This window comes from Dama dama, chromosome 21 (genome assembly GCF_033118175.1).
Source record: "Dama dama isolate Ldn47 chromosome 21, ASM3311817v1, whole genome shotgun sequence".
Lineage (NCBI taxonomy): Eukaryota > Metazoa > Chordata > Mammalia > Artiodactyla > Cervidae > Dama > Dama dama.
In genome coordinates this window covers 22,156,361-22,217,308 of record NC_083701.1, presented here as the reverse complement: position 1 = coordinate 22,217,308, position 60,948 = coordinate 22,156,361, and the positions used below count along the sequence as shown (strand labels likewise).

Below are 60,948 nucleotides of genomic sequence, written 5' to 3'. Positions count from 1 at the left end.
CGACTTCAAAGCTCTAAATTAACCTTTTCGGAATGACGGTTACGATAAGTGATCAAGGAGCTTTGGCCCCGTTCTCCGCCTCTGGCGCTCCCCGGTCCGATCCAGAGAAGCGCCGGGTGTCGGGGTGGGGAGAGTCCCTGCATGCCTGACCCTCAGAGAAACCCTCGTAGGCGAAGGGCGCTCCGTGAGCCGTTTTGGGCTCTCCCGGCTTCCGCCTTCCGGGCGGTCACGTGCTCCGGTTCACGTGACCCGCGCTGCTGTCATTCCGCCGCGGCCGCTCCGGCTTCTTCCAGCTTGTGCAGCCCTCAACGTCTCCACCGTGCGGGATCGCCCCCGCCGCCGCCACCGCCCAGGCCTCCGGACCGGGAGGGCCCCCGACTCACCTGTGACTCGCGCCCGGACCGCCGCGTCCTCCCGCCTCCTTTGGGTGCGTCGGGGGGTCCCGTGGTTCGCGGGGTGAGGCTGCTCTCGGGTCGTTCCGGCTGCGGCCCCGGACCGGCGAGCCTGCGGTTTCCCCGCGTCCCTGGCGTGCTGGCTCTCTCCTCCGCCCAGGCGCCCCTGGGCCCTTCTCCGGCCCCGGGTTCCCAGGTGTCTTTCCTTCCAGGCCTCAGCGGCGTTTGGGGAACCGCAGAGCCTCCCCCTCAGGGAAGGGCAAGGGAGAGCGTGGACCCGGGGAACCGCAGAGCCTCCCCCGCAGGGAAGGGCAAGGGAGAGCGTGGACCGGCGAGAGGTGCTTTTCCCGGGTCGGGGCCGGGGCCGGGGCCGCGGCCGCGGCCGTGGCCGGCGCGGGGTTCGGGTTGTCCAGGGCCTAGGTGACTGCCCGCCCGCAAGCACCGTCGGCCGCCGCGGGAGGGCTCGCCAAGGCTGGGCCTGCTGGATTCCGCGATCCCAGCTTGGCCCGGGCGGAGCCTGTTTGTACTTGGGCCCGGCCGGTCCGCAGTGCCTCTGTTTGTTTAGACAGCAAATCCTCAGATGTAGAGATTCTTTCCAGATTGACTTAAGGTCATTGGGACCCTGGAGAAGAATTTGGGTTGTGGTTTTAGCTTGTTTTTGGTCATAACTAACTGTGAGCTTTTATTTTGTAAACTGAATCTTATATTTTGTATCGTGATACAATCAGGCTTAATGTTTTATCTTTGAATTTAGGAGTGAGAATTACTTAAAAGCTCATTATTGTGCGTTCATATCATCTGATCAGTCTCCCATTGTTGACTGAGCCTAAAATGTAATCTCTGTTTCAAAAAACTCTCTCAATATTGATTTTGAAACTATTAATTTTGATTGAAAAAAGAAAGCTCTGCCTTCTAAGATCTTACAGTCCCACTTTGAATGTTTTAATTTGAATAACGTTATAAAAAGACATGTAGGTTTTTCATATGTCACTTTAAAAATTGTGCTTAGTAAATGTGAAGAAAATAGTTGGTTCTGTCTATGTTATGCAAGTTTTTATTTTTAAGTTGATCTCAAGCGTATATATTTAAAATCCTTTTTATCTTGTATGCCTGTTCTAGTAAGTATGATTTCTGAATTCAGTATCTTATGAAAGTGAAAGTCACTCAGTCCTATCCAACTCTTTGTGACCCCATGGACAGACCCCGTGGACTGTATAGGCTAGAATACTGGAGTGGGTAGCCTTTCCCTTCTCCAGGGCATCTTCCCAACCCAGGGATCAAACCCAGGTCTTGCGCATTGCAGGCAGATTCTTTACTATCTGAGCCACAAGGGAAGCCCAATATCTTATGATTACTTTTAAAATCTTACTGCGATATTAGTGCCAACAATTGGAAAACATTTCCTGAAAAAGTGAAAACCTATAGAGGACACTTTTATGGAGTAGTGCATAACTGGACAAGATTTGAAATATAATGATGTTAATGTTTAGGCTTTTTAATGTTTGAGATGAATGCTCCTAGAGATTATGACGATAATGATGCTATTGATGATAATAGTAGCAGTTGTTAAAAAACAATCACACCTTGTATTCTGGTTTTGCCTTGCATGCAAATTGAAGATCGGTAGAAGAACATTCAAGATCATAAGTTTAGATGACCAAGATGGATATCCGGGGCGCTGTGGATGCTGCTGTTCCCACCAACATCATTGCCGCCAAGGCTGCGGAAGTCCGTGCGAACAAAGTGAACTGGCAGTCCTACCTGCAGTAAGTGCTGGTGTGCTGTGAATCAGGGCTGTCATGTGCTCCGGCCTTCTTCATGGTCATGCTTTCTGTGAGAGGAACACTGGAAAAAGCCTAACAAATGTGGAAGAAAACACTTCCTCCTTAGAACTGTTAGCTGTCACCTGCTTAGTGTGATGGAAACAGCTTGGGGCTCCAGTGGGCAGGCTGTGCTGCTCACAGAACTTAAAAAATTAAAATATATATATATATATATATATATATATTTGGCTGTGCTGGGTCTTCATCACTTTGCCTGGGCTTTGTCCTGTTGCAGCAAGCAGGGACTGCTCTCTGGTTGCAGCACACAGGCTTCTCATTGCAGTGGCTTCTCTTGTTACGGAACATGGGCTGTAGAGTGTGAGGGCTCAGTAGTTGTGGTGCACGGATTTAGCAGCCTCGAGTCACGTGGGATCTTCCTGGACCAGGGATCGAACTGGTGTCTCCTGCATTGGCAGGTGGATTCTTTACCACTGGATCACCAGGGAAGCCCCTCATAAAGGTTTTAATTTGTCAACTGACTCGAAAAGGACTTTTGTTGAAAGCCTTTGCCTAGGTGCTAGGTAGAACTGCCTTTTAGATTCATAGTCTGATCAGGTGAAAGGAGTAAAGCAGTCAGATGTGTGCTTGACAGGACTGCAGGGTCAGGGGGTCTTGGAGAGGGGTGGAATTGGAAGTAGGAAGCCCATTGGGCTGTGGCCATGGGGCTGAGCCACCCCGGAGGGGCATGGAGGAGGGTGGGATTGGAAGCCAGAAGCCTGTTGGGCCTTGGCCTTGGGACTGAGCCGCCGGAGAGGCAGGGAAGGGGGGAGCAGAGTGAGATCAGGGGGAAGAATTGTCAGGATGGCCCAGCTGGGCTGACTATCATGGAAGGGGCTGGAGCCACCGACCTGTTGGGTTGGCTTGGGTGGGGACAGGCAGAGACCTGGCTAGTGCCCAGAGGTGGTATTTTATCGAGTTTCGGTGGACCAGGCCTGTGCTGACCACCTCATGAAAGTAAATTGTTTCATCTTCAGTCCAGTCCCTTGAAGACAATGTGGTTCTTGTTCCCATTTTGCCGGTCAGTGAGCTCAAGTCCTAGGAGGCCCGTGAGCAGGAGGTGGTACAGCTGAGCTCTGAAGACAGGTCTGTGGGTGCCAGGTGTGGGGTCAGCGCTCGAAGAGAGAGGAGAGAGGCAGGCATTCTGTATCACTAGCTCATAGGGAGCCTTCAGCCCTTAATGAACAGAAACCTCATTCTCTCTTTCTAGGGGGCAGATGATTTCTTCTGAAGACTGTGAGTTCATCCAAAGATTTGAGATGAAAAGAAGTCCTGAGGAGAAGCAGGAGATGCTTCAGACTGAAGGCAGTCAGGTGATCGGTACAGATAGAAGACCATGAGCCTTGCCCTGGGTTGTTAGACATTCTAGAGATTTTCTCAGTGATTCTTTGACATTCCTCTTAAGCAGGTGTCATAGTTTTACTAAAAATTCTCTTTTATTGGAAGACATTTGAGTGATTTCTAGTTTTCTTTGTTAATGTTGGAAAAAATGTCATACTGAGTTTGTAGATGTTCCTCCATCCTTTTCTGCATTTTCTGAAACACTTTTTTTTCGAAGTAGAGTAGATTCCTGGCATGAAAATTACTGTTTCAAAGTATACAGTATTTTCAAAGTTGCTTAACTTTTTTTTTTTTAAAGAAAATTCTTTGTCTACTTTGTATTTTCACTAGAACAACATCTAACTCTGCCACCCATGAGATTTTCTGATATGGGGTCCTGATGGGCTGAAGGAGCTGGTACAGGCTAACCTGAATGTACAATCCTGGGAAGTGTGGGAGGAGGCATGTTGTGGGTGCCAGTCTTGTTGAATTCTAGAGCGATCATGACTCAGTTATTAAATTGTAGGATGGAGCTTTTCTATTGCAGCGCCTGAACTGAATTCCTGTACTTTTGCTGCCCTGGTATTCTGCTTCCTTATAAATTCAAAAGCCCTCGCAAAAGACCAAAGAAACCCAAACACCAAAACAAAAATTTAATATTAGATTGTCCATGTAACTTCTTTATGGTATCAAGAGTTGATGATGGCTAGGTCTATCTATTTTAAAATAGTAAACATTTTGATGTGACTAGAAATTATAAAAAATCTGATGTGAGTATGGCCCTCCTGTACTTCATCACATATATGTGAAAGGATGCATCTTCTATAATTGCATCCTCATTTAGGCAAGAGAATAATATCTTACTGAAATTCCATTAGAGCATTGTGTTTGCAGTTGAAAAAAGTAATTAATGTTCATTTCCTTTTTTTTTTTTAGTGTGCTAAGACATTTATAAATCTGATGACTCATATTTCCAAAGAGCAGACAGTTCAGTACATACTCACCCTGGTGGATGATACGCTGCAGGTGGGTGTCTTCCTCAGCAGACATGTTCACTCCTCACCTTATTGTATTCTCCCGGGAGCAGTATTTCTGAAAGGTTTCACTTAAGCACTTGTTCACTTTCAGGGTGTGATGGTGTATTTTTCTTCACCGTGGGAGTTGTCATTTGCTGATCGTGGTGAAGACGGGGCTGTCCCCACACTGGCTGTTGTTGTGGTTTTCAGGATGTTGGGGGACTGGTGTGTCTTTTTTCCATGTGTCCTCTGAGTTCTGTGCTGAATACAGCAGTGCTCAGTGCACCCCCACAGGCTTTCTGGATGCTCTGCATACTCACAGATGACATAGCTCCCTCTCCTTCAGTCTTTCAACAGATTTCAGCATCCCCGTGTCCTGGGCCAGGGCCGAGTATTGGGAGCTCAGTACTGACTGTAGGCAAGGTGTTCGTCCTCAGAAGCACGGTGTGTTTGGAGAACATTTTGCTCATCATTTGGGACCTTTCCAGTGGCTTACAGTTTCTATTTAGTGCTCTGTTGTCCCTCAACACAGAGACTCCCTTATTCACAGTTTTGTATTTTTACACCTGAGTATAATCTTGGTTTAGGTTGTTGGAATCCAGAGTAGTCCTTTATGAAACAGGCCAACTGGCAGCAAAATCCACAGCCTATTGAAGTTAATGATGAACTACTTGAAATTAGAGTTCTTTGATGAAGTCATTACCATGACTATTTCAGTTATTACTCTAGACTCTGATAATGTGTTATTGAAGGAGATAGTTTTCTACTCTTCAAATACGTAACTGCTAGTACAAACCAAAATGAAAATCCTTGGGGACTTCCCTGGTGTCCAATGTCTCCCAATGCAGGGGGCATGGATTCCATCCCTTGTCAGGGAACTAAGATCCCAAATGCTGCAACTAAGACCTGGTGTGGCCAAGTGAATACATATTAAAAAACACATTGTATATGTTTATTTTGGCCCCCTCTTAAAGCAAGCATGTGGGTTCCTAGTTCCCCAAAGGGGATTCTGACCTGAGTCCCCTGCATTGGCAGCACAGAATCTTAACTACTGAACCGCCAGGGAAGTCTCAAAACCATTGTATTTAAAAAGATTTATATATTGATCTGAGAATGAAAATGACTGTTTATGTGGTTTTTTGTGTCATTGGCAAATACTGCTACTTAACCACTGTATTCACTTAGTGAATCAGATAGTGGATTTCAGCCATCGACACACAGAGAACATTTCAGTGAGAGGTAGAGCTTGTATTGTTTGAACTAAGAAACTAAGAATTAATTGTTGCTCAGATCTGTCTGCTGGTATATGCTGGTTTTTGCCATCTTCATCTGTCCTGATTTTTCTATCACAACGTGCTAGGAGTAACCATGAACATTCGAGATTTCTTGTTTCCCCTGCCTGCCTGGAAGTAGCTTGAGGTGCTTTCTGCGAATCCTTCCATCTAGAGCTAAATTGGCATCTTTCTGCCTCCTCCCAACTTTGTTTTCGTGGATGGAGGGTGGAGGTGTCCAGACAGCACTGGGAGGGGCGGGGCAGGTCAGGAGGGGGACAGACTGAGAAGAAGTGGAGCTAGGGGTGCTCCACCTGCAGGCATCTGTTAGCATGGCTCACCAGATTTAAATTAATCATAATACATTGGAGGTGATTTTTATTTAAAGACATCTACCCCTGCCCCCATCACCACCCTCTGCTCCACTGTAATAATAATGGGGGGACAGATCTCATACAGACTGGAAAAAAACACACTGATTGAGGGGATGGAGAATGAAAGGCTGAGAAGGCAGTGCATAATCGTCAGGTTCTTTAACAAGATGCATTCTGATCAGTGATTATTCTTTGTTTCTAAGGAAAATCACCAGCGTGTTAGCATTTTCTTTGACTATGCTAAACGTAGCAAGAACACTGCCTGGTCCTACTTCCTGCCAATGCTGAATCGCCAGGATCTCTTTACTGTTCATATGGTGAGTTTTGAATTGATCATGTTTCTGATTTCGGGAAGAACATCAGTTATGACTAGGTGACCTCCCACTTGCCAGGAGGAGTAGCTGCTCTGATGCTGAGCAGAGCTCCGTTTCCTTATTGGTGGTTAGTGACAGGGGTGTTGGGGGCGGGGGTGGGGGGGGTGGGAATAGGGCTGGGAGCTCAGAGGAGGTGGGGTTGCCCTGATACAGTTCAGATGCAGAGTATTCCATGAATTCATTGACATAAAAGCCTAGAATTTTGAAACAGTGACTTGCTTATAAAAAGTACTGAAAGAATATTTACTAAATTAGGTTTGTGTGAAGTAGTATTTTATACTGCCTTTCCCCCCTGTCTATATCTGTCAATTTCCAAGTTTATTAATGTGTAACTGGCAAAACTGTAAGATACTTGAAGTATACAACATGATGATTTGATAAACATATACTGCTTATTTAATAAAAAAATTCTTGATTCATTTTATAGTTTGAAGAAAATTGAGAAATTTTTCAATGAGGAGAAAAGAATATTTGTTTCTATTGCAAGAAATGACTATTTCATACCCAGGATATATTTTGTATCAAGATATAGATATTTAAGTGTGAGACTCGCAGGGGCTTGAATGAGTGAGGTGGTGCTGGCAATGTGTTGTGGAGATGGCTCAGGACTCTGGCAAGTGGTTTGGTGAGAGTCTCTAAGGACTTTTGTGTTCTTTTGATCTTTGCTGGTCTTGTCATGAACCCCTGTCTTACTTTTGAAACTCAGAATAATGTAGGGAATGTCGTGAAATTCTTAACATACTATTGATTTTGGTTCACTTTGATGGAAATATTTAAAACTACATTTGACCGTCTTAAAATATTTTTAAAAATGAAATACAATCTGTTATCTTGGGACAAGTTGAGTGCTAGAAGAAGTCATGCTGCAAAATGGTTACAAGTCCTGATTTTTAGGGTTGATGTTGTGATTTTTAGAATCAGAATAATGGTCAAATGCTTTTCTTGTTTTTCAGGCAGCAAGAATTATTGCCAAGTTAGCAGCTTGGGGAAAAGAACTGATGGAAGGCAGCGACTTGAATTACTATTTCAACTGGATAAAGACTCAACTGAGTTCACAGGTAAGAGACACTCCTCTTAGTATTCTTAAAAGAATATAACGTCTGGTTCTCTAAAGCTGCTTAAGATATTTATGTGAAGTTGCAGAAATTCTGTGTTAAACTAGAGCCATCCTGAACTCTCTGACTCAGCCATGCTGCTCACAGGTCTTATAGGGGCTTCACCTTTTCTATCTTTGACTGGCTTCCACGCAGACCTTCCTGTCTCTTCTGCACTCGGGATTTTCCCATCATGCATTTCTGCGAGTGGGGAGGATTGTCCTTCCCAGAAGATGGCTGCCGAGGTCACGTGGGTTGGAGGATTGGGAGGACTCACACAGCTTCAAAAGACACACTCTGGGTGGCCTGGGCTGCTGGGTCTAGCTGGAGATGCTGTCTCCCACAGCAGCTGCCTCTGGATCCTCCCGCGTCCTCCTGGGATTGAGTTTACAGCCACAGGGAAACAGGAGGCCTGCTTGCAGGTTGTCTCGCTGCGGTCAGGCCTCTTGAACCTCGCTGCCCCGTGGGGGAAGACAGCTCGCGGGTGTGACAGCTGGCAGATGACAAGTTGTCCCTTTTGTCTTCGTGGTTCCCTGGAGCAGGACAGGTGACCGGACACTTCCAGTGGCTGAGCTGAGGGTTTCTTTCCTTCTGGGGGTCCAGTGAGCAAGTGTGAGGTGGTAAGGGGGCATGGAGGGAGTAGCCTCAAGGGAGGAGTGAGCCGAATTGGGTGGGGAGGAGATCTGTGGAAGGACAGGTAGGAGAGGGGGTGGTGTGTGTGGTGGGGTGGGTGACAGCGAGGGTGAGACCAGGAGAAGCATTGCTGGTAGGTGTGGTGGTGACAGTGTTAGATCACAAATAAAGGTCTACCTGAAATAAAGGTTTGGAAAGGTGTCATTTAGACTTTAGGTGGCTTTATGATCTTAATAGATTTTAATTTGAAGCATAAGAGAGACACCATGACATTTTGCTTGGATTTATTTTTTGTCTTATCCTCCCTTGCCTTCGTTTGGGTGGGGGGTGGTGGAGCCTCATAGTCTTTTCTGTTTGGACAGGGAGATTCTGAAGTGTCTTGAACAAAATCAGTTATTTTCTCTCAACAGCATACATTTTAACAGGTTTTGGGCTTAATTTTTAAAAGTATCTTTACATGAGCCACGAGTTTGCAGATTTTATAGAATTGGTGAGGGATTTCAAAAAGAAAATATTTAGAAAGTGAAAAATAGCTATGTGAAGACAAGGTTTAAAATTCTTGAGTGTGTACCATTTGGGATCAGAATGTTTAATTACGTAGTTAATCTCCCATCCCCATTTCCCCCCTCTTATTTTGAGGTTAGTTCTCCCTTTGAGCAGACATCATCTTGCTTTGGGGTCAGCTGTGAGGCTCTTTGGTAGCTGGACTCCTAAAACCAGAGTGGATAGCAGAGACTGCATGCTGCTGTGTGCCTTCAGCACGCTGGGTCGTTTCAGCTTAGACTTCTCCTTATGGGAGTAACGGTTGTGTTGTGCCTCACAGACGGTCTGTCCCTGTTAGCACCATTAGCTGCAGTTGTAACCATGGCCAGCGGTTGGGGGATATTCTTCCAGTCCCTAGTAGAAGCAGGTGTTTCAGTGTTTGGAACAATTTTCATCAGACCCGAGCTTCTTGGTGTGAGGTGAATGCTCTTAGAGACCTTTCTGTGTCTTTCCAGCGTGCTGGCTCTCTTTTTTTTAAATCACTGAGTCTCTGGCCTTGTTCAGGTCTGGCTTCTCTGCTTTGCACATCGTGCTCCAGGGAGAGTCTTCAGCCCGTCTGCTCTGAGTCTCGTCACTACTTCCGCGGGGCCTGGCTGTTGTGGGCAGACACTCCTCCCCAGCCTCTGGTCAGGAGTCAATTATAGGCCTCTTGTCTGAGGAATGAGGTGTTGGCTTTTTGGGGATTTTTTTTCTTCTTTGCTTAAAGGCCATGTGATAACATTGTCTCTGCAAGGTCTCTTTCTCTCTGTCATAAGCATTTTTTCTCTCATAAAAAAGGACCACACACTTTCATGATTCTAATAAAAATAAACTTTCAAAAGTCTGAATTAGGTGCAAATTTGAATATTTTGTTTTTCAACTTCACAGTGACATTTAGGAGCCTTTTTTCTGATTGAGTGCTATACTTGTGTTATAGGGGCTCATGCCTGGCGCTTAGTCAATAATAGTTGTTGAATAAAAAAACAAAAGAAGAATTTTCTTGAAGAAATTCATTATCAGTTTACTCTTGCATACCCAGTTTCTGACTTTCTACTTTAAATTTCCTTTGCCCATTACTGTATAACATGTGAGGTTCTGATTGTCATTATAGTGTGTTAGCCTTGCTGTCAATAGTCTCATCTTTGAGTCCCATATAGTATCTTTCCATCATCAGACACCCGTTTTGAAAGCTTTGACGCAGAACACAGTGTAGATAGTTGCGCTTAAGACATTGTCTTATTGGAAAAACAATTCAGGCAGTAAATCCTGAGACTTGGAAATTTTGTACCAGCTTCACTTAAACAATTTAGCTGGAACTTAGTATTCAGTTTATTATTTTAAGATAATTTAAGATAACTTACTGATTAAGGTATTGTCTGGAAGAATGTAATGATGTTTAGAATATTTCATGTCATCCCCATGCTTTTTATTTGTTGATGATACTCCATTAAATAGGGCTAGAAAAATAATGATAAAACTAGGAAGCTAATAAAGTAGGATAAGATTAAAAACAAAACTAAGTAATGAGTTATTTATTTCATAATAGAAACTGCGTGGTAGCAGTGTCGCTGCTGAAACAGGAACAGTCTCTTCAAGCGATGTAAGTACCTCCCTCTTTGTTCGTTGGCCTCCTCCCGCCCCAAGCATAAGTTACTTTGAGTTGTAGACAGTTAGCATCCCCTGGATGTAAATCCACGGATTTGGTGCAACTCCATTTGGGTTAGTGGCGTCCTGAACACTGTGCGTGAGGCTTCCTAGGCTGTGGGGTCACTTTCTGCTCTCGCTGGACGTGGGATGCCCTCTTCCTGTTGTGTTCCTCTTCAGGCGGCTGTATCTCAGGCCTAAGAGTCAGAGTGACTCGAGTGAGTTCACCAGAGCTGCTGTCTTGCTTCACCATCAGCCCTGATGTCTGACAGATCCATGAGCCCTCTGCCAGGCAGCTGGAAACAGTTCAGTTCCCTACTGGCCCGAAGACCCACTACTTGACCTTGTTGCTCAGAGTTTTCTGGAGGCCTGTGGCGGGGGCAGATCCCCCCTTTTCAGGCCAGACATGCCCCACACTTCTGTAGAGCCCAAAGGTTAAATGTTAAAACGAATCATATCTCACCAAATTCCTTTCCTGGTTAGAGTAATCTCCTCTGGTTGGGAATGGTTTGATTTGACTGTATTCAGAAGAGTTCAATAATTGGCAATAAATGTGGACAAGTAGGAGCTGGCATGATTAGTACCAGTTGAGAGAGAGGTGGGAAAAGAGTTAAAAATATAGAAGAGTTGTGTCTACATTCCCACCTGCCTGTGATAGACCTCAGCCAAGTTCAGGGGGAGCCACGTGGGATCCGTGTTCATAACCTGCAGCAAACACCCCATGTGTGTGCTCGCAAACTAGGGAGGGCAACAATCCATTTCAGAGCCAAGAGGGGTGCTTCTCTTGGGGCGTGGATGGGGGGACTTGACCTCTTGACCCTAGCACACTTGGGTGTGTTAGGCCAGAAATTGGCACGAGCCTTCTGAGGTGGAATCAGAACAAGGTGTAGAACCAGGTGAGCAGTTTGGGGGTGGGGTAGGGAAGGTAGAGGTAGGCTCCAAGTCTAGATGCTCAACCACAAGCAGATGTTTAAGTTGGGAATCTTTGTCTTATATGATTTGAGTTTTTTCCTATCAGTTTGAAATTTTGAAAAATTGTTTGAAAAATTATCTGGTTAGGTTTATTTGTCAAATTTTTAAAAGGTGTTTTGACTCACACGTATCTATAAACTGAAGTGGTTGTTAAAGGGTCTGGAGGTTATTTAGGCTTCCACAGTGAGTGAGCTCTGGTCACGTGACATCCCTTTCTTGCTCTCTTCTGTCCGTCATGTGGAACACATGATCCTGATGACCTGGGTGGTCAGTCAAAGTGGGTTGTCTGGTGGACTTGACACATACGTCCCAGCAGAGTTTGTAGCATCGAGGGTGATTCTGGGTGGAGAGAAGATGGCCTTTGATGTCCAGTCTCTTCCCTTTAGTGCCTTGCGCACCTGAACACACTCCTTGTCTCCTCCTGAAGGGTCCTACTTCTTCAGAAGGCTCTCCACCTGTAAAGCAGATGAGAGAGGGGTGTTAGCACTTCCTTTGACGGTTTCATTTTAGTAGGGGGATCGGAATTGGTAACTGGTATTTATGGAGCTCCTACTATATGCCTGGCACTGTTTCAGTCACCTGGCATTTACATCTCCTTGAGTATTCACAGCTCGTCTTTGACGTGGGTCTTACCATAAGCCTCATTTCAGGGATGAGCAGTGAGGCCGCTGAAAAGGCACACGGGCTCGCCTAAGGTCATCTGCTTGCCCACGGTCATCTGGTCATGGTTGCAAAACCGCCAGGGAGATAGAGTCCTTCCCAAGAGGGGTTGTAAGACCTGTGGAATGAACCTGGAGCTTTAGACATTCTCCAAGTTGCCTCGCCTACTCAGACTTTTAAAAATAGCCATGTTGCATCTTAAAATCCGTTTAGGGTTTCAGGCAGTGTACAAATGGGGTTTGGTAAACTGCATTCCCTACTGCTGCCACTTGATGGCAGTATAAGACAAACGGCTCAGCTCCACTGCAGTGTGAGAAGCGTGATGCCACAGTCCCGGCTTCTAAAATGGCGCAGAAGTGACATCCTAAGTTATGAGTGGACCCGTGTAGACATTGTTATTTAAATGATGTTCCATAGATGAACTTTTCTTAAAATGCGTTGTGTTGTTTTTACCTCAATGTGAAGATCATGAATGACTTCAGATTTCTCGTACTCAGGCTGACTGATCTTCTACTGTTGTTCAGCTCTTTGCTGACTCCTGAATGTGGATTATTAGTTTTCGATTTTTTCGAGGAAGTCATATAGCCTTGGCATTGATTGCTGTGTTGATGCCCTGACAGAAAGAGGAACCCTGTGATATCTCCCAGCCTTTGGAGGAGTTAGAAGAGTCTGGGCATCCTTTTCCCTTTGTCCAGCTTCTTCCATACCTCTGTGCAGGGGAGCAAGGGGACTGCCTGCTCCCATGTCTGGCCATGTCCTTTTCTCTGGCCGTCTCTGCTGTAGACCCAGCTCAGCCCTGGTTATTGCTGGGTGGATGTAGTTTCATCGGCAATAAGTAACACAGTCAAGTTGCCAGGTTCTCTTGTCACTTATTCTGTCTTGCTATTTAATATTCTGGAGCAGGTCTGTCCAGTGGAACTTGCCATGATGATGGAAGTGTTGTTCTTCATGTTCTCATTGTCTACTCTGGGAGCCCCTCGCACACAGGGCTCTTGAGCCCAGAAATGTGGCAAGTGTGAGTGAGCAGATCAGCTTTCCATTTTATGCAGGCTTTTTGGTTGCTTTGGTTTGCAACTTTTATCAAAGTATGTTTCTCATACTATACAGTCCTTCGACTTGCAATTCAACAGATTTTCATATATTTACAGGGTTGTACAACCATTGCCACAGTCTAGTTTTGTAGCATTTTCAACACCCCAGGAAGAAACCGTGTTCTTATCAACAGTTGCCCCCATCCTCACCCCCTGCCTGCCTCTGGCAAGCACTCACCTGCTTTCTGTCTCTGGGCTTGCCCTTGCAGCCACTTCATGTGAATGAGTCATGTGATGCATGGTTATCTGTGACAGGCTTCTCTCACCTAAAAGTGTAATGTTTTCAGTAACAGCATTTTAGAATGGAAGGAGAAAAAAAACCTTAGCATTTTTGACTTTTGGCCAAATTCCTTAAACTGTATTCTCTGGCAGTTCCGATATCCTTGTTAACATGAAGTTAGTTTTACAGCTTTGATTCTATTTTAAATTTAAGGCTGTGTTTTTTCTTTTTTATGAATTTATTTATTTCATTTTTGGCTGTGCTGGGGCTTCGTTGCTCTCTTGTTGTGTGTGCAGACTTCTCATTGTGGTGCCTCTTGTTGCAGAGCACGGGCTTTAGGGTACAGGCTTCAGTAGTTGGTGCTGTACAGGTTTAGTTGCTCCACAGGTTGTGGGATCTTCCCAGACCAGGGATTGAACCCGGGTCCCCTGCATTGGCAGGCGGATTCCTAACCGTTGGGCCACCAAGGAAGCCCAGCTGTGTTTTTTTTTAAGACTTTTCAGTCTTTCAGAGGAGGTGGAGAACTTTCAGGATTTGCTTCTTTACTGTCTGTTGATGAGTTTATCAGAAGTGCTGCCCAGTAGCAGATGTGAGTGAGCTGCGTCAAACACCTGGATAGGGCAGGCTTGTTATTAACTCCAGTCCCCTCTCGCTGGTGGCTTGTCAAGTCTGCGAGGACCTCAAGAAGTTCATGACCAATTATATGTCTTTGTGCAGGTTTCCAGAGCATTGCTATTTACCAAAAGCACTTCCTGGATCATGTTCATTGTTCAATTGCCTTTTATTTTCTTGTCATAAAATTAGTATGTTTTAAACATTGAGGATCATTAAAGTATATGCAAAGAATGAATGTTACAAAAAGGAGAACAGATAAGAAGCTATCAGTTTTGCTTTTCTGATCACATGTTTGGAAGGACTGTGTATATTCTAGCAATGCAAAGGAAAATTAAATGGTAAACTATTTCAGTACCAGACTTTCCTTTACATAACATTTGTTACCATGGCTATATATTATCATAATAAGGTAACCTAATATTGTGCTTCAAATATGTTCTTGGAATTGCATACAAAGCAATCATTTATAAAGTAAATCATATTTTCTGAAGTCCACAATAATTTTTCCCTACAATAGAGGATCCCTGTAGTCATGTAATTAAATTACATGACTAAGCAAATTATATTGAAAGCAGTACTTGAAGGAGATTTATAAATTTGGAAATTAATAGTGAAATTACTTTTTTGGTAAGACTGAAATCTAAGATGAAATTATTTTAATTTAGATATTAATATAGGTGTTTTATGAACTTGACTGGAGAGTCTGTTTTAATAAGCCAACATCAAGAGAATTCTTGCACTGTGTGTGTTTTAGTTCCTGAATATGAGGTAATAATGATGATGATGTACATTATGGTTTTTTTTTTTTCAATTATTTTTATTAGTTGGAGGCTAATTACTTCGCAACATTGCAGTGGGTTTTGTCATACATTGACATGAATCAGCCATGGAGTTACATGTATTCCCCATCCCGATCCCCCCTCCCAGTACATTATGTTTTGTGTTTAATGGAAACTGATGTCAGTTCAGATTTGAGTAGCAGAGCTTTGTTGTTTTTTAATTTGGTGGGCTGGTATTGCTTTCTTGTGTTGATGAGGCAAAAATTTTGAAGAGTTTCAGTGATATGCCAGAGACAATTTAGGAAAACTTCTGATTGCTAAAACCTGTCTCCCTCTTTGCCTCCTTTCCTTTCTTTGGTCACTTTTTTTTTCATGTCATAACTTTTTGGGGAGGAAAAAATTACCCTGTCCTCTTTCTGGGTTCTTCTGGCTGGTCAAAGAATTAAATTGACGTGAGACAGAGGAACAGGAGAAAGTCAAATGTAATTACACATATACAGGGTTACGTCATTTTACGTAGCTTCCGGTAGATGTAACCACCCATTCCTGGAGCACTTGATTTCTGGAATGGAGTTGCCAGGGCACAGGGCACACGTGAATTTAGATCTAGCAGTCCAGTCACTTTTCTAAACCCATTTGCACATCCGTCAGCAAAGGGAGACAGTTCCCGTTTGCTCCTGACACTGACATTGTCCTGCATTATTCTCTAAAGTGGGTGTCATGATAGAAGCAAAAACTACACGTGCACACTTGTGTGTGTGTGAGGTGTGCACACTGACTTTCTAGCTCTATGAGAAAAGATTTGTTTCATAGTCATGAAACATTGAGTGCATTGGGGTGGGTTAATCCCCAGTCCTGGAGGATTTCACTTACAGCTGGCTTCTGGGCTTTGTTTTGGTTGGTTGTGTGCGTGATGGGTTCAGCTCTGTGCTTCACTGACACCCCCAGACACATGTGTGTTTCCAATATCTCTAGACAGCTGTTCTTCTCTGCACTGCAGTCTTTTTCTTTTTTTTTTAAGTGCCCATGATTGCAAAATTTAGAGGAATATTATCTTTACACTTTCTCTTTTAGTTTGTACTTGAATCCCTGCGTTATGGAGATGGGTGTTGAAAAGTGGTCTATAAACACTGTTGCAGCTCTAGTGTAACTTTGGCATAATGTCTCTGCAGTTCCTATGTGTATCTTTTGTTGCCTTCCTGCTTTATCATTTATCGCTGCTTGAATTATTTTTAATTCTCCAGAATATGGATCTGGGGGCCCCTCTTGAATTCTGCCAGTTGCTGTTTTCCTTAGGTGCCTAATCTACCATAATGTAGGAGAATTCCCATTGTCAGCCATATTGGAGAGTGTATTTGATGATCTTCTCTTAAATGTGTTGAGAAGTCAAGTTACTTTTTCTCTACCAGGGAGGCTTGTGCACATTGTAGCTAGATCTCCACCTAGCCTGTCACGTGTTAGCTAAATCCCACACCCCGCGGGATGTGCTGTCTTATTCCCCCACTTTATTGGCGGGAAGCTCACTCAGGGACCCGAGGCTTGGAGGTGGCCGAGTATGGCAGGCTGGTCCCAGGGCCTTTGTTCTTAATTGTGATACTCTGTTACTGCCTTTCTTTCCTGGTGGAGGAGTCGATGTTTGAGCCTGTGGGTCAGTTCATCTGGAGAGAGGAGGGGCCGGAGTTCTGGGAGGTAACTGGAGGTGGAGGTCTGGTCCTCAGCGGGGAAAGTAACTGTTGGACCTGGCACTGGAAGGTCACTGCTGACCCTAGCATTGCCGTGTTAGTGGGGTGGTAAGATGGAAGAGAGGTAAGAACCTGGATGAATCTTTACAGAAACCTTCACGTATTAGGAGGAAGAGAGATGCAGAGGTTGGTACCACATTTAGGGATAACATGAAGATGAGAAAGATAAGAGTATGTTTAGGTGGTGAATAGAGGAAACCAACAGACCCTGGAGCTACAGATTGCGCTGTGAGGGAGGAGTGGGCTGCAGGCCGTGTGGGGCTGGGGGCCTGGACAGGAAGCACGGCCCACCTCTGCTGGAGGAGAGCGAGGTGGAAATGGCTGTAGGTTTAGTTCCATGTGGGGGTGTGATGTTGGCAGCTGAGCGGCTCTCTGGCTGATGGTCTCTTTCTTCTCTGGCTGCTGAAACGAGGGAGGAAAGCAGGGCGGGAGGGTAGAGGTGATGGTAGTGGTGACAGCATGGGTGTGGCTCCGAGAGGGCAGAGAGAACGGGCAGAGCTGCCTGAGCGCCGCATGGTGGTGCACCGTCTCCAGCAGGGCCTGGATTGTGTCTGTGTGGGAGCAGAGGCGGTGACTCACTGGATTGATAGAAGGCTGATTACTCTCTTTAAAAATAAATCATTGAATAATTTTATACATGAGACTAATAGGATGATGTGAGAGAAAGCTAAGGAAGTGATATAGTTTCCTTTGTTCAATTGAAGGCAGTCATTCAGTTGTCTGTCAGCATTGCCTTCACTGAAAATAATTTCTGTGCTGGTGTTGGACTGCCTGGCGGTGCATCACAGGACAGAGTGTGGTTTTACAAGCAACATCTTTTATCTGCTTGTTTATATGTGAATGCTGAAGCTGTAACTAGCAACAAAGAAGCCATTTTTAAAAGGTGTCATGTATTGCAATATAGAATGGCAAATGGACTCGGAAAAAGACAGCGAACCAAGAAATTTTTGTGTTGAGATTGTTGATAAGTGGAAGAGAAGAGTGTGCCCTAGGCTGCTTTTTTGTTCATTATTGGAGAAAGCCTGCCCAGACTCTGTCTCTAAACAAGAAAGAGGGAATTCTCCTTTCACAAAGTCCTACTTACCTGCTGACCTAATTGGAAAAATACATATATATTTTCTCCCATTATGGAAGATTGTTTTAGAACTGAAAATTCACCTTTTTTTTGGGTCATTAGTTTTTGCTAACATTTTTAAGTTTTTAGGCAAATTATGTTAGTACTACTGGATATATTGTGCTTTCGGTAACTGTGTTCACTACTTTCTAGGTAAAACCTAAGATAACCTTTCCATGATGACTTTTGATTATTCTACCAAATACAGTTATATCATTGTGTTTCTGTGTTTGAGTGTCTGGAATTTCTTTAAAGTGTTAGTTTTTAACAAGCTTAGTTTAAATTGAAACATCGAGCTTCAGTAGCATCATGTATGTTAGGTTTTGAGTATTTATGTGACGTCCACTGTCCTTCCTTTTTTCTTTTTGTCAGCATGCTCTTTGAGGCCAGAGTCTGAAATTTCCCCTTGTTCCTTCATTTCTTACAGATGTAAGCCTCATGGTAGTATTTAGGGAGAAGCCCAGGCCAGATGTCACCACCAGCTTTTCTAATATGGAGATTCCTGCAACTTCTTGGGGATTATTTACTCATATTTATTTCAAGCTTCAGATTTAACCTCAGTTTCTCTAAGAAAGTGCCGCTGAACTGATAGTTTTAAAAACTCATACTCTTTTTCACGTGTTTAATTAGGTTTGTATATGCTGTATAGTTTTTTTTTTAAGTTCTTTTTTATTGAGTTTCTATGAAATGTTTTAACTCTGTGCTGTATGAACTACTTTACTTAATCCTAAGAGTACTCTTTCAGAGTACTTAGCGGTATCATCCTTACTAAGGATGGAGAAATTGAGCATTAAAAAGGTTCAGAAGCCAGCTTCATATCATTCAGATATGGGCCCATCTCAGAGAATACACTTCTGTCTTTTTCATTCTATTGTTGATTTTGATATTTATATAATTATGAAGAGCAGTATTGTCTGTATTGTGCCTCTCTTCAGGGGTAAGTGAAACACTGCAGGATAATAAGCCGTTTATCAAACCATATCAAAGACATAATTACTGTGTTCCTTGATTTCCCTGACTGGATGTAGGCTTGAACCATGTAGGCTTAATTTCACAGAAGTCAGCTTCATTTCTGAGAGTCAGAGAGGAAAGTGAAAAGGAGAACTGACTTTTGAGAAAATAATAGAGACCTCTGGGCATTATGATATTACCATCAGAAACCCTAGCAAACAAACTCCAGACTCCGGCATCTTTGCAACCTGGTGACCTGAGGTGCTTTCTCCCATGCAGAGTTCCCAGTATGTGCAGTGTGTGGCGGGGTGTCTGCAGCTGATGCTCCGAGTCAATGAGTACCGCTTCGCCTGGGTGGAGGCAGATGGGGTGAACTGGTGAGCCCTCACTTGTCATGTGGGATAACATTTAAGAGCATCTCTCCTTGACATTGTCAAAGAAATTAATATGTTTAATCACTGAAATGAAGGTGTTTTTTTAAAAGGATTTTTTTTCAAATGTCTTGTGTGATGTTTTTCCCCAGGAAACATGCTGGAGACTCAGGGCCCCCAGTTTTCATGTTAGTATTTATGTATGTCAGGATGGTACTCTCCACCTTGCACGAAGCAATATTCCAGACTCCAGAGGGAAAGCAGGCCTTCAGCATAGACATAGCATCTTGTTTGTGTACACAGTTTAGTCCTGGTGGCTCAGCGGTAAATAGTTCTCCTGCCAATCCAGGAGATACAGGTTCGATCCCTGGGTTGGGAAGATCCCCTGGAGGAGGAAATGGCAACCCACTTCAGTATTCTTGCCTGGAAAGTCCCACAGACAGAGGAGCCTAGTGAACTACAGTCCATGGGGTCATAAAAGACACACAACTTAGCAACTAAACAACAACATCTTCTAGGCAAAGTTCTATTTCTGTGTAGGGGGCTGATCGCCAGTCATGTTCCCAGAGGCCAGCCAGGAGCCTGCTGTGCCGGCAACCTGCTTCTTAGGACAGCTGTCTTATGTGTTAGCTCTCCTCCGCACAGAAACCTGAAGGTGACTACATAGACGGTGTTTCTGGTCTATTTATCTTTTTATAAGTGATGTGATGTTTTGGGCAATGCATTAAGAAAAGATAGTTATTCATTTTACTATTATATCATCTTCTAGGTGATTCCATCGTCCAATTTTTTATAACTTTAGTCTTTACTGTTTTTTTTTTATCATACTTGAGAATAATGAGTGAATAATGACGAAATAAGATCTAGGATGGTGAAATAATGTGATTCTTCAAATTATAGTTAACAAACTCACAGTATACCTTAGGGTTTTAAATGGGTCCAGTAGACCTGTATTGTGATTGTAAAATACATTGAATTTTATCCTATTAAACGAAAAGTGAATTTTCTTTTTGTTCTTTGAAAGACCTGTAAGAATAAAAGTCATGAAACAGCTGTTTCTAAAAATAGTTATAATTGCTCAAAAGATAAGCTCAAACACCTAAAGTTTGGTCTGGTGGACCCTAACGGCATACAGAGAGGCTAACCAGATGCTGCTCTTCTAGTTTTTGCCACTCGTGTTTAGGAGGACGGTAACATCAAAACCTTTGACTGTGTAGGTCACAACAAACTGTGGAAAATTCTTCAAGAGCGGGGAATACCAGACCACTTTACCTGCTTCCTGAGAAATCTGTTTGTAGGTCAGGGAGCAACAGTTAGAACTGGACATGGAACAACAGACTGGCCCCAAATTGGGAAAGGTATACATCAAGGCTGTATATTGTCACCCTGCTTATTTAACTTATATGCAGAGTACATCATGAGAAACACTGGGCTGGATGAAGCACAAGCTGGAATCAAGATTGCCAGGAGAAATATCAATAACCTCAGATATGCAGATGACACCACCCTTATGGCAGAAAATGAAGAAGAACTAAAGAGCCTCTTGATGAAAGTGAAAGAGGAGAGTGAAAAAGTTGGCTTAAAGCTCAGCATTCAGAAAACTAAGATTATGGCATTTGGTCCCATCACTTCATGGCAAATTGATGGGGAAATAGTGGAAACAGTGACAGACATAATTTTGGGGGGCTCCAGAATCACTGCAGATGGTGACTGCAGCCACGAAATTAAAAGATGCTTGCTCCTTGGAAGAAAAACTATGACCAACCTAGACAGCATATTAAAAAGCAAAGATATTACTTTGCCAACAAAGGTCTGTCTAGTCAAAGCTATGGTTTTGCCAGTAGTCATGTATGGATGTGAGAGTTGAACTATAAAGAAAGTTGAGCGCCGAAAAATTGATGCTTTTGAACTGTGGTGTTAGAGAAGATTCTTGAGAGGCCCTTGGACTGCAGGGAGATCTAGCCAGTCTATCCTAAAGGAAATCAGTTCTGGGTGTTCATTGGAAGGACTGATGTTGAAGCTGAAACTCCAGTACTTTGGCCTCCTGATGCGAAGAACTGCCTCATTTGAAAAGACCCTGATGCTGGAAAGGATTGAAGGCTGGAAGAGAATGGGATGACAGAAGATGAGATGGTTGGATGGCATCACTGACTCAATGGGCATGAGTTTGAGTAATCTCTGGGAGTTGGTGATGGACAGGGAAGCCTGGCATGCTGCAGTCCTTGGGGTCTCAAAGAGTCGAACAGAACTGTGCAACTGAACTGAACTGAACTAGTATTAACTATTCAGTTTAGCAACAATAAAGGGCATGAATACAATCTAGAATATGTCATGTCCAACCTACACTCTGATATGGTAATACCCACCAACAAGGTTGAAAATGAAAGTGAAGTCACTCAGTCATGTCCGACTGTTTGCGACCCCATGGATTGTAGCCTACCAGGCTCCATGGGATTCTCCAGGCAAGAATACTGGAGTGGGTTGCCATTTCCTTCTCCACGGGATCTTCCCGACCCAAGGATCGAACCCAGGTCTCCCGCATTGCAGGCAGACGCTTTAACCTCTGAGCTACCAGGGAAGCCCACAGTTGTAATCAAATTAATACAGAGACTTTTAAGTTGAGAACAGGTATTACTAAAGGTAGTATATATTAACTTGCGAGATTGGGACAGTTTAGAAAAGTCATTGAATTTTTCATTTTTTAAAGAAAGAAAACATGTAATTTCTACTCTGCCATTTCTTTTGTTAGGATTGAAGGTTTTCTTTTTTTCCTTTTTGGTGCTCCTCAAATCACAAGCAGGGATCCTGGGAGGAGAAAAAATTGTGAGCATAGCCTGTTTGAGGAGAGTGGAAGGGGACTGTGGTTTAAGACCCAGGACCTGTTTTCTCTGTGTAGTTTCCTTTTCGGTTACATGACTGGCACACACTGTTCTGGAAGTTTATGTGCCTGGATAAGACCAAGATACACTCTTACATTACTGGAAAGTCTGGAGGTCAGCGCTGACGTTTTAACTGCTGGAGCTAAGGCAGGTGGGCTTCCACTGAAGTAATTGCTCCCCCCTGCCCCATTCACCTGCCCTTTGTGAACATTTGTACTCTGACATTTGAAGTATTTTTAAAGTATATAGTAATATAAAGTAGCATATAAGTGAAAGGTAAGATTCAGAAGGAAATTGTGTGCTGAGTTGCAAGGGTCATGTCCTGAATGCCAGTCAAGCCCTCCTGCTGTTCGCTGTGTGACTGCGTGCCCTGCAGCAAGCAGGCAGCGTCCTGAGACTCCCTCTGTGGACTGGCCCTCTGAGAGCAGGGGTCTGGCTCGCTCCCTCCTGCAGGAAGAAAGGAGAGGACGTGATTCTGAGAGACTGACCCACTGGGGCAGAAAGAGCAGTCAGTTATTTCTACTTCCGGTCGCACTGTCCTATTACTAAATGTCATCTCCACCTGTGTTCCTTTCAGCATCATGGGCGTCCTGAGTAACAAGTGTGGCTTTCAGCTCCAGTATCAGATGATCTTTTCCGTATGGCTCCTGGCTTTCAGCCCGCAGATGTGTGAACACCTGAGGCGCTACAACATCATCCCTGTCCTGTCTGACATCCTGCAGGAGTCGGTCAAAGAGAAGGTGACGAGGATCATTCTCGCAGCGTTCCGTGTAAGCATTTGTGGGGAGTGTGTCCTGTGGGGGATATGTCCTGTGGGGGGTGTGTGTATGTGGTGTTCTGACGTGTGTCCTGTGGGGTGTGTGTGGTGTTCTGTAGTGTATGATGTGTGTGTGGTGTGTTCAGTGCAGTGTTTGTGTTTTCTATGGGGGGGGTGTGTGTGAGGGATGTGTATGGTGTTCTGTAGAGTGTCGTGTGTGTGGTGTGCGTGTGGTGTATTCAGTGGGGGTGTGTGGTGTGTATGTGGTGTTCTGTGGTGTGTGTGTGGTGTGTTCTGTGGGGGGCTGTGTGATGTGTGAGTGTGTGAGGCATTTTTTGTGCAGCCTGAGGCCTTTCAGCAGGTGCAAATGTTGCTTGTTCTCCCAGTGGTCTTGGAGCTGTGGATTCTTGGTGAGCTTAGACTGAAATATCATGGATTGTATTTATGGCAGGAGAGGGGACGAGGGAGGAAGCTGTCTCTATGGATGATATGTGAGGATTGCAGACACTTGTTGGGAGTGTGACAGTGCTATATTCAGGTGGCCTTGTTTTCCAGGAGGCTGTTTGAGGTTTTTTTTTTTTCTGTCCGGGTCCTTCTTTTAGAAGGGAGTTGTATTTCTGATCCTGGGTCTGCTGACCAGCAGTCATTTCTAAGACAGCTTTAGAGATCTACAGTTACTTTGAGCAGCGAAGTTGTCCTCTTAGGATGTTAGGATTTTGGCCTTGAGCTCAGTCAGCATCTTCCCTTAAACAGACCAGGAAGTTGAGGGTGCAGGGGGCTATGCTGGACTCTGTAGAAATCACAATGTTCAAAAAGTCACAGGAAGTGTACAGCCAGAGTGAGATTCTTTATTTTCTTTGGCCCTGATTTGGGAGCTCTCCAGATTGTCAGTCAGCTTTTTATGGACATCTTAGAAGTAGGATAGTGTCGCTCTTTTCTAGTTTTCCTTTCCACGTGGTGTGTTAGCAAGAGTGTTGGCTCTGGAGTGGGCAGACCTGGAATGAGTCCCGGCATGGCTGGATGGGAGGGTGGTGTGAGCTCTCAGAGCTGATTCCTCCATCTGTAGAAGGTGTTGAGTGAAACTTAACTCACTTCAACATTGGGTAAGGATTCAATGAAGTAACAGACAAAGGGCCTGGCAATAGTAAATATACAGGAAATATTTCTTTTCCTCCTTTTCTGTCCATAAAAGCACAAAATAATAGCCATCTGCTTCTTTAACCCCCACCTGTATGAATTGCATTCTAGGTTAATGTGGCACCTAGGCAGAGGTCAAGGGCTGTTCTGTTAGATTTAGAAGAGGCAGCACGAATGTTTTACTAATATTTAGCAGTATTTAACAATCTTATTTAAACTTTATTTGCAGATTCAATTTTTCTATCCACACACACTGCATGGAACTTATGTTAATTTCTGGGTTTCTGTTGTCCAATTTGAATTTCAGAGTATTTAAAATAGACCCAATCTATTGACAGGTATATTAGTTTTTTAGACTCTCCTTACTAAACTGGGACAATATAGTCATTGTATGATTAGACTGAAGACTGAATATCAGAAGAACATCCTTAGACATCCAAAACTTTGATGTACATAACTGAGTTAAAATCGAGCCATTAGTAAGGACATAGTAAAGCCATTTGATTTAAACCATCAAATAGGTGAAAAAAATGACAATGACATGTTCTTCTTTTCTTTATCATTCTCAAATTCCTGTAACCTTTAATAAAGATTTCACTGATGAGGTTGTTTGAGGATCATCTAATTATACTTTTTTCCCCACATCCCGAGGAAGAAAATTTTTATGCTGAAGACTTTAGGAAGCTTGCTGAGCTGCTGTGAGCTGAAGAACTCTAGCAGCTGTTTTTTTTTTTTTTTTTTTTTTCATTTGGCTGGGTGAAATTTTATTTTTGAAAATGTCAGTCTCACTTATTCATAGCAGGTGCTGAACTCCAGGTCTCCATAAATGTTATTCCATCGGTTAACTTGACGTGTCAGTCTTTTGTTTCTAAAATAAATTAGAATGTTTTGAGGCTGTGACTGAGAAAGATACTTCAGGCTGTATTTGTTGTTTAGGGCTCTTCATCTGTTGTGACTTTCTTTCTCTTTTTTGGCTCTGCTTAGTCCAGATCCTACCTAATATGTCACATAATAAGATAAATTGTATTTTATGACTGCATGAAAGCTTGTAAAGGCTCAGGAAGAAACCCCACCCAGTTGAATTTGGATTTATATTAGCTTATGTTAACTATGATGTTTAATTCACGCCCACACACGTATGCCACTCACAGACACAGACATGCACAGACTTGCATATTCTCTGCAGAGAGTTCACAATCATAACCCTTCAGAGAGGCCCTCCATTCTGTCTCATTGATCTGTGTATCTGTTTTATGCCAATGCCATCCTGTTTTGATCACTGTAGCCTTGTAATTTAGTTTGAAATCAGGAAGTGTGACCTCTCCAGCTTTCTTCTTCTTTCTCAAGATTGCTGTGGACATTTGGAGGCTTTTGTGTTTCCAACCAGATTTCAGGATTGTTTTTCTGTTTCTGTGAAGAACGTCATTAGAGTTCTGGTAGGGATGGATCTGACTGATTTTCAAACACTAAGCCAAAGCCTCTCTGCATTTATTTAGTATAATTGTTAGAAATGTGACATCCTTGCAGAAATAAAGATTAAAATTTTGGTACACTTGATTTAGAATTGTTATTGCAGGATTTGTGTGGGAGCGTGGGGAGGGGATTAGACAGGCCTTCCTTGCCAACTTTGTCGAAGTGGCTTTCTTGAGAGCTTATTTGTCCTTATTCCAGACCTGAGCATGGGCATGGTCCTTGCTTAGAAACATTGGTTGAATCAATGAACACTTTATCTTTAGAAATACTTAGATTCTTTTGCTGCTTTCATAAGTACTCCTAAAAAGAGAAAATTGCTTCTGATAATTGTTGAAGCAAGAAAGTTCTTTATTGCTGTCCTGTGTGCACTGATAGGTTGATGTGGGGAAGGAAAAGGTCACCGATTGGGAACTAGGGGATACTGAGAAAGTAGTCTTTCTTAGCATGCTATGGGATTTGTGTGGCTGATGAACGGCGTGTTCATAGTGGTGCTCCCAGGAGCAGGGCTATGACCAAAGATGGGGACAGCCCCATTGTAAATGTGTGCAGGGTTTTGAGGCTTGTCTGGGGCAATAATTTAAAATGTTCAGTGAGCCAGTAGAGAAAGAGGGAATCAGAAGGATGCTCCTGAGGTGGGACAGGTGCTCAGGAGAGAAGTCAGAGTTTGCAGCGCAGACATCCACTTAAGGTGATGGATATCCTGAGAACAGGTGGAGGAGAGAGGGTGGGAAGGCAGGCGCAGACAGCATCACATAACAGGTTACATCATTTCTCATCGTGTCTTCGTCTAAACCAGAACTTCTTAGAGAAGTCAACTGAACGAGAAACTCACCAAGAGTATGCCCTGGCGATGATTCAGTGCAAAGTCCTGAAACAGCTGGAGAACTTGGAGCAGCAGAAGTATGACGATGAAGACATCAGTGAGGATATAAAGTTCCTCTTGGAGAAACTCGGTGAGAGTGTCCAGGACCTCAGGTGTGCTGTCCTCTTTGATTCTCACGGGCTGACTATCCCGGGCTGTTGCCTGGCCTCCTATTTTAAGGAAGTCTCAATTTGTTACTAACTGCGAACTCAGAAGATTGCGCTAAAACGTGGTGTCTTCTATTGAAAACTGAGGGATGTGGAAACACTGGCTTATCACCATGGGGACAGTTGGTCAGAGCTGTGTGTGCTCTCTCCTCTTCTTGGGGGAGAACCAGAACCCACCACTCTCTGTTGTCTGAAATCCCAGCCACTGTTCTCCCTCAGGTTGTGGACGCCACCCTCGGAAAATCTGCCGGTTTAGAATCTTTTTTTAAGCAGCAGTCATTTCATTTATGGAGGAGGTTTGCTCATATAGGGAAAGAGTATTTTTTTCATGCTTTTTTTTTAAAGTTTCTGTTGCTTTATTGTTTATATTAGAAAATTATGCAAGTGATGTACATGCAGTAAAAAGAAAAATCCCTCCCTTATTACAGTCCAGAAGGGACTCCAGGCCACTTCCCCATCTTCCTCACCTCTTCCCCCAACACTCTTGATTTCTAAACACCTTCTAGCCCCCACTCCCAACACACAAATGCAAATGGGCTCCACTTATTCTTCTGGTCTTGTTTCTTTTTTGTTTAGTAATAGCTTGACAATCTTCCCCATTAACCAGTGCATTCTTTGTTTTTAAAGTACTGACACATTCTGGAAAGAGAGTTATTTACTAAGAAGAGTTGGGGTTTGGGAGCTGGGGTTTGAATTATTGTCCATGTGTGGCCTTGAACAAGTTTCTTGACATTTTGAAGTCTCAGTTTTCCTTTTGGTAAAATAGTGATAGACGTTCTAATCTTGTAGAATTTTCCGTAAGGTGTCCAGCACATGCCTTCAGTGTAATGTGTGCTCTGGGAATGTATTTACCAGATAACTCAGTGCAGTCCATGGTCTTTAGGCCCAAATGCCTTTGTCAAGGTGGGAGCTGTCACCTGCATCAGTGGTTTATACAGAGTTTTATGGAAGAAAGCCGAATGAGTTTTCTTTTTATAATTGCAAATATGAGTAAATTATTTGTAGTATAATAGGCCAGCCATGGGCTTGCAGTTTATATAAGTTCCATTTTATTATGTTTATTTTTAAAAATTATCATTAGTTCTTCTGTAATAATGATTTGAGATCCTTTTAAAAAAATAATTAAGATTAGTGATAGTTTTCTAAATTATTTAATCCGTGCTCGCCAATTTTTACTACTTACTGATTCTTCTGACTGAAAACCACAATCACAGAAAACTAACCCATCTGATCACATGGACCACACAACCTTGCCTAACTCAATGAAACTATGAGCCATATTGTGTAGGGCCACCCAAGACGGACGGGTCATGGAGAGTTCTGACAAAATGTGGTCCATTGGAGAAGGGAATGGCAAACCACTTCAGTATTGTCTTGAGAACCCCATGAACAGTATGAAAAGGCAAAAAGCTACGACACTGAAAGATGAACTCCCCAGGTCGGTAGGTGCCTAATATGCTACTGGAGATCAGTAGAGAAATAACTCCAAAAAGAATGAAGAGATGGAGCCAAAATAAAAACAACAATCCCATGGACAGGAACTGGTGGGCTATAGTCCATAGGATCTCAAAGAGTCAGACACAACTGAAGCGACTTAGCACATAGGCATAGTGAATAATTTTTTAATTAAAATGCATTTCAATTTGTTCCATGTACAGAGGTTTTGTTTCTATTATTAATCTATAATGGGCTAATTCAATTAGTGAATTACCTCTACATTGTTGATAATCATGGTTAAAAATATTGTCCTGAGGCATGTGTTTTTATTTTTCTAGTGCCGTATCACAGTTTGACACTTAAAATATAATAGAATATACTACTTTATTTTATGTTAAAGTAACACACTGTTTATGTAACTGTATCCTACCATATTGAGTGGTCTCTTAAGTACAGTATTTTAGTGGTGTGGTAGAAATGATGCTAAATTAGCAGATATTTTAGTGACATATATTCATGTGTATATTAGAATAAGGATTTTGGAAACAAGTGCTCCTTTTAACATCTCATGATGAGCATTCAAATTTGACAATAACGTTGTATCTCAGTGTTCTAAATCAGTTTCACGTGGCTTACTGAAGATGATTTAAGCTGTTTAAACTTTGTTTAGGGGTAATATATAAAGGATAATCAGTCTCTATAGTTAAATCATTAATGAAGATGTTCTGCATTTTTTACATTTTGGAGTATCTCTCAGATTCTTACAAACTTTGAATTCTTTCAAATTTTTTATAGCTCATTTGATGAATACAGTTCAGAACTTAAGTCTGGAAGGTTGGAGTGGAGTCCTGTGCACAAATCTGAGAAATTTTGGAGAGAGAATGCCGCGAGGTTAAATGAAAAGAATTATGAGCTCTTGAAGTAAGTTTCACATTCAGTTAATTCCAGTTTACATGCTAAATAAACTCCATCGTTCCACATACTTATGGACATATTTTTGTCCTCCTTTAAGTTTTTGGATAGTCCATGGTTTTAACGTATATTTTCTTGCTTACTGATGTGGTTGAATACCTTTTCATGTGCTGCTTGGCCGTTTGGGTTACCCTTTTCCCAGGAGGAATGCCTGTTCAGGTTTTGTTGTCGTTCATCTGTCTTCCCCGCTCTGTAAGGATCCTGTCAGTGCTCTAGACACGCTCTGTCACATGGGAGTGCTTCACTGCCCTGACGTCTCCCCGTGCGCCACCTGCAGTTCTCCCTCCCACTTTCCCCCACGTACTGTGGGACTTGTGGGCAGTGGACATTATGAATCTGAAAGTGACCTGTTATGTGTGTTTAAAAGGCCTGAAGACTGCTAACTTATGTCCAATAAATGATGTGCAGTGTACTGTTTGTAATAGTGAAACTTGGAGAAAATACGGTTATATTTGTAAACGTACATTTTTGAGAAAGTATCACCATTATACGTGTGTTCTCTTATGCTCTAGAAAAGGATTAGAAATCAGTCTCTCTTTGAATTAAATTTATTTCAGAATTTTGACCAAACTTCTGGAGGTGTCCGACGATCCCCAAGTATTAGCTGTTGCCGCCCATGATGTTGGGGAGTATGTGCGCCATTACCCTCGAGGCAAGCGGTAAGGGAAGAACCTGGTTACCTCGTGTGCCCTGAGATGGTCAGCAAGGGTCCTAACTCATACACTCCTGTAAAGTAGTCATTTAGCTGGGAGCTGATGGAGTAAGTGGAATCAAGGTGACCATAATGCTGGGAATCATGGTAAATGATAAACCTAATTAAAAATGGGTGGTATAAGAATAGAAGCACATGTGTGGAACACAACTGTGCCTTAGCCAATAGAGATCTCTCTAGAAGTTTCACGTTCAGGATTTTCTTTGGTCTGTATGATGTAATTTAAAAGCCATTTCATGAGTACTGGTAATTTTTCGATTATTACTGTTACTTGTTATAACATTGAATTGTTATTGAACTGAGTAGGATGAATGAATGTGATGGAAGAAGCTCTTTTGGGGGGAAAATGATCACATCAGCTTCCTATTCTGCACCTATTCCCCACATTAGCACCACAAACGGGGGTTCGTTGTCTTCAGTGACAGGAAGAAATTTGCTAAATTCAGCGACTGAGCTACTATAACGTAGTTGGTAAAGGACTGAACTGATGTGTTAGGTAAGGTGCTGTTTTAATCCATAGTACCTGGCATGGAACAAGCACTCATAAAGACTGGATATAATTATACTACACATTTCTTTTTTCTCAATACGGTACATTAAAAAAAAATGTTCTAAAAATAACATACAAGAATGTCTCTAAGTGAAGCCTGTCTGTCACCCCGACCCGTGTCTCCCCTCTAGGTTGTCCCCACCGGCAGCCTTGCTGCACTAAGGCGTCCCAGCCACTGACTGTGTGGTGGTGTTGGCCACCAGGCACCCACGCTGCTGGGCTAGACTTGAGACACCCACTGGCTCTTGGCAGGGCCCTGTCCTGGCAGACAATCAGGGACCCTTCTTCCTTTCGTGATGCAATTACCATTTACACTTCGCTTTTGTGTCTGTAGTGACTGGATTTTTCAGGGTGTTGTGGGGGGGCAGTGACAGCGGTGTGATTGTCAGTCCTCTTGGTGCTTTTGTCAAGAGGAATCTCTCATCTCTTTCACTGCCCCCCAGGTCATGATGGCATACTCCATCATTACAGGAAAGGGCAGATATCTTAACAAACCGTGTCTTTCTCAGGAAATTAACATGGCTTCATGAGGTGTTTTTTAACCTTGTGTTCCCTGCTGCTTGCTTCTGAGCCTGTATCTGGCTCCCAGAATGGCAGCCGCTGGGCTTAATATTGATCTGATATTATTTCAGCCATTAGGTGGTATGCAGTACACTAATTTTTAAGCAAGCCACAAATGCTGGTAGTAAAGAACTTAATACTCAACTGCCTGGAACACTGTAATATAGATTACCCTAGCAGTCCAGATTGATCATATTTGCCCAGACTAGGAAATGAGGATAACAATTGGATTTATCATTAGGAATTCAAGAGAAAATGTATGAATACTTCAAATCTGTGATTTGGGAGAAATGATATTTTAAAAAGATGTGTGTTGTTTACTTAGCAGTATGGTAACTTCTCTTTGTGAAACTCCTGGGCGGTTGGGGGTTGGGGCTCTGTCTGTGTGACTAGCAACAGGCATTAGAAAGTCACTGCCACTTCTGTCCCACAGGGTCATTGAACAGCTTGGTGGGAAGCAGCTGGTGATGAACCACATGCACCACGAGGACCAGCAGGTGCGCTACAACGCCCTCCTGGCCGTACAGAAGCTCATGGTGCACAACTGGTAGGTGCCGCCCGACCCCCGCGTCTCCAACCACATGTTCTTATGGAAACGCTTTCCTGAGTGCTGGTTTTTAAAAGCAGTGATTTAGATTAATACCTAGAGGTAGATTTTAGCCATTCAGAGCAGTGATGTGATAGTTTAGAAAACAACTGCATTAATGTTCTCAAAAAATGCACATGCAAAGTACTTTGTTGTTCAGTCGATGTCTGTTGAGTTGATGATGCCATCCAACTGTCTCATCCTCTGTGAGGTTCAGTAGGGTTGCTGAAGTATAATTCTTGTCTTGTTAATAAAAATTTCATTTGAATAGTTATTTCTCTTGAAAAGTTTATTGTTCAGTTTAGCATTTTTATTTTTTAACTGTGCATTTATGATGTGAAAAAAAAGCTGAGTATGGCATAGGATGGCTAAGAGTGTTCCCTTTGGCAGTGGAGAAAATTTTTTGGTCGAGAATTTTATTGTTCAAATGATCATGCATTCAAGATGAAACATTTGAAATTTAAAACTTGGCCTTGAATTTAGGAATTTGATTTAGTCTCACAGTAAATTTTTTTATGGCCAATAACTGGTCTATTTGCTCTTTATCATTGACTAGCCAATTAGAGAATATCCTCTCTCCCCCTTTTCTCTAGTTATGTGCCAAAATATTTTAGCTTTAGTGTTTTAATTATGATAAATCCTCTTTAGTGGAGAAGCTTAGCTTTAGCATTTTCCTGTACTTTCTTTATTAAAAGAATTTTCATATGAAGATTAGAATCCAGTTAGAAAGAATTCTAACTGTGGATTAGAATCCACAGTTGATTAAACTGTAGCATTTGTAGTGACAGACACATTTCTATGGCACTTTGTGCCAGAGGATGTAAACTGCTCCAGTAATAGCAAGTTATTCAACATCAAATTGGTGTGAGACTAAATAGAATGCCATTTGGAAGGAAAACCTTTGGCAGCATTATTTTCCAAATGTAAAAGAATTTTGAATCAGTATCTTTATGCAGGTAACCAAGCTGGTAAAGCCTACTGCTCTACTTTCCTGAAATAGAGGCTTTTTAACTAAACCATGGTACTGGTGTTTAGAAGATGTTTCACACCAAATAAAACCTGAAAACGTAATTGATTTGGTTTCCTCTGAGCATTTAGTTTGTCTTGGTTTAATTAAAACAAATTTTTAGAAATGGTGTATTTTAGTACAACACAGTGACAGAAATCAGTTGAAAATAATTAAAATACAGCTATGGGTAAAAGTAGAATACGAGTCTATCTGAGTGGCGGCAGCAGCAGCGTTTCCTGACAGTATCGAGCATGTTTTCTCTGTTACCGCTTTGCTCTGAGGCCCAGTTTCCAGATTTCCAGCACTCTCCTGGTTTACTTTTTGACTTTTCTACCATAAATGATTTTTACGTTTTTGGTGTTTCATTATTCCCAAGATTTCTGTTGACTAGACTAAGTTATAATTGTGGATATAGTGAAGTTAGCATTTCTTTTTTACTGTGGAGAATGGCTTTTTGGTTTTAAGTCTAAAATTACATTTTGAGTATAGACTGGAAACTTAGGAAATCATGGACCTGGATTGTCTCTGGGTCTCGATTTGGATTCTGCTCTGAGGGTTCAGTTCACTTTTCTTGGTGATGCAGAGATGGATTTACCCCTGGTTTATGGAACATGGAGTGTAGAGTTTTACATTATCATGTGAAAATATTGCTCACTTCTTTGTCAGGAGTTTATGACTGATTTCTGGATTATTTCTGTGACTTGCAGGATGTAGAGTAGCCAGCGTTTCCCCCTCCACTGGACACCTGTGTGTATGAATAATGGGTTACATGTAGCCCCAACTGATGTGGGTGGGGTGTGGGGGGCAGAATGGATGGAGGGGGCAGTAGGCACACACTGGGGTCCCTGCAGCTCAGGGAGCCTCGAACGGGCCAGTCCCACCCATGGCCCTGCTGAGTGGATGTGCAGGCTCTGGCCTTCCCGTCCCCACATGCAGTTCCTGGTATGTCCCTCGTTCTTTTGAACAAGACTGGATTTTTATATTCTTGAATTTGGCAAAATAGATATAAACAATGACAACTTAGTCTAGAGAACTTTTGTATAGACTCTCAGCTCTGCGTTATAATCTAACATCATAAAATGTCATCGTTTCTCTCCTACAGAATGATTTTAAATGTAATCAGCCTCTAATTCAGAAGCAGCCATATGTGCATATGGACAGCTCAGGACTTCAGGAAAGAAACACTGAATTTTGTAGGTAGAGGATCTTGTGTAGAACTTTCTCTTTGTTTCTAGATTCTTTTCCAACCTATTTTCAAGCAGAATAATAAGTTAAGAGCATTAGACTCTCTAGTTCTTTTATGTGTAGGTAAATAGTATAACTGAGAGACCTCACAAAGCCAAGGGTGTGAGTGATGCTGCTTTTATCCTTCAATCTTTACATCTGACTGGGGTATTTTAGTTATTCTGTAAGTACATAGTCATAAATGCAGTGATTAAAAGAGTTACATATGAACAGAATTGAAGGGAAAAACCCCTTAGTAAGTTTTAATTTTTAGCCTTAATAATCATGTTACTATAACATTCCATATAATTTTAAATAAACGTATGACATTTCCAAGTTTAACATTTTCCAAAATCAATTTAGAAAATTGTGGGCTGCCTGGAGTTTTCCACATTATTCTTATGACGTTTTTAGTGGAGGAATTCTTAGGTAAGACTGTTGTTACATTCTAAATATAATTCAAGTAAAAGGAGTCTACAGTAAGCCCTGAATGTGGACTTTGCTCCTGTTCTGTCTTCTTAAGAGTGCTTGTAACAGCACATGACGTGTTGCATAACTAAATTTGTTTGTGCTGTGGTCATTTAGAGGCGTGTTCTGCGTTGTACTGATTGCTTTTGGTTATAAGTACTTGATCCGAAATTGGCATTTAATGTGAAAAGGAGGGACTTCTGGTTCTGGTTATACAGGTATGGAGCTTGAAGTCTCCACTCCATCTGAACAAGTAAACAGCTGAACAGACTGAAAAGTCAAGCAACCCATGTTGAACCCACAGGAGAAGGCAGGATACACTTTGCAACTGAGACTGAAGAGGCACATGAATGCAGAGTTGCTGCTCAGAGGAGCAGGACTCAGACGAGGGGACAGTGAGGGACCAGCGCTTGGAGGAGGCTGGACTATGGCTGGTGAATCGCAGGAGGTGCAGTATACACTAGTCTAGGGGATCTAGACGGGGGGTTGGGGGGTGGGCCAATACAGTGAGAATTCTCTCCAGAAGCCAGACCAGTGTACCACAGTAAATATCTAAGAAGAACTCACATGGCCTTTTGTCAGAAAGGGGAGAGGAACCATTCTGAAACAGCCCAGAGCTCTTGTTCTTAACCAGGCCTGTACTCAGTGGAGAGTCATTAACCCAGCCTGCTGGGGTGTCATCAGAGTCTGACTGACCTGGGGAAGGAAAATGACCAGCTCCAGTGGCTCTGACCATCCTGTCCCACCCAGAAGGGTAGAAAAACCCCAAGGGACACTCATGAAGGGTCCAGGTTCAGTGACAACTGAGACCAGATCATAGGACTCAAAAAGCTTCCTTTCACCCTGCCTCACCACCATGGTACTTATCATTTATTTATAACAGTTTCTTTTACCCAGCACACCAAATCCAATTATCAAGAAAATACTACAAAGCATACCAAAAAGAAAAAAAGACAAAGTAAGCATCAGAGCAAGCCATGGCGAGAATGTTGGGAGATCAGGCTGGAAACTTTAAACAACCATGATTAACATACGTAGGACTCTAATGGATGAAGTAGACAGCATGCAAGAACAGATGAACAAGTTAAATAGAGAGATAGAAATCCTAAGAAAGGACCAAAAAGAAATGTTAGAAGTCAAAAATCCTGTAGCAGAAGTGAAAAATGCCTTTGATGGACTTATTAGTAGACTGGATATGGCTGTCTACAGAAAACACCAGGCCTACTTGGGTTCACTGTTGAAGAATTCTACCAACCATTTGAGGAAGAAATGTTAGATCAATTCTTTGCAATCTTTTTAAGAGGTTAGAAGCAGACAGAATACTTCCTAACTCATTTTGTGAGGCCAGCATCACCTAATACCAAAACCAGACAAAGACATGAGAAAACCATAGACCAGAATCTCTTATGAACATAGATACAAAAATCCTCAATGAAATAGTAACACACTGAATCCAACAACATATAAAAAGAATCATACACCAAAACCAAGTGAAATTTATTCCAGATATGCAAGGCTGGTTAGGCATTTGAGAATCATTTAATATAATCCATCACATCAACAAAAAGAAGAAGAAAAATCACATGATTTTAACCATCAGTTCAGTTCAGTTGCTCAGTTGTGTCTAACTCTTTGCGACCCCATGGACTGCAGCTTGCCAGGCTTCCCTGTCTATCACCAACTCCTGGAGTTTGCACCAACTCCTGGATTATAACTATAGATGCAGAAAAAGCATCTGACAAAATAAAACACCTGTTCCAGTAAACTAGGAATAGAGTTCTTTCTCAATATGATAAAGAATATCTATTTTTAAAAAACCCTTTAGCTAACATCATACTTAATGCTGAATAACTGGAATCTTTCCCACAAAGATAAGGTATAAAACATAGGGGTCTCCTTTCACAACTTCTTTGTACTGGAAGTTCTAGCCAAAGCATTAAGACAAGAAAAATAAATGGTATCCAGATTGAAAAGGAAGACTTGAAACAGTCTTTGCTCCTGGATGACATGATCATCCATGTAGAAAATCCTAGAGGCTTGACAAAAAAAGAGTCTTCTTGGAACTAATAAGCAATTATAGCAAAGCTGCAGGAAATAAGGTTAGTACACAAAAGTCAGTCACTTTCCTATGTAGCAGCAAGGGACAGGCAGAATTTGACTTGAAGACTTACTATAAGACTACAGTAATCAAGATAATATGGTATTGGTAAAAGAGTAGACAAACAGATCAATGGAACAGAGTAGAAAGCCCAGAAATAGGGCCCCTTAAATATAATCAGCTGATCTCTGCCAGAGGAGTGAAGGCAATGCAGTGAAATAAAAGTAGTCTTTTCAACAGATTGCGATGGAACAACTGCACATCCACATGCCAAAAAAAAAAAAAAAAAAGGACCTGGACACAGACCTTACAACCTTTACAAAAGCTAACTCAAAATGGATCATGGACCAAATATAAAAATTCCTAGAAGATAATGTAGACAATCCAGGTGACCTTGGACATGGTGATGCCTTTTTAGATACACCACCAAAGGCCTGATTCATGAAAGAAATAATTGAGAAGTTGGACTTGGTTAAAATTAAAAAGTTCAAAGCGGGTTGCAATTACAGTGCTTTCTTTTGTGGAAGTACTGACATTATCCTGCTGAAAGAAAATCTGTGTTGATCGTTTTTTGATTTTGCCATTTATGGGGGTAAAATCATGACAGATTGACATAGACAGTTGATGGAAAAAAAAATAAAAAGTTCTGCTCTGTGAAAGACAATGTCAGCAGAATAAAACAAACCACAGACTGGGAGAAAATGTTTGCAAAAGGCATATTTGATAAAGGACTGTTATCTGAAATACACAAAGAACTTTTGTTTTTTTTATTCGTTTGTCCATGCCATGAGGCTTGTGGGATCTTAGTTCCTCAACCAGGGATTGAATTTGGGCCCCTGGCAGTGAAAGCGCAAAGTCCTAAACACTGAACCACTGGGAATTCCCTACAAAGAACTTCGGAAACTCAACAATAAGAAAACAACTTGAGTAAAAAATGAGCCAAAGACTTCAGCAAACACCTCACCAAAGAAGATATACTGATGGTAAGATTAAGAAAAGATGCTCCACATCTTATGTCATCAGGGGAATGCAGATTAAAACAAAAGCTAGATGACACCACACACCGATTAGATTGGCTGAAATCTGGAACAGTGACAGCACCAAATGCTGGTGAGAGTGTGGAGCAGCAGGAATCCTCATTCATTGCTGGTGGGGATGCTACATGGTGCAGCTGCTTTGGAAGACAGTTGGTATTTTCTTACAAAACTGAACATATTCTTACCCCAGCAGTTGTGTGCCTTGATGATAACCCACAGGGTTTGAAAACTCACATCCTCACAAAAATCCAGCACATGGATGTTCGTAGCAGACATTTTGGAAGCTACCAAGATGTCTTTCCTTGAGTGAATGGATGAAGAGACTGTCATGTGTCCAAACAGTGGACCGTTATTGAGTGTTAAAAAGGAATGAGCCATTAAGTCATGGAAAGGCACTGAGAAATTCTAAAGGCATGTGATTTAAGTGAAAGAGGGCTTCCCAGGTGGCTCAGTGGTAAAGAGTCCGCCTGCAGTGCAGGAGACCCAGGTTCAATCCCTGTGTTGGGGAGATCATCTCCCCTGGAGAAAGAAATGGCAAGCCACTCCAGTATTCTTGAAGTGGGAGAATCCTGTGGACAGAGGAGCCTGGCAGGCTACAGTCCCTGGGGTTGCAAGAGTCGGACATGACTTAGCAACTAAACAACTGAAAGAAGCCAATCTGAAAAGGCTACATACTCTATAATTCCAATATACGGTATCTAGAAAAAGCAGAACTGTGGAGACAGTGAAAAGATCAATTGTGAGAATCAGGGAAAGGATGAACAGGCAGAACACAGAGGAATTTTAGGACACTGAAAATACTGTGTGAAATTGTCATTGTACATTTGTCCAAGCATTTGTTACCAACCATGAACTGACACTGACACATCTTAATCACTCAGAGTCCTAGCGCACCTGGGGGCTGTACAAATGTGATGGTGTACAAATGTGAGCTAGGTGAGCTAAGACTCTGGGTGATTAAGATGTGTCAGTGTCGGTTCATGGTTGGTAACAAATATACCCTCTGATGTGGGACGTTCATGGTGGGGGAGGCTCCATGTGTGTGGGGACTAGGTATATCTGGGAAATCTCTGTGTTTTCCTCTCAATTTTTTTGTGAACCTAAAACTGCTCTAAAAAGAAAATCTCTAAAAAAAGGAAAAGGGGCATTTGCTGCCATACCTAATGCTTTGAGTGGCCCAATGCATGGCACATCATAACCATGTGTGAGAAAAATGATGAAGTGCTTAAGACTGCTGCTTTGTGGGTCACAGAGGGTAGAGGTGATGGGTAAGGAGGGCCTGGACTGGTCTGAACATAAACTGGAGTTGAAGAAACTCTGGATTTGGCTAATAATATTTAGATTTTGTAGCTAGTTTATTAAGGTTTGATTGCTTGAATTCCTGTGGGAAAGATATCTTTGTTATTGTGAATTTTGCCCAAGTTGCTTTCTTAATAGACTGTAATACAACTGCCTTTAAAACTTATGTTTTTGTTTCTTAGGACCAGAATTCATGTAAATAGATTCTACTTTTAGAATCACTGATTGTTTTGTTTTTTTTAGTTCTGTGGATCACCTCTTCAGGGATACTGCTAATTTATTTAGTCTTTGAATTTAAATGCTATTAGAAAATGAAATAGCTAGTGGTGATGAAAATATATTTGAGAAAATAGGTTGAGGACTCATGCTGTGATGTTCTTAAACTGTTTATTCTCACATCTACGCAATAACATGTCTTCAGCCACCAGGGGCTGGAATAATGTTCCATGAAGCAGTGCTATTTAGGGATGAAGACTCTGAGGTTTAAAATCAGACAGACTTGGGTTTATATACCCTACATGCTGCTAAGCAGCCTCACTTTACAGCATGTCATTTAATGTGCTAAACTCCAGCTCCTCATCTGAAAAACGGACTCCGCTGTAGCTTCTGTGGACGTTACTGGAAGAATAGAGATGAGGATGCACGTCCGGCAGGCAGTGCTGGGCTCCGGAAGAGGCAGATGTTGGAGATGGCACAGGTGACCTTGGTCGCGGCTTTTCCCAGGCTGGGACTTTAAAGTGCTGTGAAAACAGTTTCTCTGCTGGCTCAGATGGTTAAGAATCTGCCTGCAGTGCAGGAGACCCAGGTTTGATCCCTGGATTGGGAAGATCCCCTGGAGAAGGAAATGGTAACCCACTCCAGTATTCTTGCCTGGGAAGTCCCATGGACAGAGCAACCTGGCGGGCTACAGTCCATGGAGTCACAAAGAGTTGGACACAACTGAGCGGCTAACACACACACACACACACACACACACACACACACACACACACTTAAGTTTGCAGTTTAAATGTGTTCCTGTCAATTAGATACAGATGAGGGAGAGCACTAAGATTTTTCACATGGTTCATAAAACATAATTTGCTTTGTGTATAATACTCAAAAGCATCATAAAAGCTGGACGAATAACTCCAGCTGAGTAAACTGTAGTGAATTTGCATGAAAGAAAACAGAACTATATATAACATATTTGAAATTTGTTTTTTCTCTTTACTAAGTAGAAGTCTGTACTGGAAAACTATATTTTCAAAAATGAATTGTTTTTATACATTCAGAAAAGAATATTTCCTTTATGATTTATACCTAATTGTTTTCCAAAACAGAATTGGTAAAGATTAAGAGAAATAAAATTATGACTCTGTTGTAGTTTTAGTCATTATTATGATAAACTCATGGAAAGATGTGGGATGGAGAATTCTAGGTTCATTATCATTTTAGTTATGAAAATGTACATACTAAAATGAAGACTAGAGAAAATAGTTCAAAAAGGATAGTAAAAGTAAATTTTCTACTGACTTTCTTGGCAGCCAAGGCAAAAAGGAAAATAAGTGAGACCATAGTTTTCACAGATTAATATGTTTGTCAGGAGACAGTTCGTTCATTCTTTTCCTGGCACTAAATTACATAGCTGAAGTTACCATGCTTTTAAATCATATAGTCATAGGTATACCTATGGCTGATTCATGCTGATGTTTAGAAGAAACCAGTACAATACTGTAAAGCAGTTACCCTTCAATTAAAAATAAAAAAATTTAAAAAATTATTTAGTCAGTGTCTTCAACTATAGTTCTAAAGAATGAATAAAAATGTTTGAATATTTAAACAACCCTAAGTACCTGATGCTGGGAGGGATTGGGGGCAGGAGGAGAAGGGGACAACAGAGGATGAGATGGCTGGGTGGCATCACCGGCTTGATGGACATGAGTTTGAGTAAATTCCAGGAGTTGGTGATGGACAGGGAGGCCTGGCGTGCTGCGATTCATGGGGTCGCAAAGAGTCGGACACGACTGAGCGACTGAACTGAACTGAAGTACAGTGAGGGTTTGGCCCTCAATTGTAATACAGTGCAGGCCTCGTGTTGTTCTTGGAGTTAGTGTAAGCATAGGCCAGGTCGGTACTTCCCGGTGCCCTGGGGCTGGCGTCACCCTCAGATCATCTTTCAGGTTTCAGCTCTCTCAGGGGGTGCTCACAGCAACTGGGAAGCTGTTTGTCAGGATCATGGATGCTGAGATGTAGATCTTTTATACCCCTGACAAGAGAATGAAATCGGTGTTTCTTAACCACATACGAGCTCTCTCTAAGCATTCAACATGATGTCTTGTGTGGGCTGTTTCTTACCTGGATTTTTTAAAAGGGAAATATGTCTTCACACTCCCCATTTTTTCAGTTTTCAGAAGTGCTGACATCTCAAGAGATGTTAAGATTTTGGAAAAAGAAAAAAATTGTCCTCTGCCTTTCTAAGTTCTTCTAGATGGTCTAAGAATTTGACATGAGCCAGATTAACAGGAGAAAGTCAGAGTTAATCACATATGCACAGGGGCCTGTCCTAGGAGGCTTCCATGGCATCTCAGAGGAGGAGGAGAAGGGGTGGACATTGAGGACTTCAGCAGACAGGAGGCAGTTCACACGGAGACAGACAAGCAGGTGCTTGGAGAACAGATGTTTGTGGGGACTTGCTAGGATGGTGGGACACAGAGAGGACTCTGTTTTCCAGGCCCCATCCAGCTCCCCACACCTGGCCCGTGCTTTTTGTAGATCTCCTAGGATAGTGCTCTTCTGGGCCAGGCCCTTCATCTGAGGTCTGTAGGCAGGTAAGGGGCAGGTGAAAAGACTTCATGAACTGTTTCTTAAAAATAATCATCATGTTGAAGAGACATTCTGTGGGGTGGCAGATTTTGTTTCCCTACAGAGTTATGGATGACATTAGAGAAGGAAGTATTACACATCTCAAATTTTGCTTTTTGGGCTGTAGAAATAATGGTTTAATGTCCAGCTCCTGTGGATTGCTGGTACATATCAGATGCCCTTTAAGTGAACTGTGAGTTGAATTGGTGTATTAATCTTCATGTGTAGAGAGACTGACTCAGTACTCAGATAACTCACTTAGATAGCTCTGTGAAGTCCTGTTAGAGATGCATTTTCATCCCCTGAAGTGAAGTCGATAGTCGCTCTTCCTTTTGCCTGACAGTGAAGTGAAGTGAAGTCACTCAGTTGTGTCTGACTATTTGCAACCCCATGGATGGTAGCCTACCAGGCTCTTGGTTCATGGGATTTTCCGGCAAGAATACTGGAGTGGGCTGCCATTTCCTTCTCCAGGGTATCTTCCCAACCCAGGGATCAAACCCAGGTCTCCTGCATTGCAGACAGACGCTTTACTGTCTGAGCCAATAATGTAGCCTTAACCCAAAGGCATGGTATCTCAGCTGGTAAAGAATACGCTGGCAATGCAAGAGACCCAGGTTTGATTCCTGGGTCAGGAAGATTCTGAAGGTATAGGCTACCCACCGCAGTATTCTTGGGCTTCCCTTGTGGCTCAGCTGGTAAAGAATCTCCCTGCGATGCAGGAGACCTGGGTTCAATCCCTGGGTCGGGAAAATCCCCTGGAGAAGGAGATGGCGACCCAGTATCCTTTCCTAGAGAGTCCCATGGACAGAGGAGCCTGGCAGGCAATGGGGTCGCAAGAGTCAGATAGAACTTAGCGACTAAACCACCACCACCACTCACTCCAGTATTCTGGCCGGGAGAATTCCAGCTACTGTGTAGTCCATGGGGTCGCACAGAGTTGGACATGACTGAGCGACATTTCCTTACTCATTATTATTGTTGTTGTTGTTATCATCTACTGTAAAGGTGGAACAGTGTCTGCTCTCTGCACTCTCTTTTATTGGAGGCCGGGCAGCCTCTCAATAGAGAGAGGAATGGGCCTGTGCCTGGCAGTTCACCTGCCCGCTCTGCCCTGAGCAGGTGGCCACAGCTTTCCCTCCCCTGTGGGTGGAGATGAGACACCCGCTCCCAGGTGCTACGGAGGGGAGAGGAGGACATGCAGGCACTCCCGTGCCCAGGTCCCCACGGTGGCCTGTAACTCACTCTGGGTGAGGCGACCTCTGTGTGTTCCCAGCCGCAGGCCCCTGGTGTCAGGACTGCTGTGTGCCCCGTGGCACACAGGACTCGCAGGCAGCTCAGGTGATGCTCAGGAGTGTTAGAATTGACCACACTGGGTGTCAGGACAGCAGATCACCACGCTTTCCAGGCCGAGCCCAGGGAGTCAATTTTTCTCCAGAGCTTTGTCAGCTGGGTCCCCGACGTGTAGGGCAGGCTCTTGTGCCTCCATTCAGTATTGGACAGTGTTTGTTCCAGGACTCAGCGTGGCTTCAGATCCCCGGGCACTCGAGCCCTTCACAGACGATCCTCCATGTCTGTGGATCGTCTGGGAGGAGTGTTCTCCTGCTGCTGCTGGTTGAATCTGCAGACAAGGATGCTGCAGGGGTGGAGGGCAGACTGTGTATCTGAGGTCTGGGCTTTCTACAGTAAGCATTGTATTTCCCAGCCCCCTTCTACCTAAACCTCACAGACCTATGCAGCCACAAACGCTCTCTGGTTGGAATCTTCCTCAGGGCGCTAGCATTGACTGTGACCATAAACTCTTTTATTTTCTAATAAAATTTGTAGACTTCTGTTTTGACCTTTACATAAATTAAAACTTAGCTGTTGGTTGAAGAAAAGATCCCTATTGTCTATGTTAGGGTGGTTATTCTCACTAATACAATAATAGATGATGTGCTTCATATGATACCTAGAGTGAGTCAGTGCTAAGAACTTTCCTACTGGGATAAAAAGATAAACCCACAAGCCATTGTCACGCCATAGGAAGTTCAGTCAGGCTCGTGTGTTTAAACCACAGCCTCCTCCGAGCCCCGTGGAGTTCTGTCCCCTCACTTGTGCTAGTTCCCAGAGCTCATGCTATTCCTGTCTGGGTTCTGTGTTGTTTGACAGGTGTCTTCAAGCCGGGATGGCTTTGGGCTGAGACTGTGATGGGAGAGGGTGGACACTGCAGGGGCCAAGACTCACCCCATCCCGGGGTTCTGTGCCTGTGGATCCTGGGGGCCCCCAAAGGCCACTTGACGGAGGTGCTAAGACCAGGAGAGGTGGAGCGGTGGCAGACGGCTGGAAACGCTGACCCCCATGGCCACTGAGCCGCCTTCACACCCATCCCTCAGCCAGCCCCCCAGTGAACACCGAGAGCTCTCCACCAAGTGGTCAGCTGGAGTGTGAACCTGATCTCTAGTCCAGAACTCAAGATTTTCCCCTCTTTAAAGGAGGAATCTTGTAAATGTTCTTAAAAAACCTTTTTCTTGTCCTTACTGGGTACTTGAGAAACAATAGTTTAGGCAAGTCCTTTATCAGAAGATAGGGAAAGGTTTTCTGTCCTGGAATCACAGTGGTACCCATCTGCAGTTCAGAGCTGAGTATACACAGACAGTGGGCTTCCCAGGTGGTGCTAGTGGTAAAGAACTTGCCTGCCAGTGCAGGAGATGTAAGAGATGCAGGTTCGATCCCTGCAGGGGTTGGGAAGATCCCCTGGCAGAGGGCATGGCAACCCACTTCAGTATTCTTGCCTGGAGAATCCCATGGACAGAGGAGCCTGGTGGGCTACAGTCCATGAGGTTGCAAAGTCGGATTCAACTGAGCAACTTCACACAGCACGTACACAGACTGGGTGCTTGTCCAGTTGATTTTCTGAAGGAGAGAACGTCACCTGAAACATTTGGAGACCACCTCTCTAAGCCACAGTTTGCTCCCTTTATAAAACGAGATCACTTTTCAGCTCTTGTGATTGTCCTGTGGGTTCAGCAGGACCATCTTGGCAAAGATTTCAGACTCCACCCGTGTAGACGGAGTGAGTGCTGAGTAACAAGCAGCTCCGATTAACTGTCGGATCCTGGAGGTCACTTCCAGTGGTGGTTTTCACATGTGCTGTGTCAATCTCTAGGGATAGGCAACTTGTATTTTCTAATGTCAGGAAGCTTCTCATGTGTCGGGCCATTGACTTGGACTTGTACGTAGGTTGATTTTGAACTTGCTAGGTTGCAAAAGAGAGCAGCAGACAAGACTTTACAGGAAGGCAGACGGTGCCTGTGGTCAGATCGAATTACTCATTTATGTGTGTTGCACCTTGTCTGTACGTGGTAAATGGAGTGTTTAAAATTCATGCAGTACTGGTACTTTTGAATTTAGGCAAGATCAGTTTTCTGGGGCTCAGTTTTTAGATGTTAAAGTGAGCAGAGATGACTGTATATTATGCTTCAGTTTTGAAAAGGACTCTTTACTGATTCAGTTCTAATCTCCCTTGCTGTCCTTCCTGTGTTTCAGGGAATATCTTGGTAAACAACTCCAGTCTGAACAGCCTCAGACTGCAGCCGCCCGGAGCTGAACGGGCTCTCAGGGCTTCCCTTGGATCTCCAGCCGTCCCCTCACCTGGGGTAGAAGACCTGGAGTGGGTCTCAGTAACTGCGGTCAAGAACAAACCATTCCTCATTTTATGTGTCATTCTCTTCTGTTGTGTAGCTTTCCCCAATGCTGATTTCCCATTAAGTTGTCTTAAAGTAGGTGCTTTCTGTATCTAAGGAAAATATTGCTGTTACATATACTGCTCGTAATTTGTGTATTTATTGTTCTCTGGAATGAATATAGGATTATTAAAGCATTCTCACTCCAAATGCATCTTTTCTCTTTCCTTGTTCCTGACTTGAACTGTAACAAAAATACCTTTTGTCCCACCCAAATTGGGAGAATTGTATTTGCAGAGTGGTGAATGGTAAATAAATGTTTTGAATTCATATGTATTTTTGTCTTCCATCCATCCGCCTGCCCATCCACACATGCACATTGCAGCAGTCTTCTGCTAGTATTGAGAAAACCTTAAAATGTTAAATGAACTCTTAACATGATGCTGTCATCTAAGAGACTTTCTTATGAAACGCAGTGAGGAATTTTAGCTTTAGGTTATTTTCACTGGTTTCTTATTTACTCTTGGATTTTAGTACTTCAAGTCTATTTTCTTTTAATACTTTCTGGTTTAAATATTGCCAATAGGTATTTTATTTCTACCTCCCACCTTTTATTCTGGAACTCCCAGCCTTCATGGGGACATCCATGGCCTGTAGGTTTACCTCCCTCAGATCTGAGCCTTTTGTTTTTAACCTCATCGCCTGGTCTGAGTCTCATTTTTCTTTCATTTTCACTTTTCATTCTGAGCAGTTCTCTGATTGTCGAGTAAAGGTGGTAAGGCTAATAGTTTACATGGTAAGTTTTCTTCTATAGAAAGACACTCCTAGCACCATCTCCTGTTTAAGGATAAAAGATTGAAAAGGTTGACTTGACCACCTTCATCCAGTTCCCACTTCTCCCACCCCATGCCTCTGACAACCACAAATCTGATTGCTTTTTGAACTAATGTTTTCATTTCCTTTGGATAAATACCCAGAAGTGAAATTGCTGGATTATATGGTAGCTCTATTTTTAACTTTTTGAGGAACCTCCATACTGTTTTTCCACAGTAGTTGTACCGACTCACATTCCCACCAACAGTGCACAAGGGATCCCTTTTTGCCACATCCTTGCCAACACTTGTTACCTCCTCTTGCTGATAATAGCTTCTCACAGCTGTGAGGTGATGTTTCATTGTGGCTTTGATTTGCAGTTATCTGGTGATTACTGTTCAGCATCTCTTCATGTGCCTGTTTGCCATCTGTATGTCTTTGGAAAAATACCTCTTCAAGTCCTCTGCTCATTTAAAAATTATTTTTAACTACTTTTATTGTTTTAAAATTCTTTTTTGTGGTGGGAAACTTCTTTTTTGGGTCTTGTTGACCTTCATGTTTTAGAAGATATGTGAAAAGGGCCTTCCCATTGGCAGGTAAAGCTTATTCCCACACATTGCACCTGGACAGTCACAAGTACCAGATTTATAGAATATGTGACAGACTACCTGTTTTATTACAAAAGACCTAGTTAGCATGTTTCTGGCAGTTTCCAGTGATTTTCAACATTTGGGCCAAGGTCTACCTTTGGAATAACACAGAACAAGTCTTATCCTTAAGATTCTACTTTTTAAAAACACGTTTATTCTAGAATAGTGCTGCTTTATTTTTGTCATGTAAACATGTTTCTATTTGAATGCTGGACACCTCAGACCACGTTTTGACAGAGCAAGGTGAAACAAGCGTGTATCATGTGATGTGTCAATGTGAGACGGAGACCTTCCTTCCTGGGTGGCCCAGACATCAGGAGAAACTGTTGAAAGAGTGAGATTTTTTGCTCTGAAGAGAGCAGCAGTGCTTGTAATCCCTCCAGAGCAGGGGTCCTGACTGGGGTTTGCAGACACACTGCCTTGCTGGCACCGTGCCACCTTTTGCACCCACACAACTGACGGCTTGGCATGGGAGCCTGACCTGCAGGCAGCAAGTCTGGAGATGACAACCCCAAGCGGGTGGGCCCAGGAGGAGACACGCTGACCAGGATGTCTTGTTTGGGATTTTGACATGAGGCGTAGATGAAAGTAACTGGCAGTGAGATGACACATGTGGAAGAGATACCTAGAGAGATGAAAAGGCTTTAAAACCCGAGTAAAAATCCCTGAGGCAGAGAGGAGAGTGGCAGGTGAGCTGGGTGACAGCCAGGTGAGAAGGGCGGGATCACTGGTGCCCAGTCATCAGACTTGGGGGAGGCCAGCATCCCTTGTGGGAGGCAGAGGACAAGAGCCGCTGCCCAAGACCAGTGGGTGGACCTGGATGATCACTGAATACAAGGTCCACATGTGAAAAAAACACTTCTCTGGGGTAGCAACCAACAACTGGAAATTAAAAATAGTGTAAAAACACTTGCAAAATTTAAGAGTATCTATAAGCAATATGTGAGCCGAGAACTTCCAGATGTTCAAGCTGGATTTCGAAAAGGCAGAGGAACCAGAGATCAAATTGCCGATATCCGCTGGATCATCAAAAAAGCAAGAGAGTTCCAGAAAAACATCTGCTTTATTGACTACACCAAAGCCTTCGATTGTGTGGATCACAATAAACTGTGGAAAATTCTGAAGGAGATGGGAATACCAGACCATCCGACCTGCCTCTTGAGAAACCTATATGCAGGTCAGGAAGCAACAGTTAGAACTGGACATGGAACAACAGACTGGTTCCAAATAGGAAAAGGAGTACGTCAAGGCTGTATATTGTCACCCTGCTTATATAACTTATATGCGGAGTACATCATGAGAAACCCTGGGCTGGAAGAAGCACAAGCTGGAATCAAGATTGCCGGGAGAAATATCAATAACCTCAGATATGCAGATGACACCACCCTTATGGCAGAAAGTGAAGAGGAACTAAAAAGCCTCTTGATGAAAGTGAAAGAAGAGAGGGAAAAAGTTGGCTTAAAGCTTAACATTCAGAAAACTAAGATCATGGCATCTGGTCCCATCACCTCATGGGAAATAGATGGGGAGACAGTGGAAACAGTGTCAGACTTTATTTTGGGGGGCTCCAAAATCACTGCAGATGGTGACTGCAGCCATGAAATTAAAAGATGCTTACTCCTCGGAAGGAAAGTTATGACCAACCTAGACAACATATTAAAAAGCAGACATTACTTTGCCAACAAAGGTCCGTCTGGTCAAGGCTATGGTTTTTCCAGTGGTCATGTATGGATGTGAGAGTTGGACTGTGAAGAAAGCTGAGTGCTGAAGAATTGATGCTTTTGAACTGTGGTGTTGGAGAAGACTCTTGAGAGTCCCTTGGACTGCAAGGAGATCCAACCAGTCCATCCTGAAGGAGATAAGTCCTGGATGTTCATTGGAAGGACTGATGCTGAAGCTGAAACTCCAATAATTTGGCCACCTCATGCGAAGAGTTGACTCATTGGAAAAGACCCTGATGCTGGGAGGGATTGGGGGCAGGAGGAGAAGGGGACGACAGAGGATGAGATGGCTGAATGGCATCACTGACTCGATGGACATGAGTTTGGGTAAACTCTGGGAGTTGGTGATGGACAGGGAGGCCTGGCGTGCTGTGGTTCATGGGGTCGCAAAGAGTCGGACACGACTGAGCGACTGAACTGAACTGATAAGATCTGTGCACTAAAAACTAAGGTTCCTGAGGCAAATGAAAGAAGATGACACACAGGAGGATATATGTTCTGACCATGGATTGGGAGATGCACATTGTTAGGGTGTCAGTTCTTCTGGGTTGGTCCATAGATTCCATGTAATCCCAACAGCAGTACCATCTGGCTTCGATGTAGAAATAAACAAGCTGATTTGAACGTTTGCATGGAGATGCAAACGACCTGCAAGAGCTGAAACAGTTTTGAAAGGATTTAAAGTTGGAGGCATTAACAGTACTTGGCTTTAAATAGAGCCGGGGTGGTACTGGCATAAACATCAGTGTATAAACCAGCGACAGGATAGAGTCCAGGAACAGAGCTTGATGGAATCAGTCTAAATGAGCGAGGACTAATTTGGGAGATTAAAAGCAAGATAGGATGAAAATATTGCACGTGATAGAATGTGAGCTGTGAAGACCATGATCAGACTGTGTGGAGGGCCTGCCACAAGTCCTGTAAATGCTTTTCCTCGTCTGAAGCTTAGAACAGCACTCTTGTGAGGCTGCAGCTGTTAGTCCTGTTTTAAAGAGGTGGAGGGTCAGAGTGAGGTTAAGTGACTTAGCCAAACTAATGGGATTTGCACTCAGCTTTAACATCTACCCAGTTGACACAAGGAAAATTCAGGGGTAGCTGCCTATCAGAGATATTCTCAAGTCAAAACAAGCACCCAATTTACTACCTAAGCAACTAGATGACCGAGCAGTAGAACCCTATTGAAAATGAGTGGAGGGACTTCCTGGATCTTGGACTTGGTACCTGAGAGGGGCTCCCAGAGGCCCATCTGCCTGGACAGGCCCAGCTTCAGGCTGTGCTGTGTGAGGTAAACCCTCCTATTGTATATGGAAGTGCTATTTTCCAAGCACATTAAAATTCAGGTGGCATCCCGAGTGAAAACTAACCAGGCACTGAACTGTAAAAGACATGCCATGCATAACCAAGCTTCAAAGGGATGCTTAATAAGCATACGATTAATGTCTGGTGCAGATTTACTCAGGTTTTATTTTGAGGTGATAACATGACACTGAGATGGAGATAAATGATTAGCCACAGAGTTTCTGTATCACCACCGTATAATCCAACCATCCATCAGCATTTATTTTTAAAAATCTTAGCAAATTTTTTGATGTATAGTACATTAATTCAGTTCAAATCTATCAAGTTGTTAAAAGCTGTGAGCAAGACTGGCCTGAGTTGGTATTGTGTCCAGGAGTGTGTGTGTCTTTAGGCGTGTGTGTGTCCATGTGTGTTTGTTTCCATGTGTGTGTGTTCAGGTGTGTATGTGTATATAAAAGAATGTGCAAGAGATGCTACTTCTGTCTTTAAAGAGCTTATAATATAGGAAGAGAGAGGAATCAAAGTTTTAGGATAGGGCAAATGTGCTGAATTCTTAAAGAAAAATTAAAAATGTCTCATGTGGTTGCCAGGAATGATGTACTGCTTTGGTTTAGAGAAACAGGGGAAAAAATTACAGAGGAAGAGATGAGACTTGTTGAAGAGATGAGGTCTGTGTTGCTTTTTCCAGGGGCGTTTTCTAAGTCCTCAGTCACCTGACTTCCTCTGAGCTCCACCAGCGCAACTGCCCTCCTCACCTGACCGCTGACATCCCTGTGGTCGGATGGGGTAGGTCCGAGTCAATCCCCACCTGACAGACTTCACAGCGCTGATCATTCTGCAGCAGCCCTGCTGTCTCTGAGGGTGATCTGTTTGCAGCTTTGACTAATCCTGGTGGGATGAGATGTGTCCCACCTACTCAGCAGAGAGGGAGCTCAGGTCATCACCAAGCACAGCCACTCTTGGGATCATCTTGCAAAGATGCACCTACTAAAACCGGCACCTGGAAAGCATGGGTATTCCAGAGAAGAGACAAGACTGTCTGGGTGTGGACACCGCGGGAGCTCACAGAGAGGACCACGCTGAACCTACAGCCAGTGAAAGGTCATCACCTGTCCATGGGGAAGGAAACAGACGTCCGTTTCATTATCCATCAGCATCTCTTTTGACAGCATCCTCCCTGCGGGCTGTGCTTTGAGGTCATGACTGCTCCTCGCTGGCTCTTTTTTCCACTTCACAAAACAAGAACAATCTGAAGTATTGATCTTGGCAAACCTTTTTATCCAAGTTCCATAAACCCATGTGGGGCTTCCTCTACCTTAAATATGATAGATTGCTGTTGAGTGAAGGTAACCTTAGAAATCGTATTTTGATCAATCCTGCGATGTTCCAAATGCAGAGTGGGGCTGAGTGAGAATGCCACTTTCTTTTTGGTGCCTTCATTTCCATGCCCTGACCCCTGGGAGCAGTGAATCCATCTTTAGGGAGAGCCCTCTGAACATGGGGTCTCGTGAAGGCCTGAGGTCATGGCATTTTATCTATCCAGATACAAGCTCACACTTCCCATCTTGGGGCAAGAGGGGGCTGTGGGAAACTTGGTTGCCTTCCCCACCGCTCAGGACAGTGGGTTTGGGAACAGAGACCCTTTCTGGACTTAGCAGCATCTTCATTCCTTCCTGCATTCTTCTTTCCCAACATGTGGAATCTTTATTAAGTCTTTTCTCTTCATGTCACGCACAAATCTGTTGTTTACCTGCCACATCTATTTAAAGCAAATCACCCCATTTGATAAAGACAAAGAATTTGTGGCTCTAAATCAAAGCTTCTCACTGTTTTGTGGTTTCAGAGACCCTGTAAGAAATCATGAATTTTATGAAAATGCATACACTCATCATGGGATGTATTTTTAAAAATTTGTTAATTTTTTAGTTGAAGGACAATTGCTTTACAGGATTTTGTTGGTTTCTGCAAAACATTAACAGTGGGGTGTTCCGTGAACTTTTTGAAGCTGAGGTTTTCATGTCCTTGATGCTAACTTCTGGCCTTGCAACAAGCAGAAATTCCATTCCCTGAATTTCCAGCACACAAAAGACTCTTTCAAGTCGAATGTACTAAAAGCAGTACGTGAGAATCTGGGAGCCAAGAACAGAGGGTGCTAGGAAAGCCTTCCAGCTGCCTTCACTGCAACCTTGAAGAATCCCCCAGATGATGAGCAGTTGGGGCCCGGGTCACTAGGCCACTGCGGGTGAGGACCCAGGTGTGTGAGCTCCTTCCTCTGTCACACAAGCCTCCTAGAAGGAGCAACCTGGTCTCCCATCAGACGGCGGGGTGCGGGGTGACCAGCTAGGTCACCTGGACTGGGTATGAGCCCAAAGCCAGCCCATAGGCTTTCTCTTATGAGAGAAATGCGACTAGAAACTAACTAGCCAACTAAGTAGCCAACTAACCAAATGATTAACTAACCAACTAGCCAACCAACTAACTAGCCAGCCAACCAACCAATAAACTAATTAACTAGCCAACAAACCAACTAATTAACTAGATAACTAGCCAATCAACCAACAACTAATTAGCTAGCCAACTAATTAGATAACTAGCCAGCCAACCAACCAACTAACTAGCCAACTAATTAACTAGACAATGAGCCAACTAACTCCTTCCTCTCTTCCCTCCCTCCTTTCTCTGAAGTTTTTCTTTCCCTCTGTTCTGCTCTTGCTCTCTCTCCTGGTTTTCATGTTTTCTTTCCTTCTTTTTTTGTTCCTGCTTTGGTTCCTCCACAAGCTGAGTGTGGCTCTGGCCTGGGGGGTTTCCCAGCGTTGGGGTCAGGATGTCTGGGAGGAGGCAGTGTTGCTGAGACAGGGTGGGGGTTAAGGGCGTTTGCTAGAAGTCACCAGCTCTGGGGGCTGCAAGGAGAGGCTGTCTGGGTGGAGACGGATGGTGAGCTGGGGCTGGGGTCGCCCCTGGGCAGGCCGGGCCATCCCGCAGTCAGGGCTGAGACCTGGCTGATTCCTGGGGTCTGATGACGTCACGCCCCTGGTAGACTCCCCTCAACAGGCAGCCTAGTCTCAGCTGAGTTACGCCAGCTCCCCGAGGGGGCTGTGGTGCTGGAAGTGGGGGAGGGAGGTTCAGGCTGCATGGTGAACGCTTTCAGCACCCCCAGAACCACCCTCATCCTTGCCTCAGGACACGTCATCCTTTACTCCAGGGAAAGACAGAGAGTTGTGCATCAGGAAAGAAGCTGGAGCAGGTATGGAAAAGTAGCTAAACAGATTTTACCACATTTGAGCACAGTATCAGCGGGGACTGGAAGGGGCGGTCGGGGTGGACCGCCCGCTCAAGGTGCTTCAGCACAGAGTGACCAGCAGTACCGGGGAGAGACGGTGTCACCAAGGTCCAGCTGGGCTAGAAAACGTCCTGACGCAGGCTAGAGGTCACGCCCCAGGCGTCTCAGGAATGGAAGGCTGAGGAAGGAAGAGAAGGCAGGAGAAGAGTGATTGGATGTTCACTAAGGGGATGGAGGGGTAGTTAGTGATCCTTTAAATTAATTCATTAATTATTTTTTGGCTGTACCACAAAGCTTACAGGGTCCTAGCTCCCTGACCTGGGACTGAATCCTGGCCCCAGCAGCTCCAAGCTCTAACCACTGGACTGCCAGGTAATTCCTTCAATGACCCTTCTTAGAAGGCAACACAGCAATAGGTTTCAAGATCTTTGAAAATACTAGCACCGTTGGATTTTGTCACTCTTGGTTATAAGAGTCTACTTTAAGGAAATCATAACTGACACTCCCTGAAATTCATCACAGCTATTCATCGAATAGCTATTCTAATGGTTTAAAAAATCCAAACCATTAATAGGGAAGTTAATGTTAATGCATCAGCCAAGAAACATCTGTATGTGAGGACATTACACAGCCACTGGTAATTTGTTGAAGAATTCTCAGTGACACAAGGCAACTTTTTGTATTTTAAGTAAAAAAAAAAGAACAAAAATATACATATAATTTCAATTATGTGAGTTGATATATGCCTACATACATAGATTTATTTTTTAAAAAGCCCAGATGTTGTGTTGTATTTAAAATTTGGATCTGCTCTGATCACAATTTATTTTTGTATGTACAATTTATGTGATGAAGAAAGAAACCTTACGAATGATTTTTGATAACTCTAAGAAAATCTATACACCTTTTTCTGTTATTTGGGTCAATTAAAACAAAGCCAGTTTTGTCAAAGTTGAAATAACTACCACGTTTGGTAAGTAACATAAGCACTGATAACATCCATACCATAAATAAAATTCCTTATAAGTAGAATGGTATTAGAGTCTCAAGATCAAAAGTTTTACAACAGTTAACCATTTTGATTAGACTATAAGCTCATAGGAGTGTTTATTGTGTATTACTCCATTTCTTGGTGAAAAATACAAAATAAACCTGACAGCAGAGATCTTCACCTGTCTTGGGCCATCATCAGACGATCTGCTGCTTTGTTCCCTGGGTTCTCTCAGCACTGCCAGAGAATCCCCAAGATTATAAAGCTTCCATTTAATAGTTTCTGGAACTTGTGGTCTTTGGTTTGGTAAAAGACAGCTGAGGAGCAGTGAACAGTTTAAGTTTATTTGAGCAACAATTGATGGAAACAAGCAGCACAGTGAAGGAGGTGTTGGAGGTCCAGGGAGGCTGGAGCCTGGAGAGATGCGCCTGGGAGAGGAGGAGACGGAGGGAGAAAGGAGGCTGTTCATTGGTGGAGCTCAGCATGGCTGGCCCGTTGTGATGGTACTCAGGTGCTTAGGTGCAATTTCCTAATGGAAGGCAGTCACAGGCTGAGGGTTTGGTTTGTTTTCCTGTGCTATGAAGCCATCAGAGCCTTGTCAGTTTGATGGCCTCCTTACTGAGTTAACTTACAGGTTTTAATGATGATTAATAATGATTAGTAATTAATACTGATTAATAATGATGACGATGATTTAATGATGATAACTAAGGCTGAATAAGAGTATTGGAGCACATGCTTCCCTCTGTATACACGTCTGCGCCCCTCTCCGTTGACCTACGCAGCACAGCCTACATCCCAGGCTTCTCTAGACGCCCACCCCTGCCATCCCTGCCACAGTGGGGCCTGTGGGGGGATAGGGTTCCCCCCACCCCACTCCTCGGGCTCCAGTCCCACCTGCCCCCTAGAGCTTCCTCCAGGTGCCTCTGGCTTGTCTCTGGTGACCCTCCTGGTTCCTCCTGTCCTCCTCACGGTCTCCTCAGAGCCTGGAGCCTTCCTCAAGAGGCTTCCTGAGCCCAGTCTCCCCTGCCTCTCCCCAAGGTTGCGAGCACCCTGAAAGCACAGCATTTTGGTATCCCTGCCCTGCACCCAGCCCCTCACTCAGGGCGGTAAACAGCAGGTGCTCAATTTGGATGTGAACTATTCACACAAGAAGCGAGTGAAAGTGAAAGAATGTTGCTCAGTTGTGTCCGACTCTTTGCAACCCCATGGACTATACAGTCTATGGAATTTTCCAGGCCAGAATAGTGTAGTGGGTGGCCTTTCCCTTCTCCATGGGATCTTCCCAACCCAGAGATCGAACCCAGGTCTCCTGCACTGCAGGCGGATTCTTTACCAGCTGAGCCACAAGGGAAGAAGTGAGGGATGCTCAATAAAAGCCTATGGAAGAGTAAGTGGTTATAGTTCAAGGGCCCTTACTCTGTTCTGCTCTCTTCCTTTCTCAGGCAGAAGGGCTGGGGGGACCAGCGTTTGACTGGTGGGATGTCTTCTTATGAAATATGGTAATTAGCATCCAGACATCCGGGAGTGCAAAGTCAAGTGGGCCTTAGGAAGCATCACTATAAACAAAGCCAGTGGAGGTGATGGAATTCCAGCTGAGCTATTTCAAATCCTAAATTCCAATCCCAAAGAAAGGCAATGCCAAAGAATGTTCAAACTACCACACAATTGCACTCATCTCACTAGCAAAGTAATGCTCCAAATTCTCCAAGCTAGGCTTCAACAGTACATGAAGCGAGAACTTCCAGATGTTCAAACTGGATTTAGAAAAGGCAGAGGAACTAGAGATCAGATTGCCAACATTCATTGGATCATAGAAAAAGCAAGAGAATTTCAGAAAAATGTCTACTTTGGCTTCATTGACTGTGCCAAAGTCTTTGACTATGTGGATCACAACAAACTGTGGAAAATTCTTCAAGAGATGAGAATACCAGACCTCCTGACCTGCCTCCTGAGAAATCTGTATGCAGGTCAAGAAGCAACAGTTAGAACTGGACATGGAACAATGGACTGGTTCCAAATTGGGAAAGGAGTGTACTGTATATTGTCACCCTGCTTATTTACTTATATGTAGAGTATATCATGTGAAATGCCAGACTGGATGAAGCACAAGCTGGAATGAAGATTGCAGGGAGAAATATCAATAACCTCAGATACACAGATGATACCACCCTTATGGCAAAAAGCGAAGAAGAAATAAAGAGTGTCTTGATGAAAGTGAAAGAGGAGAGTGAAAAAGTTGGCTTAAAACTCAACATTCAGAAAACTAAGATCATGGCATCTGGTCCCATCACTTCATGGCTAATAGATGGGGAAATAGTGGAAACAGTGACAGGCTTTATTTTTTGGGGCTCCAAAATCACTGCAGATGGTGATTGCAGCCATGAAATTAAAAGACGCTTGCTCCTTGGAAGAAAAGTTATGACCAACATAGACAGCATATTAAAAGGCAGAGACATTACTTTGCCAACAAAGGTCCATCTAGTCAAGGCTATGGTTTTTCCAGTAGTCACATATGGATGTGAGTGTTGGACTATGAAGAAAGCTGAGTGCCGAAGAATTAATGCTTTTGAACTGTGGTGTTGGAGAAGACTGTTGAGAGTCCCTTGGACAGCAAGGAGATCCAACCAGTCCATCCTAAAGGAAATCAGTCCTGAATATTCATTGGAAGTGTTGCAGAAACCAGTGCTTGAGAAACCAAGCACCACACTCGTAGAGTTGGAGAACTCAGGTTTATTACGCCGGCGGGCCCAAAGGAGTTAACACTCCAAGCTCTGAGTCCCGAACAAAGGGATTACAGAGTTTTTACAGACAGACTGTAGTCGGCAACACTAGCTGTTAATAGGCTGGTTTAAACTAAGGGGTTTCACTCCCGCGGGAACAACAGTAGAAATGGGGAGGGGGATGCCTGACCTTTACATGGACAGGCATGATTAAACAGGTTTGAAGGGCTGGGCAGTTGCAAAGAGCAGAACAAGGGTGAGTGAGATAAACTCACTAGTATTCTAAGTCCCCACTATCTGAGACTACGTGTCTTATGTGATCTACACTTTGCAAGGGGCAAGCTGAGTTACAGAGGCAGAAGGAGAAGGAGATTATGGAAAATTTTAACTTTTCCTCTTCATTCTCCCCTCTTTATGCTTCTATGACTCGTTGTAGAAAGCATCATCTCATGTTTTTGGCTCCATTGTTTAGGGGGCTCTTTTGAACTATTACCATTTGTAACTTTATGGATTCAATCCGAGAGGTTATGAACTGGGTAATTGCATTGAGAATATAAGCCAAACAAGAGCGCCGCAGAGTGTGAAGAGAGGACCTGTTAAAGGGAGAAGCCACGATGCCTAGCTCCAGATATTGTTCCAAAACCCCAGGAATTAGCTAGTTTTTCTCTCTTTTTTATGATTTGTTCCCTTACCTGTTGGGCCATGTCCCTGGCTATTCCTGACTGGTTTATATACAAGCAGCATTTTTCATTCAAAAAGGGCAGAGTCTTCCCTCTTCAGCTGTCAGCAGGTCTAGCCCTCTCCTATTCTGTAAAACCACCTCAGCCAGGGAGTCTAGTTGGTCCCGTAAGGCCACTAAAGATTTGGCCACTCTCTCAATGTCGTCTGTGAAGTCCTTGGGTAGTGTATGGTAACAGGTGGTTGATGAAGCAATTCATCCTATTCCCATACCTATCCCAGCCAGGATTCCCAGACCAACTAGTAGGGGTATAAACTGGATGGCTCTTTTTGGCCGCATATGTGCTGCCAGAGGTATGGTGAGAGTCTGGTTGTTAGGGACAATATTCATCTGGGGAGTGAGGAAAGCTAAGGTGCAGATACCCATCTAACTGACAGGTAGACATAAGTAAGCATCTGTCCCACAAACAAAGAAAAGACCTTGATGGGGGCAGCGCCATCTGTTACAGCAAGGGCTACCCAAAGGCTGCAAAGCAGCCGGCACATAACAGATAACTGAACACTAGCAAAAGGTTTTCTCCCCATCTTTGGGTTGTGACGGCTATAGCAACTGAGCCTGTCATGAAGGGGGGTCAGCTATACTGTGGAGCAGTTTAGGTAGTAGGGAGAATCGATCATAAGAGACATCTAATGAGAATGAGGCTTCTCACTACAGTGAGATAACAGACAGTCAACCGCAGCTTCTGACCCAAATCCCAGTCCTGGGGTGTGACTGAAGCTAGTCCTGTAGCGAAGAGCACAGCAATAATACCGATTATGGATAGAGGCCAGGGTTGACAATGAAAATCCATCATTATTTCAATGTCCGGATCCTCAAGCTTCTGCCAAGCGTTGACCAGCCAGCTGCCGGAGTGTGGCTGGAGCAAGGCTGAAGAATCCTCAAGTTTCTGCCGTGTGTTGACTAGTCAGCTTCTGGAGTGACTACAGCAGGGCTCAGTGTCCTTCATGGGTGAGGGCTGTTGTTTTGGAACCTCCTCTGACCTTGAGGAGGTTTTCGGGGTCCTGACTGCTTTCCAGGTGTCCTCATCACAGGAAGCTGCTGCCTTCTTGACTGGTGTGGTGGATCCAAGGGATGACACCTACAACTCTTAACAGCAGTAGGGGTTGCCAGGACGACCGTGTGAGGGCCTGAAACTGGTTAGAAGTGGCTCCTTTTTCAATCTTTAACTCATATCTCATCTCCTGGTTGATAGGGATGAACCCAGTTGCCCAATGGAATGGGTATCCTTTCTCAGGTTTCTCGGGCGATATGGTGAAAGACTGTTCCCAGGGCCTGGAGGTGTTGGGACATCTCCAGGTCAGCTAGTTGTTGGTGGTCTCTCTTGAGCTTTTCTATCACTGGGGATGGTCTCCCATATAAGATCTCAAAGGGAGAATAGCCTGAGGACCTCGGGGTGCATTTACAGAGGGAGATAAGAGTCTACAGAATGATAAGGCAGCTTGTCCTAGCACTGTCTGGGTGTTGGCCGGGGGATATTCTTGTCATACTGCTACTTGGAGAAACAAACTTAGCAAGAATAAAGATATATGGCCCAAAGATTAATAGAAGTAGAAAAGCTGCTGAGGCACCAGCTAGGAGAACCAGGTCCAGACATTGGTTCATGATATTAGTGTTTTTCTAGGTATGAGAAGGGAGAAGGAAATGGCAACCCACTCCAGTGTTCTTGCCTAGAGAATCCCAGGGACGGGGGAGCCTGGTGGGCTGCCGCCTATGGGGTCACACAGAGTCGGACACGACTGAAGTGACTTAGCAGCAGCAGCAGGTATGAGAAGATGCAAGAATTTGGACTCATAAAAATCTTTACCTGAAAACATCTGACTATCTGAAGGCCTGTTTTCCTGGGTTTTTCCCAGAGCACAGAGTGCCTTATTTTTTGTCTCCACCCTGAACTCTTTTCAACGGGATGTTGAAGGTCAGCATCTTGTAGTGGTCATGATTTAATCTTTGTTGAGGCAGCTGGCAAGGGCCAACTTCCAGTCAGCAGGGCCCCTTCATAGTCATATTTGACCCTGTTTGGGGGGCATTTCATGGTCATTGTGTCCTGTGGTGCTGGGAAGGCTCATTCCCAGGTTTAATAAAGATTCCACTGACAGGCCACTCAATGTGTTGTTACTAGACCAGGCCTTGAGTGTAGCAAAAGTCTCTGGACCATACCTGTCTTACTAGCCTCTTGGTCCAGAAAAATATTTTCTCTTCTTGCTTCTTCACATATCTAGAGTACATTGTTACAATTATTGATCTCATATGAAACTGCATATCAGCGTTTTATCACAGGCTCAGTCACACATTTGGTAATGTAAGAAATAATTTTCTGAAGCAAGTTACATAGAAAATAATATAGCTAGCAGTTATTAGTAAGGTCACAGGCAAGAAAGAATTTAAGTCAAGAACTTTCATTGGGTATAGCCTGGTATACCCGAGGTCATCTGTCTCAGTTAAATGATTATGGCCAAGTGTTAATCTCCCGGTTGTACATTATGGAGCATCTGGCCTTTATCCAAAGACTGGTTACTGAGATAAGCTTTGGAAACAATCTTAGAGTGACCTTTTTAGTAACTTAATTAAACCTTTTAGCAATGTAACATAAGGAACTGTCTCGGAAGTGAGTCTTAGTAAGCACAGATGTTAATTAACAAAGCCAGAACTTAATATTTGTGAAATGTAATTTTTTCCTCTTTTGGAGAACTCACTGTGAGGGCATTACTACTGTAGCCAGGTAATGCTTTAACCCATCAAATAAAAATGAGGTCTGTCAGGGAGCCGGGAAAAGCCAGGTGGCCGTCTTGGATTTCCCATAGCCCTGGCTCTGATTTTTAGCTGTTGTTTATTTATTTTTTAATTTCCTGATTTAAGAGCAGACTATCACCATGTTTTAAGGACATCAAGAAAGCAAAAGTCGAACTATGAGGGGTTATTTTTTGTAGAAGCAAAATGAGCTTTGTCTACATGTACCATAATCTTAAATAATGTTTATTTATTTTACCAAAGTAATAAAAAGATTTTAAAAACAAATCCAAATCACTTAAAGGCAAAGAAATTTATAATCTATTATTGAAAGCTGCATTTTAAGAAAACTTTGTTCCCTAAACAGAGAGAAGACCAAATTCCAGTCTGGCATCAGCTTACTGTTAATAACAAAATTTGTTTATCTGTTTAATCTTAGAAAGTCTTTTCCATAAATCTTGAAGAACTAGCAGTATTCTTCTAAAGGCATGAGAGTAAAACCATAGAAGGCATGTTTAAAGTCTGATTCTATTGCAATTGACAAAAAAACCTGGTCATAACACTTTAATATGATAACTAGAATTATAATTGACCATATTTTATCAGGGCATACCAGATCTATATGAATTCCACGTAATTTTAGGATATCTATATTAGTAACATCAACCATACAGTATAACCTGAAAAGATTTTTCACCCCTTTAACAGTACTTCGCATGTAATTTAACATGTCCAATGAACCCAGGTAGCTTAATAGCTCTTTGGGATGTCTCAGGGGCCCTCTGAAGCATCCCAAAGTTAGCTAGAAGTCAAGTTCTTTTTTTTGTTGTTGTTGGAGAACTCAGGTTTATTACGCCAGTGGGCCCAGAGGAGTTAACATTCCAAGCTCTGAGCCTCGAACAAAGAGGTTACAGAGTTTTTATAGACAGACTATAGTGGGCAGCACTAGCTGTTAATAGAAGAAGTCAAGTTCTTTAAGATTTCAAAGCTAAATATAGAATAGACCAATTAAGAGGTAAAGAAACTTAAATCTATTATTAAAAGCAGTTCAACATCTGAATAAAGTATGTCCTCTTAACAGAGAGAAAGGCTGAATTTAAGTTTTTGCAACAGCTTACTTTAAAGTCATTTAGGTAAACTTAATTAAATTTATTTTAAACTTAGTCCTAACTATGCACAAAACTTTTTTTCAGGCTCCACCTTCCACAAACCTTTTAATTACTTTCTGTAACAGCCACTTGTAAGTCAGACCTACTTTCTTTTCCCTTTATAAAATGTAATTTTATTTTTTTACATCTG

At 43.2% G+C, this 60,948-nt stretch overlaps 1 protein-coding gene and 1 non-coding gene across 4 annotated transcripts; both read left to right on the top strand.

Moving 5' to 3' along the window:
• The first annotated feature begins 248 nt into the window (after positions 1-248).
• Positions 249-45,039, top strand: ATP6V1H (ATPase H+ transporting V1 subunit H). 3 transcript variants are annotated; one of them, XM_061123300.1, is made up of 14 exons: positions 249-427; positions 2,012-2,158; positions 3,423-3,525; positions 4,469-4,558; positions 6,397-6,510; positions 7,521-7,625; positions 10,363-10,416; positions 18,884-18,981; positions 22,432-22,624; positions 26,018-26,196; positions 28,483-28,608; positions 29,217-29,318; positions 30,916-31,029; positions 44,573-45,039. In XM_061123300.1, the coding sequence occupies exons 2-14, from the start codon at positions 2,046-2,048 to the stop codon at positions 44,631-44,633; spliced, it is 1,452 nt and encodes a 483-aa protein (XP_060979283.1). In that variant the 5' UTR covers positions 249-427; positions 2,012-2,045; the 3' UTR covers positions 44,634-45,039. The 3 variants fall into 3 exon arrangements, with proteins under 3 accessions (XP_060979283.1, XP_060979284.1, XP_060979285.1); XM_061123301.1 differs by lacking the exon at positions 10,363-10,416; XM_061123302.1 differs by lacking the exons at positions 249-427; positions 3,423-3,525 and having other exon boundaries at positions 2,025-2,158.
• On the top strand, positions 36,357-36,490 carry LOC133042910 (small nucleolar RNA SNORA69). The gene has a single exon (XR_009689613.1). It is a non-coding gene; the product is annotated as a small nucleolar RNA SNORA69 (small nucleolar RNA).
• Positions 45,040-60,948: the final 15,909 nt, after the last annotated feature.

Coding starts and splice junctions, on each gene's coding strand:
- ATP6V1H (XM_061123300.1), top strand. CDS start 2,046: ATGACCAAGATGGATATCCGGGGCGCTGTGGATGCTGCTGTTCCCACC. Junction 10,417..18,883: donor GAACAGTCTCTTCAAGCGAT/GTAAGTACCTCC, acceptor TCTCCCATGCAG/AGTTCCCAGTATGTGCAGTG. Junction 29,319..30,915: donor CATTACCCTCGAGGCAAGCG/GTAAGGGAAGAA, acceptor TCTGTCCCACAG/GGTCATTGAACAGCTTGGTG.